This window comes from Hippoglossus hippoglossus, chromosome 4 (genome assembly GCF_009819705.1).
Source record: "Hippoglossus hippoglossus isolate fHipHip1 chromosome 4, fHipHip1.pri, whole genome shotgun sequence".
In the NCBI taxonomy this organism is placed as follows: Eukaryota; Metazoa; Chordata; class Actinopteri; order Pleuronectiformes; family Pleuronectidae; genus Hippoglossus; species Hippoglossus hippoglossus.
Window position 1 is genome coordinate 10,764,163 of NC_047154.1, and position 69,800 is coordinate 10,833,962.

Consider the following 69,800-nt stretch of genomic DNA (forward strand, 5'->3'; position numbering starts at 1 on the left):
GAGAAGGTTTGAGAGTATTCAAAAAAGAAGAAAACATGAAGCACAAAGGATTTCATTATGCTGTACAGTATTTGTGTTCCAGTGGTTTCAGTGAATCTGAGAACTAGAATTCACAGACAACATCGAGGTCAGGGAGTGCTCGTTCATGGGTTTCCAAACTTTTTGGTTTGTGACCTTAAAATTAATCAATGTCAATTCATGACCATAATATGTATGAGAGGTGAGAAGTTCAGAAACTGCTCCATTAACAAACTGTTTCACTGAGTTGAAGACATAAACTCTTCAGTACTTCTATAAACAGCCATGCTAGCAGTTTTGTGAGGTTGTATTTAGGTACAGCAGTGATTTGAGCTAAGTGCTAATGCCAGCATGCTACTGTCACGACCTTAGTTTAGTGTATTATCATGCTAACATTTGCTAATTACCACGACACACTTGGATGGATACATTAACATTTTGAAATTACAATGGTGCTAAATAGAAAATTAAGCAGACGCCAAAATGGCAGCAATTCATCCTGAAAACAATATGAATGTCTAAAACAAATTTTATGGCAAAGCATTTTACTCAATGACATTTTACCCAACAAATCATTGTCAGTATATGTCGACCTAGCCTGCGTATAGGTGATGAAAGGACGTACGTTTGTCAAACAATAGTGAAATGTGAAAACTAACCACATCAAATGTAAACAATGTAACAAACACATGAACCTGGGTTTGGACCCTGCACTGGACTTTAAGGGGTTAACTTGTATGCATTTGTTTGTTTGTTTTGTTTCTGGGTCGTCATGTTTTCCCTCACTGAGCATCAACACTACATTATATCACAGTACATGAGGTATTTTTGTGCGCTCATGTGTGTCATACCTGCTTTGCGTGCACATTTGGCCTTTGGCTGCTGCTGGACCGGACACAGCAGAAGAGTCCCAGCTGAAGCACTGAACCACCTATCTTACAGAAGCTGTGTGTGTGTGTGTGTGTGTGTGTGTGTGTGTGTGTGTGTGTGTGTGTGTGTGTGTGTGTGTGCGTGTGTGTGTGTGTGCGTGTGTGCGTGTGTGCGCGCGCGTGTGTGCGTGTGCGTGTGCACATGAGAGAGATGACATGCAAGCACAATCTTAGATTCTCACTGCAGCCGTGAAAAAGGCTGCGTGAGTAATCGTTGCTGCTCAGCTCGTCTCAGACTCCCTCCGGGTGACGCGAGCTCAGAGGTGGCACATGCACTTCAACAACAGTGCAGACACATTCAGGCAACAGCGACATTCTTCACACCACAAGCATGAATGTACACAAACACAAAGAGACACGAGAAGAGGCATCAGTCTCTGATGGTGTTGTGAGCTGCTCATTTGTGCTCTGTGATATCTGTGTTGTGCGATTGGGAAATTACTCGAGACACATCAGAAAACCAGACAGTATCAAATGAGATATGAAAGACATTTTATGTACAAGTAAGGAATATGATGCAATCAAATATGGTGGCAGTAAACAACTGACTCACTGTGGGTTGTGATAAACAGTAGATTGCAACTGGATTTGAACTGACTTTTTAAACTTTTCTATAATGTGATGACTTGAAGTGAAGTGTTCCAGGCAGAGGCAGGCTGAGTAACTGGTGTGTGTGTGTGTGTGTGTGTGTGTGTGTGTGTGTGTGTGTGTGTGTGTGTGTGTGTGTGTGTGTGTGTGTGTGTGTGTGTGTGTGTGTGTAGGCTGAATGGACCAACAACAGCAAGCTTGGACAAAGGTTGGTGACTCACCAACACTCAGACAAAGCAGGGGGGGGAAATAAAGTGATATAGAGAAGGCATGGGACTGGATTAGTGGTGGAGAGGAGAGGAGAGGAGAGGAGAGGAGGGGATGTTTGGAGGGATGGATGGATGGATGTCTGCAGGGAGGCCAAAGACCCTAAGGGATAGAAGAAATGTGTGAGTAAATACTAGAAGGAGGCGGAGGAGGCAAAGAGGAGACGTCTGCTTCTCCCTGAAGACTCCTCTATGGGGAGTGAAGGACGGATGAAGAAGTAAATAAATAAGAGATGGAGAGAGACCAAAGGGGGGGGGGGGGCTAAGCAGCACCCAAGGGGACTTTGAGGAAAGCAGCAAGGAGGAAGAGAGGAGACAGCTTGGGAGGAACTCTGGAGACTAAAGGCATATACACACACATACACACACATAGATACACACATGCACACTCTCTCTCCCGGTTGTTTCTCTATTTACTCGAGCAAATATGGCCTCCTGCCCGAAAGCACTTGTGTGTGTGAGAGTGTATTTTATTTACCTTTTTAGGACCTTGTTGAGACCAAAGTCCTCATGAAAACAAAAGCCTGGTCCTGATGAGACAAACCCTGTGAGGTCCTGGTTAAGGGTGTGAATAGGTTACAGGTTCACAATGAATAGAAGTCAATGCAATATCTTAACAAGGATAGCTGTGCACAATATTTTTCAGGGGGCAATATTATTCTACTGTGACAGTCCAGAAAATCTCCACTTGCCCCATACGATTACATTGTACTGCCTTTGTATCATTCAGGGAGGGATGTCCAAAAGCGTCCTCACAAAGATATAAATTCAAGTATCTGTGTGTATGTGTTACAGTGATGATAACAGTGTTTTTTTATTCAAACAGAAATCAGGGACTGCAGAGGCTACGGGCCTTGAGCTTCTGACGGCTTGCATTATGTCAGGCTCCTTTCCAAATGATTGCAGCCAGAAGTAGAAAAGTATACCGCTTAACTGTTTCCGTTGGGAATAACCAGATGATTAAACAGACTGACTTCCTTTTCCTTCTGTGGTGTGAGGTCTGAACACCCTCTGAAAAGCCCCCTGTGGATTTTTTTCTTTTTAACCTCTGGTGAGTGGATCTCTGTGGCAGTCGTGCAAACCAACAGTTAGTGGTTATGGTAAAGATGAAGAACAAGAAAAAAAAAGATCAGAAGCCAAAAATTGAATAAAACACTACAAAACCAGTTTTACGAATGTTTTATGAAGTGTTTAATGAATTCAACATGAATGTGGCACCAGTACCCAACTTAAAATGTCAGTTTCTAATAGTTTTTTAAAAATAGTGAAAGATAATTTAATAATAAATTAAAGTGCACATTAAAACCCTTGTAAATGACAGCATGTTTCATTGAAGCAGGTTACACCCAAGTTACAGGACTACACACGGTAAAGTAAAGTGAGATAAGTACTTAATCCCCACACCCAGAGGTGTAATCATGAATATTATATAGGTACAGTACAATAATCAGTTTAAAGACATAGGATGTGGATTCAGAAAACTACTGTGAACAATATATTTTTATTCTATTTTCATCTTTTCTGTTTCTATTTTTGTGTCATACAGTGTCCAGCCCTCATGGGTTTACAAGACACAACAAGTAATGTTGCAGTTGTCAAACCAACATTACATTTTAATTCATTACAAAATGAATGATTATTAGACGTCAGTCTTAAACAAAAAAAACTAAAAAATATTATATTTTACGTATGAATATTTTGCCTTTTCTCCTAAACTTGGCAAATAAAACCTGCCACGATAAATGTTCCATTCCTGAAGCACAGCTAAAAAATGTCTTAATCAATGAGCTAGAAGTCATCAACAACAACAAAAAGAAATAAAGGACATTTTACTGAAAAGAAAATCACATGTGTCCTTGAAGACAGGATAGTAAAACGAGAAGTGAATCTCTGGAGTGAATTAAACCTGCTGGTCACTGGGGCTAAAGTGTTCCTGAGAGCAGCTGTGTACATAGGGATCTTTTCATATATTTGAATTATCCATCACATCCATCCATCCATCATTTATACCGCTTATCACTTTACGGGTCGCGGGAGGCTGGAGCCAATCCCAGCTGACATTGGTCGAGAGGCGGGGTTCAGGCTGGACAGGTCACCAGCGTATCACAAGGTCAACAAGCAGAGACAAACAACCATCACACTCACACTCACATTCACACCTATGGTCAGTGTCTGCATGTCGTAGACAGTGGGTGGAAGTCAAGCTAACACCACACAGTAAAACCCTGCCTGGGATTCGCACCACAGGCGACAGCGCTAACCACTGCACCACTTTGCCGCCCTGCAATTACAAAAGATTCTATATTCTTTATGAGACAATAAATGTCATTTTTTTTGTATATCGATATATCAACAAAAAGTGTTTCTTTATAGGCGAGAAACATTTTGCTCCTAATCTCTTGAATATCACAAACTAACACAGCAACTTGTTTGCATTGATTACAATAAGAAACTACACTCTCAAGCTGCATACATCACAATAGCTCTTATCATTTACATGACTTGAGCACTGTGTACGAAGCTGTGCAAATGAGGCTGTTGGGAAAGAAAATGCAGGAGTCGGTTTTTAAACGGTGTGAGCACAAATTTCCCAAACTCAAGTCAGCAATAAATAATACTCCATGCAGTATATTTGCCTAACCCAGTTTCTCCTCCTTTAGATTTTCTGTCCATCACGTCACAGCTTCAGACCAGCCTGAAGGGATAGAAAATAAAAATGCCCAACCCTTCAAGGATGAAATTTGACCTGCCCACACTTTGCCAACATGCACACACACACACACAGACAAAAAACGGTGAAATAAAATCGACTGTGAGCTGTGTTTCTGGGTCAATGTCTGTCCTATTACAGTGAGAGGTTGCACTTAACATCCCATAGGCGTTGGTATTGAGGGTCAGTGCTGCCCAAAACAGAATGTGGAACATCTCCCTGCATACATCGCTGCGTCACATGAATAATCCCGGCAGCTCCCTGCCAATGTCAGGGACACACAGGGCATATAAACACCCACAGCAACTGCTGGGAGAGGAACCAAGAGATGCACGAGGACACACTTGTGACAGATCTCTGGTGAAACACAGACATACAATTAGACTGTTGAATTTTTCAGTGAGTCTGTGGAGCAGACGGTGGGACGCTGAGCTGAGCTCGACAGATCCAGAGTCATGCAGGCAGCTTCAATAAAACGATAAATAATTGATTGTTGCCTGGCAATAAGAAAGTAGCAGCAAATATATTTAAGTGTGCAGCATCTCTCTAAGGTTGGGGTTAAGGTTTTGCTTTTAGGCTGTCCACCATGAATGGAAGTCAATGCATAGTCCAAATAAGGACAGCTCTCTCTGTGTGTGTGTGTGTGTGTGTGCGCGCGCTGCTAACAGTATGACTCTGACTGCAGCAGCATATGAATTCATTAATTAAGTCAAGGCTTCAGGACTAAACCAAACCCTCTGGATGTGAGTATATTCCCTTGGTAGGTTCTCTAATTAAATCACAGCAATTATTTCATAAAGTTAAATTAATGTTTAATTTTAAAGGGGTGCATGTATGTAAGAGAAAAAGTGAGGAAAAGTACTGGAGTGAGGGAGCTATAAAGTGTGTTCTCACACAGAAAAGAGAGAATATTACCAGTGAAGGGCAGTTCAGTTGTGCATGATGGCAACATAAATGAGATACAAGAGCGCACGAACGTGGCCATAACTCAAGGATGATACACAACAGCTGAGATCATACATCAAATAAAAGCTTTTAGTCTCCAACGAGCTGAGGCAGCAAATAAAAGATGCAAGTGAAATTCAGTCATGGATTTGTGCCTCAATAAAGCTGAGGTTGGCAGAAATGCGGCTGCACCCGAGGAAGAGGAAGACACATAGTGAGCTGTAGAAACATGAAGACAGTGGAAGCAACAGAATAAACAGCCACAGTACAGAGAACATTGAATTACACTTAATTATACAATGTCACTTTCATGTCAAAAACTATTTGTCCACTGCTGCAACGGACCGACAGCTCCAGGTCATAATCATCCTTGTGTCTCTCTCTCATACACTCATACACTCATACACACACACACACACACACACACACACACACACACACACACACACACACACACACACACACACACACACACACACACACACACACACACACACACACACACACACACACACAAAACATGCCAGAGCCGCAGCTGGGGCATTTATTTTTTATTAAAAATGGCTCTGATTATTGCACAGCATAACATCGCTGAGCAAATATGACTCTTTATCTGCACAGGAAACTGGATTACGCTGCCTCATGTGGACACGTCCCGTCAACAATGCACAGCTGGGTATTTATGAGCTACATGAAATCAAGGAGGATGTGAAATCAGAGGATAGACAAAGATTCCTTGGATCCAACAAGCACAATTATGAGAGGGGAGGATGGCATGGTGATTATACAGACAGAGTGATAAGCACCATGAAAAACGAACAGAAGGCTTCTGAGGTTTAGGGGAGGAAAACACCAATCATATATATATACAGTATATGATTGGTGTTTTCCTCCCCACATTCTTGTTATACAAGAGTTAAAGTAAGTCACAATGCTTCCTTTCTAATATGAGTTTGAAAAAACTTTGTTTACCTGCACAAAGAATGAGGTCAAAGTTATTAACTTCCAATTTGTTCTCTGCCTCCTGCTTTAACAACACGGGTCACTTTCTGGTGATCCAATCAGATCTAAACATACCAGGTCCACATATTCAGTTTTATTCACAAATATTGTGTCTACAGAGGATAAAGACACTTTATCTGTCATTTCAAATAAGTTCTTCAAATTAAAGGCAAAAATACATTAATGAGGGGGTGGGGTCAGTGGCACTGGCCCGAGCTAAAATCTGATTGGCCCCTTAAAGTGTCCCTGTCCTGTCAGTTGTAAAAATAGTCACTTAATGACAAATATTAAAGAAGTTCTCATTTTCTAAGCCTTTTTGAAGACCACAATGTTCTTGAACAAGGAAGTGATGTGGCTTTGCTCAAAGCTATAGAGATAACAGAAAACTAGGAATGAATCAAGAATTATGCATGATGTTGCACATATAATTGGCCCCTCTGTGTAAATTGTGGCTCCTTTATGGCCCCTGATGTGGAAAAATCCTAGATCCACCATTTTGTCCATACCTTGATGGGATGAACTCTATTGGCAGAACGACATCATTTGTTTGTGTCTTACAAAACACTGTAAAACCAGACGTCTGTTTTATTATGTGTCATAATCAGATTAGGTACAAAAACGTGGTTAGGTTTGGCCCTAAAATAACTTAACCTGCTTTCTTATTTGGTTCCGATTCGGGAATCGATGGGGATTCCAGATTTTGCTGAAGGACACCTTCACAAGGACATATGGACATGCTGAGCACATGAGCACAAGAGGAGTCATGTTGTTCATTTGGGTGCGAGCATGAGTTCCCACATTCATCTCTTGTTTTCCGGCCTGTGTGCTACTGGGGCAGCTAATGAGCAAAGTGAAGCCCAGCCAAGAGCTCAATCTGCTGCCCACAACATCACGGCAGAGCAAGTCTGGGCACAAAGCCAGGACTCAGACAGTGGCTGTCTGTCGCGGCCACCTCTGTGTAGGTGGGCTTTCTGTTAAACCCTTTAAGACCAAGTATGTGAATAGACACAGGAAACATTTGGGGCCTGGTCGAAAGCACGTGGGGAAAGTTCATGTAGGGCGTGTCCAAATCGACAATGGCTATTTTGACAGCAAGATTAAAGCTAACTGAGCCAGTAGCATGGTTTGGATTGGTTGTACTTTGTTTTCTAATTAATGATGAGTGTGTTTTGGGTGTAACATTCAATTAACCAATCAGAGTGCCATCTGCCATTCTCTTTAAACGCCTGATGTGCTTGCACCCTTGTGTAATTGCCAGTTAGTTAGAACGCTTCACTACAGAGAAAAACATTTAACTCTGCACACAAGCATGCACATGCATATTATCTTGATAATGCACAGTTAAAATGATTGCACCATTGACTTCAGATCATGACTGTATATAAAGATGGACGACATGACAGCTCCCCAAAAGTGAAGCTAAAACATTGCAGCTGCCCCCTGGTAGCTGGCTGAAACATAAATCCTGACAATGGGTCATTGACCAAACCAGCAATCCAGATGGTTTCTCTCATTTAATACAGTTCTTATCACACTGGTGTATGTCTAATGGTTCACATTCCCAATAGAGTTGGCTTTAATTAATTATCTCTTATTTTCTGGGACATTTCTGGGCAAGAACCTTTGGGCAGTGGGTGTGGTGACCCTCAACCAATGACAACACGCCGGGTCTGAGGGTGGGCACATAAAAACTTTGCAACCAGCTTAAATCTGTGTCAGTCTCTATCCTCTGCTATCTGTCTGTGATATTGGCATTGACTCTGTTTGTCTAATGAAGGGGGTACAAGCACACACATTCACACACGCAAATGCCACAGTGAACAGGAAGAAGCACTTCTTGTCGGGTTGTGTGGAAATGTTGGCATGCGTTTCAGTGCTCTAGAAAGTACCTGCAGAGAATCTACAGTAAATATTGTTGTGTTTCTTTGATTCATCTCTTTGTTCTGCTGCTTCTCTTAATTCTCTCAGGCTCCCTCGACCACCTCTCGTCTCTCGCTCTCTGAGCTTTGAACGGTGTGTTAAGAAACAGCAGCGTGACAAATCCTGCCCAGTGAAGTGTGTGTGTTTGGAGTGTCCTGAGACAATCTGTTTTTAACGCAGATAAAACTGATTATCTTTTAGTTCATCTTTGGATTTAGATGTTGGCACCCTTTCAGTGTGTGTGTGTGTGTGTGTGTGTGTCACTGTGTGTCCTCTGACAGAGTCATTGGTTCAGGTCTATAGATTCAATGAATGATGCACTCTTACAACATCTGCCTTTCCACAGTGAAATTAAGTTCAACCGCGCCAGTAAAACTAACTGCAGGAAATGTAAAAGTTGAACTAAGGGAATATATGGATGAATTTTAGCCAAATATTATAATCTCCTCCTGGAGGCAATCCTTAGATACATCTACACGGCTTTACCCACAGTGTACAAAGAAGAAGTTTTTTCAAGGAGAGAGGGTATATTTACTCAGCAGCTCAGGAGCTTTTTTGCTCCCATCTAGTCAGACTGTAATGACAGAAGTGTCTGTAGCTGTCACCCACAGAGACACGCCGGCCTTGATTAATCTACCACTTCTCTCCCCTGTTCTCCTGATCCAATCTCAAGTCCAGTCTGTCTTTTTTCCCTTCAATCCTAACAAATGGAGTGTCCAATCTGCAGAGACAGAGAGGGAGAGAGGCTGGGGAACTCGCAGATACAAAAACAGAAACTAAACAATGTCAGGGTCGGCTATTGATGAATCCCTGAAGGCAGCTGGCAAAGCTATGACTGCAGAGAGATGGGGGGAATGAGTGATATCAGGAGGAAGAGAGAGAAAAAAGTAAACTCACTTCACTGTGTAAAGCTGGTCGGCTCTAAAAGCGAGCGTGGCTGAGGAACAGGGTGGAAAATGTGATCACAGTTTCAATTTGAAGCTGTCAGGAGTAAATAAGGAGTATGTGGCGGCGAGGCAGAGGGCAGGATTACTGAGCCCCGCTCCGCTGCAGCTAATTTCCACCTTTACTGGAGGAAAACCCAGAGTGAAAGACTTTAAACTGCTTAATGCCAGCAAGAGGAAGGATAAGCCACCAAAAATATATACGTTCGGGACGTGAAACTCCGCCATGAAAACTGGTGGGCTGTACATGGATTATTATGAGGAGAATCCTGCATCTTCTTCCAGCTTGTGCATCTGCGTTTCCTCTTTCAGAGAATCAGCCGCAGATGTGATGTGATGTCACCCTGCGCAACTTCTCAGCCAAGACAAAAATAACTTGAGCCTGGATGAAAAATATGCTGCCTGTGGAATGTGTCAGCAGGGATTATGGGAGCTTGGTCATAGTGATATTGAGCAGTAAGTTAGCAAAGGGAGGGGGGAGAGAAAAAAAGGGGAAGTTTGGGTATGAGAGGCTGTATTTTTGTCACAAAATGTTCCTATTAGCATTTTGTGGTCTCATATTTAAATGGGTGTGGTCGAGCGTGACATGTAAATGCACACACAAAATCGGATGTAGAGCTCACATGCAGCTGGAGGCAACAAAAGCTTCTAGACCGTCCTCTGAGCTTTCTATCACTTCCATTTAGGCCTGTGGAGAAAAGCACCATATGTCAAAATAAAACATAACAGAAAGGGAGGGTCGCTCAATAGAGTGTATACCTCCGCCAGGGCCCAACAGTCCCCTGATGAAACCACATTTAAATTCACTAGATCCTAATTTGTATTTTGAAATGCACCAAATCGTGCACAATCATAAAAATCAGTCCTAAACATGTCGTGATTTTTGTAACCAAAAAAAATCATAACCAAAATATCCCTTTTGAAGGCACACATGAGATTGGTTCTTTCTGTTACCGACTATAGTTTCACTTCTCTATATGGTGATGAATGGGCAAACATGGGAACCACATTAAAAAAGATCAGAATCTTTGAACTTTTGATTCAAAACTTCAATATTCGGCAATACTTTTTGCTGATGTCTTTAAAATGTGACCCTTTAGATCATTTTTTGATTTTTTCATCAAGATCCATGATTATTATTATTATTATTATATGAATCTGGTCATATTTGCTTAACATATACAATGGCAAGAAATACTTTCCATTTCCTGTTTATTAGTAAGCATCTTTTTAAAGTAGATCCAACTTCAGAACGATATGCCTGCCAGAGCAAAACCTTCTGTGTGAGCTCCTGGTTAAAGTTAGGGTTAGGCATACATTTGACATGGTGAGGGTTAGGGTTAAGGTTTTAGTTAGACTGTCCACAATGAATTGAATTCAATGCAAAGTCCTAACAAGGCTAGCTGAAACCTGTGTGTGTGTTGTCTATATTTTCTGTGGCATCAGATCAGTGAGTTCACACAATAGCCTCCCACATCATATGCAGATCCCAGCAGAGCAGAGGATAGTGGGTGGATTAGAAAGCTCTCTGGTTATGTGTCTCTTTACTGTGGTTTCCAGCCCATTTTAGCAGCTCACACAAGAGGAATCCAAAATTGCAGCGGATGATACAAGTGAATGTGCCACGTTAGATACAATAAAAACCAATTAGATGGACACAAAAGGACACATCTCCCATGCTCGGGCTTTGCCAAAGTGGGAAAAGAAATGTTATCAGTGAGAGTACATTTCAGAAATTGGATTTTTAAAATTTACTTTGAGGGATCATGTTCTTCCATTGGCCTCTGCTATTTTACTCCTGGCTCACACAATGTAATCCTGCATCTCATATATATATATATGACATGTACATGTACTTACATGGCATTACTTATATGCAGCATGTCTTATGCAGCAGGAGAAATATTCCTATGCATATCGTTGGAGTTCGAGAGGCTTCTCATTTGCATGACGTTACAGCACCGATATTCAACCGCAGGGTGAGAATCTGTGATTGGCTGTTTTTTTTTCTTGCTGACCACTGCTCGGTTTTTTGCTTTAAGCTTGTTAGTGCTCAGGCCAGGAGAGCCGATTAGGATGGGTGGCCAGCTGAGTTAAGCCGAGCGTCTATAATGCTCACAGTTCACATAAACATGGCTACAAATGTCAGGAAGTGAGAGGGGGAGGTAGAGGGTGCTCAGGGAGAGGAGCGAGGGATTACAGAGTGGAAAAGAGATGGGAGGAGATCCACGCCTGTAAACAAAAAGTAAAGCAATCACCACAGGTAAAATGGAAACAGGGAGGCTGCAACAAACTAAACTCAGCGTGGTGAGTCACCTGGAGCCGCTCTGGTATCAGATTATTTCCAGCTACTATCAACGACACTACACAAAAGACTGCTGATATCCCCTGATACATTTCAGAGAGATGGGAGAAAAGAAACAAACGTGTTCCCATTGTCCTCCCACTCACTCACTCACTCTGTCACCCCATTGTTCTCATCTCTCGCTTATTTTTAGACGAGTCGAATGGCCTCTGCTTTGTTGCCTCCAGGAGGTGCTCCGTGCCCCGACAGCTCCTCAGTCCTGCTCCCCTGCCTCTGGCTACTCTCTCCGTGCTGTTTCTGTTATGTAAGGAGGCTGGAGCCAAGCAGCTCATCCACAGTTGCCAGGTTCTCTTCCTGCTGCTAATGCTGAAAAGCTGCTCTGACGCAACTCTCCATCACTCTCTCTCTCTGTGGGACGGTATTTTAAAGCACACACTTGCTACCTTACAGGTCTCTGCTCACCCTGCATGCTTTCCTCTTTTGTCCGTTCCTCATTTCCATCACAAAATATTCAAATTCAAATAATAAACACTTAGGCAAGACTGCCACCCTTTTCTAAAGCTCCATCAGTGTGGGTGCACACAGCCAATGAAGGGGCCAAATGGGCTATTGCCCTTCATGGCCTTCCACAGTCAAATCAATCACATCACTGAAAAACCTTTTGAAAGATCTGTGGTATAAACTCATTGTGGCCAATAACCAAAAGCTAGACACCCAAGGATTCTCTACAGAAATATGTCGGTGAAATCAGCACATCTCACCTCAGGTCTTTTGAGTTGTCCCAACCTAGAAGCACTGTGAGGTGTTAACCCCCCCTGTTTAATTTCCTGCTCACTCACCAATCACACATGTCATCTACACCAGCAGGAGCCCGAGGAGTTACATTAATATGGTGCTTAAAATCGATAGCAAACGAACACACACACACACACACACACACCTTTCTGTCCACATATCACCATCTATTCTTTCAAGAAAAATTTTTTTCCTGTGTCACTGTTTGCAGCTTCGAGGGAAATGAATTTATGAAACAAGTTGAGTCACTGACTCACACAACAAACTACATCCAGGTAGCATATGCCTTTTGTATGTGTGTGTGTGTGTGTGTGTGTGTGTGGGTGTGTGTGTGTGTGTGTGTGTGTGCGCGCTCATTTTGTTACCTCTATAGGACTTTTCCGAGCACAAACACTGACCTTGTCATGACCAGTAGACCTCATGGGGACCAATGGCTGGTCTGATATATATACAGTCTATGGTCTGAATGAGACAAATCATCATCTCTAAGGTCCTATTAAGGTTAGTGGTAACATGTGACTTGTGGTTAGCTTAAGGTTAGAGTTAGGCATGAATTGGTCATGGTTGAAGTAGCTTCACCTCCAGCTTTCTGCCTTACCATGTCCACTTTTTGGAATTTTGTTTTTGAACAAAAAACTAAAAATTATGTTAAAAAAATTTACATTTTTAAACATGCCACAAACTGGGAAGGGGGCTGAGAGGCGAGGGAGCGAGGCTGAATGTGAGAGTGACAGTATCACTGTTGAGACATTTTCAGGCCATAAAAAATTCAACGTGACACAGAATTGCAAGGCACCTCTGCCTCAGAGGGCTTTTCTGAAGTGGAGGACTTTTCCCCTCCAAAATCCGCTACAGAGGGCTACAGTGTGGTGGATTGACCCCAGGTCAGTTATTTCCAAAGCCGGCGCCGAGGATATGCAAGTGGGAGAGAGGGATGGGGCAGAAGGGTAATGAAATGTTGGTTAGAAAGTTAATGACAGCGAATGTTTGAATAAATTGTAAAGCTATGTAATTACCATAACACAAAATGTTGAATAATCCAGATAACGTTCTTTACCCAGGTGTGTGCGGGCAATGCAGTTGCCTGTCTACCTTGTAGGGAGCTGGCAAAGGTAACACCACACTAGAGGAATAAGATCAAACCAAAGTTTGTATATAAACACCATTTCCCCAGTCAGACAATTAATCCATCCACATTTGATCAGAGGACATTAACTTTAATAATCATCGCAAACATTCCCAAACTCCACGTTAGTGTTGGCCTTACAAGATCCAAGACTGATTGAAGCATTAAGTGACGTTTTGAGTCACGTTCAATCCATGAAATGGCACAATTTTTATAAATGTGGTAGAAAATGTGATGTTCAAACCACCATTAATTGTTTCATTATGACAAAGTCGTATGGTTTAGTTTCAATCAATCAATCAAATTGTATTTGTAAAGCCCATATTCACAAATCACAATTTGTCTCATAGGGCTTTAACGAGTTGTGACAATCCTCTGCTCTTAACCCTCAACAAGAGGGAGGAAAAACTACTATACGAATACTATACAGCTCAAAAATACATTTGAGTGTGCAGCATCTCCTTAATGTTAGGGTGTGTGTGTGTGTGTGTGTGTGTGTGTGTGTGTGTGTGTGTGTGTGTTTGTGTGAACAAGAAGTGCAGTAATTCGGTTTGAAAAGAAGACAAATATCATTAGTGCCAGTGGGCACATCAAACACGCAGTTTTCAGGATTTGACTCTCTCACTGTGTGTGTGTGTGTGCGTGCGTGCGCCTTGGCGAGGTCTCCCTGTGACTAAGAGGAAGCTTAACATTCACTCTGCATATTATCTCCACTGTCCCTCAGCTGTTCTGGCACATTCTCAAAAAGTGCAGGACGACACGGAGCTTCAGGGAAAAATATAATGACAAACAAAACAACAGCAGACAGCGAACCACAGGGAACTACATCCCAAAACAACCCTGACATCGAGGAGACACGCAGCTCAAAAAAATGTGTAATTTCTGCAGGATGCATCTAACCACAAAAAAATAAATGCTGTTCTTATAAACAAGGAAATCTGAGGCTCCAGCTAAATCCTCTGCGGTGGATGTTGAGCCTCCCCCAGCAGAAGTCTTTACCATCACAGCCGGTCCCCGCTTTTATTCATCCGTGTTATATTCCACAAACAGCATCATCAGTACTAACTCCACTCATATAACAAAAATGTTTGACCACAACAACAAGAACATGAGTTAATTGGGCAGATGGTCATTGGAGCACATTATTCTCTTTGCTGCCTCTTTTCAGTGGAAACAGGGAAGTGGGGGATTTGGGAGAATCGCTGGATGGTCGTGGCCTAAAAACGCTCCGGTGTGATGAGGAGTAAAATATGTAAGTAAGTGTGACCTTTAAAACGATGCTGTAATATCAAAAAAGGCCAGTCTCCACACGATACTATCAGTCATACTAACGGATGTTTCTGTTGAAATGCAGAGGCATGAGACGTGGTTACATGTTGTCTTTCACACCTGGGATAGAGACATGTTTTCCAGCTGGTAAACACAGCGGAGCGTTTGGCAGCTAAAGAGCCAGATGTTTCCCTGAGGAGCTGGCACGGACCAAACACAAGGTTAGAAGAGTGATGAGGAACACTGCTCCACATCAATGAGGAGGTTGCTCAGTAAATGCTGCATGTGTAAATAAGCAGCTGTTTGCCTTATCAGCTAAAAGGTGAAAAAGATTGTGTTTACAGCTGTTTTTTTACTCGGGTTAGTTTTAAAATGAGTGTTTTCCCATTCGACTTTTAGTTAGAATTAATAATAATGATTTATTAAATGCAGATATTGATCTTTTAATAATTTCCTTCTTACAGTCTAATGTGACCAGCGTTCTCACATTAAGATATTTTACCAATGTGAGAGACTAAAACCACTGCTGCTCCACTGAAGGCACCACCGAGCCTAAAGGCAGATGTGTGCTCGCACTTCAGATTTAAAAATCATGAAGACTGTGAACAGCTGCACGGAAGCAAACCCGTGTGTAACATGGAGCCAAAATACTGTGTAAATACCACAAATCTCTGAAACCAGGCAACAAGACATCACTCACAAAACAATCCACAATAGAGAGAATTTGCGGTGAGGTTACCATCCGATTCTTCCTGTGCACAAAGAATAAATCGCAGTTGCAAGGATAAGGATGCCACATTTAAAATCTAAAGTTGTTGTATAATACACTGAAGATCTGTATATGAGGCAACTTCTATTGGATTTGTTAATGCTCATGTTGTTTGTTTAATGTTTTATCTATTCAGGTTTATTAACTCTGCAGGGTTTTGTGTCATCTCTGCACCAAACCCTCTGCACTAAAGAGATCACTTGTGAAAACTTGAATTAGTATTTTTTATTAAATTTTTTTTATTATTGTTTTGGGGTCAAGTCTTATTTTAAAATTGAATACTTTACAAATAAATCCACTATAAATGGTTCCTTGGACAATTTACAGCATTTGTCAAATCAATCAAATTTTATTTAATAAAAAATAAACTTGACTTGTGACCGGATTAATCAAAATCATTTCAATTTGAGAAAACAGTGGTGATACCCAGCCCCATAGTGTCAATAAAAGTCCTCACAGTAGGTGACAGGGTTCACACTCAAAACCTAATACTGGCTTCTCTTAGGTTAACTATAGGCTGAGGTTAGCAAGCATGCTAAGTACAGATGACTTAGATGAGGATAGAGTTTCTAATGCTGGCAGCCATGATGAGCGCTCGTCAGGTTCTCTTAATGCTGAGGAAGCTTTACTGGACCACGTTTTATGCCATCCCATAATTCCCCGCAGCAGCAACATTAAAAGGGATCCACAGCAATAACATCTGCGTCACATGAGTCTATAGTAAGTGCAATCAGATTTTCTTTGCACTACAGCTGTCTTTGAATTCTTTGACTTCATAATGTTTTTCTGTCAACATCAAAAAAAGTTTGAAAGGACATGTTTTGACTTTTCGAGTCTCATACCTTCTCTGCTTAAGAAGATTCTAGTTGCATCAGCGCACCTCCAGTCTTAGCACCAAACCAACACGTCCAAGCCTATGGGGGTGGGGATTGAACAAAAAACTATTATCAGCAAAAGTCCTGGTCACACAGTGGAAAAGACGACCCTCAGAGTTTTAAAATAATATTTCAAATTGACAGTCTCCTACCTTAGTTACTGTAAAAACCAAACAGTGATTTTGCTAATTTAGTACTCACAGCCCCACACAAGTGTTTCCAATCGTTCTGGACTGATTGAATCTGTGTCCGATGTGAGTTCAGATATTATAAAGAGTCACACTAAGACATGACAGTTAATCTGTACAATACCAGGACCAAGAAACTAGCCTAATGGTTCACTTTGTAGGATTTAGTGGCATCTAGTGGTGAGGGTGCATATCGCCTCACACTCTGCTTCCAAGCATGTAGATGAACCTACGGTGGCTTTAAGGTCAAATAAAAATAAAAATGCAAAAGTCTTACTCTCAAGACAGCGTTTGTCCATTCTGGGCTACTGTAGAAAGATATAAAGGGCTGATTCTTAGCTAATGAAAACACAATGATTTTTAGTTTGAGGTGATTATACACTAATGAAAACATGATGAGGACAATCATATTACATTTCTGCTGGTTGATCTCCTTCATCCTACACAATCGACCTTTCATTAAATAGAATGCAGAAATTTTAAATGTCAACATCTATCCCTGTGCTTTCTTCTGCTTTGCTGACAAATGTCTGTAAATAAAAATTCGCAGGTGTGTGAGGAGAAATGTCAACCGAGCTCAGTCTGCCACACATACACACTGTCCTGAGAAGAGACAACACCAGTGACAACACTGTGCAGTAGCCGTAAGATTGAACAAATGTCTAACATTTTAAATGTGCACATTCTGCGATCATTACTACGTGTTTGTTGTTGGATTATTCTCTCACTTATTGTCGCCTTCTTTTTACAGTCAAATGTGTGTTCATTCTTTTTTTTTTACAATTTGACTGCATAATTAAATTTAAAATATTTGTTAACATTCCCAATAAGAACTTTTAGTTTGATACTTTGACAACTAACTTTAAATGTATATCTAGTCTAAAATACACTGCAGAAGCAGTATATATACTTAGTAAACTGTATCTACAGCTAAAATATAGCTGTAACCAGATTTTACTGTTTGCATTTATTAAAGCATTTATTATTTATAATTTTTTACCAGTAAAAATGTTTCCCATAAAAACATGTTTTTTATGATGACAAATATGTTGTAACTGAGAAAAACAGTTGTATTTATACATCGCCTCCACTCATGGCTGCTTACAATAGGAAACAGTTGTTAAAAAAATAGATTAATAAACACGTGTCTGCTTAAAACTAAACTAACTAACTGTCAACTATTTACTATGTGTTTATATAGTACTCCTGAGAAAGTATGTATGTGTGTATTTTTACACTGTAGTAATACAACATAAGCTGTTGTGCCAGTAAGTCTGTCAGAAGGTATTAAGAGTTTAAACCTGTCAACCAAATATTTGTTCCTCAAAGTATCACTGCACACAGCTTGTAATTTAATGCAGCGTGTTCTAAATGCAGCACATTTGAATGGCAGCTAATAGCCACTAATTTTAATAAACCCACAAATCCTGCTGTTTGTTTTTAACGCGGTAGTGTCATGAATCAAGCTATAAGTGACTGTTGAAGAGTCTGTGTGCAGTATATGTGAACAGGTGGGGGCTGAGATGGCAGCGTCAGAGGAAGCAGACGCCTTCACTTGAGGAATAAGTCCCTCTTGCTCGTTTCTTGGAAAAAATAAAAACCCCATCTGTACACGGTCGACTGGCACCACGGTGCTGAGTTCACTGAGGGTCACACTGTGGACCATGGATGCACTGTGACAACTGTGAGGGTCCACTCACTTCACTGACCCAAACATAAAGTGAAATGTTGTTTTTTTTTGACCAGATCCTTTCAGAGCAGCAGTTAATGTCAAACCAACAATTTCTGCTGTGAACAAAAAAGATCTCAATACAAACTGTTAACAGAACAGATTCGCCCACAATCTCTTCTCTTCTCTTCTCAGCAAACTGAGCAGGTGAAGTGATAATTCGGATTAAAACCTGCTGGGGAATTGAAATCTAGAAGTGAGGAGCATGTACGCAGACACGACCTCTGCTGCAGCTCAAGATAACACGAGGTGGAACGTCTCAGTGTTATTATTCCACTGCTGTAGCTACTGTCAGTACAGTTTTGATGTGCTGATACTGGGATTTTATTTCAAGCTACAAGATTTAAACTCTTTGAATTTGACACTTTTTCTCACTCAAAGTTCAAGTGCATGATATTGCACTACAGTATATCATATATTTTAACCAACTACCTGTCGCAGTGCATCAATATTGGCACCTATATTTCCATTTTAATACTAACATTTTTATGTGTTTGACTGCACAACTTTTTCACCTCAGTCTATAGCAACTCAATTTGTGAAACAATTAATTATTCATATAAATCACAAAGACTTACTCAATAAGCAATTATTCCCATTGTTATACACTGTTATATAATCAGTCATGTGCTAAAAATACATCACGGAAATGATTTATTGAGATTTTGTTAAAACTGTAGAAATGAAATCCTCTATTTTACTAGAAAAGCTCCTCCTCTCTGAAGTGATAGGTTCAACACAAATATTAAATATTAAGAACTATACATTGGCAGCAATTGGCAGATGTTCTCGTCTAAAGCAGCATATAGTTCTGCAAAGTATTCATGAATAAGGTCAAGTGAACATGAGTCTTGGCTTTATATGAGCTAACTGGACTAATTAACTTCGTATAGGTCTGTATTCCTAATTTCTATTCATTTTTCTATGTTGTTCATATTTAATGTTGCAAATGCCAGAACATACAGACGGATATTGAATTCTTAGAGCTGCAGCAGAATCATTCAATTACAAAAACTAAGTTCTCAATGACACAGCAAGTGTCAGAACGATCTTCCAAACCTCCACTAGAGGGCAACAATGAGCTAAAAGTTTAAATAGTGGCATCAGTTTACAAACAAACGTTTTTGCTAAAAAACTTTAGATTTAGAACACCAATTATCTCGATAATAAAATAAAAGTGTTTCCCTCTCCTGATTTCTTACAGCAACAGTCATGACATCTGAACACTGAGTAAAACAACGGTTTGGTGTCACCCACACATTTGACACTTGACCTGTCAAACTATCACAATAAGACGAACCTGCTGTTAACAAGACGAGACAGGAAACCTCTAGCAGGTGTAAATTAATTGAACTAATGTGTCAAAAAGAGAGAGAGAGAAACCACATTTAAATTCATTAGGGATATATATTCAATATGTAAGCTTGTATCCAACCGAACATGACAAATAGATAATAGTCTTCAAAACGGGCTTTGTTTTATTTAATCGGGATTATTCTGACCCCGCCTGTCAAAACTAGTCTCACATTGGCCTTTGGGTTTTGAAAAATGCAGAAAATAAATTAGAATGACGCTCGGTAAAGTTTATACCTCCACCGTTATGACATTTTAATTCATCAAATCCATATTTTTATTTGGATCTGCAGGAAATTTCACACACTCATAAATACCAGTCCCCTAAACATGTGTGATTTTGATATCAAGATGCATGAATTATTCTCGGAGAATTGAATGAAAATGTGTAAAAAAGTAAATAAAATTGTCCTTTTGTCCGGATCAGCACCAAATTTAATGGATTTGTCCCTCGCCTATGTCTCGTTCTTCCACCAAGCCTTTTGGAAATCTGTTCTGTTGAGTTTGTGTAATCTTGCTTACATACAAAAACATATGGCCAGAAACTCCAATTAGGATAGTGATAAGATTTACAATCTGATATCCTGACCTGAAATAACACATGCTCAGCACTCTCACTGCCTCTCTCTCTGTCTGAATGTCGTATGTCTCGGCTCTTTGGCCTCAGAATATCCTAAATGTGTGAACTGCTGACCAGCCTCGGCAGGGGCTGACCTGCACGCGGTTTATTGGTCGTCTCAGCTGTGAGTCGGAGGTGTTGCTGACCTGCGGCCGGACAAGGACAAACTCAATCACAGAGAGCGGCAAATCCTTTACATCCTGCTGGATGGATCAAGGAGCACAGCGAGATGTAAAATACACTCATCCAGGTGAGGAGCTGAGGTGACGCTGGCCTGCGGCTCAGGGAGGAACTATGAAGATGTGATACCTCAGGACATCATGCAAACTATCTGAGGAGGATATACACCAAGATTAAGGAAATGAAAAACGTTTCTGTTATGTTTCTAAAGCTTGATGTATGTTGAAGCATTCCCCCGAGGAAGCAGCTGCTCATCCACCAACAGTTGGTCCTCTTTTCACTCAAGAGGGCTGAGATCAACACTGATTACACAAAATCTGTCTTCCTTTTAGTTTCTCTTTCCTGTGAACATTTTTCACACCTCTTTTTCTGCTCTACTTCTCTGAAGATGATAGATGCTCTTGAAATCTGTGGGGACAGCTGGTCATTAGACCGGGGGTAAAAGTGAAAATGCAGCTGCATGGCTCTGTGGTGAGAGGCTGCAGCAGAGGGGCGGAGAAGAAGGTAACGGCAGAGAGGTGAGAGGAGGCAGGGGAGTGGGTTGGAGCACTTTTGTCGGCTGACATTGGAGAGTCACATTGTAATGCAGCAGATAATAGCCTGCAGGTCGGACTGTGGTGCCTGGGGAGCAGCCGGCACCTGCTGCCATTCATTCAAGGTGACAATAAGACGATGTCACCAAGTCCTATAGTTGTGGCTCTGCAGAGAGTTGAGCCTCTGGCAGGAAGTCTGTGTGTGTGTGTGTGTGTTACAATCTGTTCTGCATCAGCACTAAACCTGCTCCTGTGAATTAGGTAAAAAAAACAATACAAAACTGGCATATACCTCCACCAAGGCCTAACAGTCCCCTTTATGAAACCACATTTAAATTCACTACGTTCAGATTTTTATTTGGATCTGCACCAAATTGCACAATATCAGTACTTAATATCAGTCACTGTTTTATCTGAGTTTTAATATTATACTATTATACTATATACTATTAATAGAAATGTTTCATATATTTGAATGAACATGTGTGCTGCTGAGGAAACAAAAAGACAAAAACAGTCTGTCTTTTCAAAATTGTGAAATGTCTCGACTTTGTAGGTGTGTTTTGATGATCAATATTAAGATTCATGAATTATTCCCAAGAAACAAAGGAAAATGGTGAAAATCGTATATATACAATATATTATATATTACAATGTTAAAGAAAACGTTCCTGGATCTGCACCATAATGTAATGAGTAATTCCGTTTCGTGGTAATCTGTGCTGTAGTTTTTGAGTAACCGTGCTTACATACAAACAAACAAATGGAAAGGGGGAAAAAGATAACCTCCTATATATAAAAGCACCTGTTGGCTGCAACACAACCACCCTGCATCTTCACTGATCAGCTCAACAAACCACTCTGCATGCAGCTCACCACTACACCCACAGCATGAGGCAGGATGCTTTTGTTCTACATCACGCCTGGGACTGTTCATGAAATTTATAAACCCATTCCAGACACTGCGTTTTCACCTTTCAGCTGAAAGTCAAAGACAGAGCTCCTGGTTTAAAAGCAGTCTCCAGCTGCTTCCCAACACCAGAGATAGAGGTCGATGCTCTCTATCGCCGCCTCCATTGAGAAATCTACCCTTTAAATCATCAGACAGCCACGAGAACCCCAGAGACCACCAAGTTCTGTTCTGTATCCAGCTCTCACTGCTGCTGCCCCTTCCACAAACACACACACACACACACACACACACAGAAACCATCAAGCATTAAATTCATAGCAGTGTGCTCCGCTGGTTCAGTGAGGTGTCAGCTGGACCTGCACCCAAACAGGTGAAAAACATCTGAGAGGGAAAGAAAAAAGGAAGTCACAAAGTTCACTGTCGAACTTCCTTCAGTGTTTTCAGGAATTAATTGAAGGCAGCGGGATGTTGGTGCAAAGAACTGAAACACTTCCCATTTACTGTAGAATGGATTTTGAAGTAAACATTGTCATTGGATTATCACTGCATCAAACATACAGAGTGGACAAATGAACAGACTATAAAACAAAATGAAATAACGCTCACAAGTTCAAGTGTATGTTGAAAACATGAGGTGTTGGATTTGGATTTGCCTGTTTAGGCTCAGGTCGAGATGTTTTACATAAATTAAACATATATGTTTTTATCCCATAGACATAAATAAAAAGAGCCAATTACTCCAGGCTGAGTTCTCCTTACAAAAGCTGCCTTTAAACATCTTGACTAACATCCATTAACTGCATATGTCTTTATATCCTGTCCGAGACTGGGAAATGCTGATGGATGTAGGCCAGCAGCTTATTGTCTCATCACAAATCACCACCACAGAGCAGACCTGGTACTCTGGTGCAACATCCTGTGTGTAATCTACTTCGTAGCACTGACAGTAGCCTGGGACGATGCTGAAGTGAAAGAGAGGAATGGGCTGCAGTGATGGAGAAAGACCAAGACTGGAGAGCAATAGACAATTGGAACATTTACCATCAGGTTGCTCATGCTTCTCATCTACTGTGTGGGAGAGTGGGTGCTGGTTGTGAAACAGGGACGAGTGCAGGTTCACTTATATTCAAGAGGATGATGGGGCTCTTCACTATCCTGCCACCTACTTTCAAACAGCTCTGGCTGGGCAGTGAACAGAGAAGTCAGTGAGTGCAGATGCAACTCATGGACATTAAACAAAAGCAGCAGTTTCACACCAATGTAACCCGAGCTCTGTGAAAATCATTTCCTGCTCGGATGAGGTGAAGGTCACATGATTAAAGTCAAAAATAGCACCAGTTTATCCACGGTCACACTACATCCCCATTATGCAGATTATATATGAAGAGTTTCATGTATATACACACACATCAGGGATATTAAAGACTTAGTGGCACAAAAAAAGTGATGCACATGTTTAAATTTGTACAGTGTCCTTGAGTGTCATGACAGGCTTCATAAATAAAATGAATTATGCATTAACATTTATTCAAAACATGCTCATGAAACAATTTTGTACCCTTTTGATTAAATTGAGGTTTTAATTATTCAGCTTTGCCAGTTCGGAGACTTTTGATAAGAAACTCTTAACGTCATTAACACTAATGTAGTTGTAATCAGGTTATGGATTATTAGGACACAAGCTTTGTCTAGAGCTCAGCACTTCAAGTATTGATCAAGTGCCCTGGATACTTCAGCTTTTTATTCATATTAGCAAATCTGCACCATTAAATCTTAGGCTGCTTAATAAGGGGCTTCGTCATCTTTGCTCTAAAGCATCCTTTTATTTATTTTCTACTCTTGGAAGTAAACCAGCCAATCACAGTAAGTATAAAAGTGGTGGTGATCACCAAATAAAGCCTGAACCCTGCTACTTTTATACACCTAGTTTAAAACTACTGAACATAGCAGCCACATTTAGAGAAACTTGAAGTAAAGTACCACGAGCATTTTAACACATTTCCCCTCCTGAACAAACATGTTGTTACTGCCATCTAGTGGGAGAACACAGCAATGTCATGGACAAATTTTTATTGTTATTAATAAATGTACAAAAACGATGAAAACAGTAAACATGATGCATTAAACAGGAGGACAAGCGACTGGAGTGGATGGATCAATATCCTGTAATCACAAAATCGTGTTAGTGCACAATCTGATCACTGTCAGATTAATATTTCAAACATAATCTTACCACGTTCACGTCTTCAATGACAACGCCTTTCCCCGAAATCTCAATGTCGCTTTCTGTATTGTTGTGTGAACAGTACTCTTCACTCTCCGTCTCGACAGTGCTAGGCTGAGAAATGGTCGGTGTCAATACATAAGAGAACAGACAATTTACTTTATACAACCCTAGTGCACAATGGTCAGAACCTGAAGGTTTTGAGTTCAACACAAGCCATTAATGACACTGAAACATTTTAGTTCTTGCAATACAAGGCACTGTAGTCTCCATTACTTCAGATATGGATAATTTTCTTTGCGTTCTTTAAACATTTCCAAATTTCAGTCCACAGCAGGTTAAGGACACATCCATGTGTGAATGCAGGCGGACGTCACACTGCAGATTCGTTTTATTCGCCTCCTAACACACAAATTTGAAGTCAACTTATTAATTTGCGTGACCTTGCCCTTAAAGTAGGAGATGTTTTGGGCTATTGCACCAACCTCATAGTCTGGATCCTCCTCTGGGTCTTCGTCACTGGCGAGCTCCTGATTTAGCGCCTCCACCCAGGTCGGATGCTCTTCTTCCTCATCCTCGTCCAACTCATCCTGCTTTCTCTTGCTGCCCTTTCCACAAGGTTTAGTAGGAGAGACTCTGATTTCTGTTGGGAGAAAAAAAAAAAAATTTAAATAAAAGATTTTGAAATGCTAGTCCCCACATGCTCGTGTATAGAAACATCTTTCATGACCATCTACAGGTTCAAGTGCAACTTAAGACTTTGACAGCAAAAGAAATCTGAAGTTGAGGTTTCCAAACCTCACTTCTTGAAGTTTGTTAGATAAGGAATAGATTACAATACTTTGAAGGATGTGGGACACGAGAGGACAGAACATGTTAAATTTGGTGCAGATCCACAAACGTTTTCACACTCTTTAACAATCTTAGTTTACCAGGCAATAAGTCACATATTGATTGAAAAAGAGTGTGAAAGTTAGTGCAGAAATAAAGATGAGAAACTGACATTGGGAGCATTTTTTAATCTTACATAAGGATCAGGCTTAGACTAGAGGAAAACCACTTCTCAGAAGCTAAAGCAAAGAATAGTCTAAATCTAATTATTCTTCAGTTGATGAGGAGAAACAGGCAGGACAAAGAGCATTTGAGTTATGTTCCTCTGGGGACTTCCATTCTAGTTGTTTTTACAATCAAGTTGTCTAGTAAAAGGAAATAAACTGAAAAGGACTTTCCAAGCTGGGATGAGGGTAACCTCATACATTTGTAATACCTTTAACTTTTAATCTGAGACACAGACGAACGGCTTCCAAGTTAAATCGAACCATGGCACTGATCACATTTCAAAAACGTTTGTATACCACGTTTCAGCAGGACACAGCGACAGTCCCCATGACCTACAGCCCCCTGCTGCAGAGTGTGACCTAAACAACCTCACCTGGAGAGAGGGAGCGACCGATGCTGCTGGACACCGGGTAGCCCAGGGCGCCCTGCACCCAGCGGGGCAGGATGGACAGCAGCAACCGCGTGACCCGGTGCAGGCGTTTGCGGCCGGCGAGGCTCTGGCGCGCAGGACTGGGGACCTCGGAGCTGACGACGGCCACTTCCTGTGGCTGCCGGAAGCCCAGGACCCACCAAACCCCGCGGTACGCACGCACCTGTAAACCAGAGCTAAAAGTTAGGTTTTGTTTAAACGTGACAAACAATAATGTGTCATGGTAACATTAGCTATCGGACGTACCATGACGCCAAAGGGCCAGAAGAGGCCGCGCAGAATGGAGCGGAGCGCACCGTCTCTGCGCACGACTCTGTCCTGCAGGTGAGGAGAGGACACCGGTCACGACACCGGTCACGACACACACACACACTCACTCACTCCATGGTGACTTCAGATGACCGGAGCGCCTTGGACACATTGAACCCATGTTTACCTCAGAGTGTTGGGCCTGGGCCTGGGCCTGCTCCTGCTCCACGGTGTCTCTCTGGACTTCACTCGTCATCCTGCTGCGGGTCTGAAGCCTGGTGGCGCTGCCGAGTTGCACCGAGGACAAGATGGAGGATTGCACTGAGCGAAGCCTGAGGGGGAGGGTCATGTACCCCGAGGTCACTGCTGGGGAGCCAATCGGTGTGAGCACATACACCTGGTTCAATCGGCAAGGACCAATGAGCGACTCCCATCAATTAACCGGGAACTGGCCGAGGAGGGTGATCACGTGACCAGTGTGGGCTCAGTGTGCGTCAGTGCTTAATTGTTACGAATGAAATGTGTTGTATTCATGTGTTTAGATTGTTGACACATTCACGAGTCTTAAATATGTTGCATAATAACGAAGAGCAAAGAAAATGGATCAGGTGTGAATCAAAATAGGCCTGAGTGGTTGTTCAGACGAGGGGAATGTTCAAATGCCGTTTACCATGGTAATGATACACTTTAATTATAAAGCACAATTCAACACAAAGTGCTTTAAATAAAAGCAACAATATCAAATTTTGACAAAACAAAATCAGAAAATAAAATGGAATATAAACGGCAGGTGAAGGCTTAAACTTTGGCAGTATTACATTACATTACAGTATGAGAAAAAACAAAACAACCATGAGGTAAAAAAAAAAAACCGGAAGTGAAATGAAAATGCTCAATAGTTGCGTTCATACTGCACATAAAAAAACAGCCTGAAACTATTTAACGATGAGAAGTCACACGATTAGTTCCCTAAAATGAGTTTCCATGTTATGGTTTGTCTTAAAATATCCTCTGTCTGCATGGAGAGGTGCCAGAGGCTGTGAGAGGCAGGGAGCTGCTGCTGCTGCTGCTGCTCTGTCTGCTCTTTAGCATGAGAAGAGGTTTAATAATGAGGCCCAGTCTTTATGCTGCAGTACTTGACAAGCTCCCTAGAAGGAAACCTCTTCCGGCTCTGGCCTTCGTCACATTTACGTATCTGTTGATGTATTTGTTGGAGGACAAGATGTGGGAAGAAAAGAGATGTATAAAAGCTGCCGTTCATCAACCCTCTTCCTTATCTACTCTCCAAACCTGTGTGTAAAGACAGCGGAAGACTAGTCAGACATGGATAAGGACACAGTCACTCGGACATTCAGCATTGGAGCTATCAGTGGAAACAAATCTTTGGATGATCTGTCCACAGAACGCAGGCACAGCTGCGCAGGGATCCGTGCACTCCTGTGGGCTACCAGCAGTGCAAAGTCCTTCGGTTGTTCCCTGGGATCAGACTCTCAGACGAGCCGGGAGAACATTTTTCCAAATATCCTCACACCTGGCAGCATCCCGCAGTTCACTATACCGAGTCTGTCTGTGCAGAGCGACTTGAGATCTGTGAACAAGGAGGAAGAGGGCGAGTCAGGAGATGGTTTGGGACGTTCTGGGACAGAGCAGGAGACATGTGAATCTGTCTCTGCCTCCTCCTCTGGCCTCTCATCAACCATGTCTTCTTCAGGTTCCAGTTCAGCTCTGTCGGTACGCAAAGCTGAGCGCAGCATCTCAGACCCTTTCATGCAGAGAAGGTCTCTCCTCCTCAGGGAGGGCTCCTATCCATTGCCCGAGGCCCAGCACTGCCTGGACCCGGCCAGCAGACCCGCCCTCTCATTGCCACACCTGGCCAAGGTCACCACACCGTACGGCTTCATCACCTTGAGCCAGAGCCCTCAGATGGCGAACGAGGAGGCGCTTCTGTGCCAAGCTGGGCTACGCCGCTTAACAAGGGATGAGGAGGCTGCAGGATGTGTGGGGAAAGCTCCAGAGAAAAAGAAAGTGGACATGAAAGTCAACTCCTCTCACATTTCTGGAGCTAAAAAGAGACTTTCCAAAGACTCAACTGACTCAAGGACAAAGGACAATCAGTAAACGCAGAGATCAAATCTTCTCCTGCCTCTTCCACCAACACAACAGCTTTCTGCAGCCAGGACACCCGGACGGCAAACTGAAACGCCGCTTCTACAACGTTATAAAGAAACACTTCACCACCTGCCATTGAAAACATATGGGACTGCAGAAGTGTTTTAGCAGAACTCAACTTGGTTTACATTATGCATCTACTTCTCTATAAAAATGCACTGGTTGACATTTAAATGTCCCTATGACTTTGCTGTAAAGACACATGCAAAATGTATCAGTTGTGACATCAAAAAATAAAACAACATAAACAGACTGCCACATTGTGTGTTTATGACGTTTGAGTCTATCATATTTTATTCCACAGTTCCCTTTTCTTTTCAGACCAACAAACTTCTGTGTTGAGGATCATGGAGAGTGAGTTCCTTACATCAGCCATGTGTTGAAGGTTAATGAATTCCTCCTCCGCTTTCATCAAACTAAAATGTCAGCCCCTCTCAGGGAGGCCTATTTACGCTTCCTGTTGAATGTGTTTATAGTTTCTGCAGCATGAATTGTTTTGGTGCGTCCTCCACACAGAGAACCCAAGTTGTCCTCCTTGCTCCTTAGTTAGCATATGAAGCGGGTTCAGTGGAGAGGCCCTTAATGATGGTTGCCTAATTTATATTTGTAGCCTGTGTGCCCTGAGCTCTCCCACGCACTGAAATTTAGTGAGTAAATATCATTATGACGCAGAGTGCTCCGACTCTAAGTGGAGGACGAGGCAAATGCAAGAATGAGCCCCTGCACACAAGAATAGATTAAGGCGATCTAAATGTATAATATCCCTCCATGTTGTTTGTTTATGTGCATGACATCACTGGTTTTACATGAACACTTCAAGGCGAATAAGGCTTTCAGCTTTTCATTAAGTTCACTCACAGTGCAGCAGCGTCCTTCAAGAAAAAAGCCTGATCACTCGACAATGATTTATCCCAGATTTTAGCTGCATCATGTTATACTGTTGCATTTACCCACTGATATGAGGTGGGGTGGACAAAATAGTAGAAACACTTGTCAGTGTAACACAAGCAAATTCAACAGCACCACAAATTACACCCAAAGTGACGATACAGTTTAGTCAATGACACTCGATAACAGTTTCAACATAAAACAAAGATTGAATGATGCCCTTGTTTCTGTGATCCTGGTTTTTCAGTCACCACCCGAAGTTAATGATCATAGTTGAGGGTCCTAAGTTTCACTTTACTTTTTCTTGTGGTCATCTTTTTATCATTTTCGTCTCCTTTACCATAGAAAAAGCAAAGCCGAAGACATTTAAAACTAAAGTCACCACAATGAAAAAACCATGTGCACAATTTTAACATCCAACACTCACCCTCGGTTTTCACATTCTTTCACGATTTCATCATAGTTTTCAATGAGATGGTGACTGATGGTGTAAATGTAACACATACCTGATCATTAAAGGAAAAGAGACAATGGCCCTTTAACACAGGGGACGAGTGAGTCACTGTGGGGGGGGAGCACTTCACCAGCAAACAGCACGACAGCACAAATAATAACAACGATCACATATTAGAATATCATATCATACGTGTTTGTGTGTCACAAACATGACAGATTCAGGATTTTCCAGAATTGTTCAGCAGTTAATTCTTTTGTAGCTTATCTACACTGTTGGTCTACATCACTGCGAGCTAACCCACTCAACGAAATCACGACTGTTTGCTGTCCTGGCTGCTAAATGGTGGAACGAGCTCCCCATCGACATCAGGACAGCAGAAAGTCTACACACCGTCCGCCGCAAACTAAAAACACATCTCTTCTGATTATACCTTGAATAACAATTTTTTTTAAATTAAAATAATTTTAAAAAGTAGCGATTTAGTAGTACTTATATGGTACTTACCTATAGCACTTTGTAGTTTGGCTCTCTTGAAGAAAATTGTACTTTCTTGATTCTTGTTGTTCTGGGTTTGTACCCTCATGGTTGAATGCACTTATTGTAAGTCGCTTTGGATAAAAGCGTCAGCTAAATGAAATGTAATGTAAATGGCACTGATTAGTTTATTGATGATAAATATTAATATACCTCCCTATTGTTAGGCCCACTTATACTAACATGACCCCTTGTATAACCTTTTGTAACACAACAGCCAATGGCAGCTTCAGGTGGTTTGCTGTAGCTCAATAACCGTGAAACACATGATCAGAATCTTGAACAAACCCTTTATGATTCATGATCCTGGAGTTCCTCTGAACTGGCCTCTAATGATGCAACCATGAGACAGAGGTCTGGAGTTCTGTAGGATGATCTTAGTCATGTAAGGTTGTATACAACCAAACATGAGTCACAGCTACTTGCTTTCATAACAGCCTTTGTTTCATAAAATCCTAATTATTCTGACCATGTGCAAATGCAGGAAGAGAACATCAACCAGAATGGCACTTCCTACATTTAAATTCACTATATTCCAAATGTTTTTTTGGATCTGCACCATATTGCACACACTACACACAAATATCATTCCCCTAAACATGTCACCTTTTATTTAATCAAGACCCATGAATTATTCGGTTCGGTTCTTCATAAATCGTACTTATAAACAAACAAGAAAATGTTATAAAAAAGATGTTATTAGAAATTTTATTCTAGTCCTAAACTAGACTAGTAAAGGTCAGGTTTAGTCAGGATATTGTTTTGAAACCTCTTCAAATGGTTTAAGGGAAGCACAATTACCTCAACCAAGGAGGTGATATTTTTACCCCTGTCTGCAAGATTGCACACAAACTACTGGAAGGATTTCCTCAATACGTGGTGGAGGGTTGTGGTATAGTTCTGAGAAAAACTTAAAAACTTTCGGTGTGGATCCGGATGAGGGGGCGGAGGCAGGATTCTTTTTCACTTTCTTTAACATTGTGAGAGAGGAAGTTTTTCAACGTATCCTAGAGAATCCTTTGTGGGCTGATGAAAAGAAATCAGACATATTTAAGGAACTGATGAGTATGTGAAACTTGGTGCAGCTAGAAAAGGGGCTTTTGGGCTGCGGCGGAGATATGTGCTCTACTAAGTTACACCTTTGTTTTCCAGGGTCAAGATCGACTAAATGAATCTCTGCTGGAAAGCACAACAGTGTGACCCATTGCCTTATTTCAAATTTGACCCAGGGAGACCACAGATGCCATAAATTTGAATAAAACACCAACAATTCAATGAAGGTAGTGGTCGTTCATTTTATTTACAAAGAGTTTATGGAACAATCCATGATATTTTTATGGCAAACCTTATTTCTGATGGTAAATAATTTGGAAACATTTGTTCAAATTTGACAGCTAAGAACTATTCTTTGCATGTTTATATAGGTCATGCCATATTTACTATATTTCACTCAAGGAAGTTATTTGTCCAAAACATCTTAGTTGAGCAATACCGTAGATATGGACAAAATAAAACTCAACCTCTGTGTTTTTCTGCTTGAATGTTTCACCTTTCCACTACAGTCAGTGAAAGCTAAAGCTACTGGGTTGAAGCAGTGAGCCCCGGAGAAGCTGCTGCAAATGTAAAGGCTCAAACTGCATCATCAAGGATAGAGAAGTTCATCTTGAGGTTTCCCAGGGCGAAAAGCACATCGACAGCGACAGAGAGAGAGAGAGAGAGAGAGAGAGAGAGAGAGAGGGTTAAAAGATTGCAACATGAAGTGTCTCTGCTGCTCTGCCCTGTTCTGTCAAGTTGAGGTTAGCTACACACAAGTTTTGCCCTGAGAACAGACACTTCAGTTTTCCGGTGCCAACCTCAAGCTCAGACCCCAAAAAAAAGATTAGAGCCAAATAAAATTAGCAGAGCAGCAGAGCAGGCTTGTTTAAATAAGTTGAGTTAAAAACATGCAACGACACGGAGGGAGAGGGAGTAACCGAGATAGACAGGAAGTCTGAGTGAGAAGTGAGTTAGCCACCTGTGAGCTTCACATGAACAGTGCTCAGTGACAGAGGACGTGGAGGTTGAAGCTGTTGTAACTCTGTAGGGTCCAGATGGCGTATAGTTCAGGGGGCAGAGCGGAGGAGCTGCCACCAGCTCTGCCGGTCAAACAGCACAGGTAGGACCAATATTGTGTTTGCATTGGCTTTACATTGTGGTTAATCCTGATCACATATTCCTATTTAAAATGTCTGGGATACAGGTTGATTTCAGCTCATTTGATGAAGTGGATGCACCACACACAGAACATTCTTTGTTATTCTTGATGCAGATACAAAGTTTTTGACATGCGAACAGTTGCACTCTGCTTATGCAAAGGGTTTATATTCATGATAGAAGTTTAAAGTTTTTTTTTTTTATTCTGTGCTGTTCCTTCCACAGGAGTCGTAGTCGCTCCAGCGCGGACTCTTTCCTCCTCAGCCCCGTGGGACTCCAGCATCAGAACTACGCCTACGACGACGTCTTCTCTGAGCCCACGGATTGTCATGCAGATCAGTGCCCCATACACCAGCGCTACGGTACGATACAGTGGAGTTTAAGTGCGCAAAAATAATCATATGTAGTAAATGCAACTGTAAAACCTAATCAGGTAGGGTCAGATAACTTAGTGCATCCCCTGCTGTTGTTTGGTTCTCAAGGTCTGGGAAGAATCTACTTATACAACCAAGGGTGATGGGAACAGAATGCGTGTCGCCCTTGTGTGTGGTTTTGCCCTCTCAGTTCATCATACAGGCTGCATGTGAGAACTGAAAGAGAGGAAGTACCCATCTGGAAACTCTGACTTTCAATAAAATGCATGTGATACTGAGAGAGGTTGCCATGACCATGACCGTATATGTGTAACTCCACTGTCTATGCAGACCCTTGTTTATAATGATAGTTTAAAAACTTAATCCCTTATTTAAAGAAGGTTGCAAAAATACATGGGAATAAAACAACACAGAACAAAACAAGAATAAGAAATATAACATTAAGGAAAGGAAAATATTTAAAACAAAAAACATCCGTCAATAAAAGGCGTTCCTACAAGGGCTGACAGGTCTAATCTCTAACTCCAGCGGTGTCGGTGTCCTAATGTCAAAAGCCTGGTCACCTTGAATTAGCAGCCTTGACTTACTGTCAAGTCTTGGTTGGAAGATCTCAGATTATAAATTGGCGCATCACGAGTTAGTAGCTCCATAGTGTAACCGGGGGCCAGACTGGGCTGAGCATTAAAAGTTATTTGAAAAATGTTAAAATCAATCCAACGTTGAACTGTCAGCCAATGAAGAGAGGGGAGAATTGGCGTGATCCGCTCGGTGTTGAAATGCGAGCAGCAGCATTCTGCAAGAGCTGAAGCCGAGACACTGATGATTGACCGGTACCTGTAAACATCAGGTGTGAATAAGCAACATTGTGTTGGTTAACAGACCTCTGCAAAAGCCGACATGTAGTGTATGAAAAAATAACAGCAGTTAAGTAAATCATTCAAACTTATACATATGAAATCTGAAATCTGATATCTCTCTCTCTCTCTTCTCAGATCCCTTTCGACACGAGGAGAGATTTTTCTCAGACGTCAACCCCCCGCCTGTTCCAAGGAAGAAGTTAAATCGCACCCTCTCCCTCCCTGGAACCAACGCGACCCCGCTGTGTCCCTGGTCTCCCTTGTCTCCCCTGCAAAGACACCCTCAAAACTTTGACAACCCCTTGTACATGCTGGCTCCCGCACCTCACCACTACTTCCATCAGGAGATAGAAGAGGTCACTAAAGTCAGAAGGAGCGTGGTTCCTTTGCTCTCCTTCTCCCAGCTGTCCTTTGACACCCCGGACGAACATCTGCCAAACCTCTTCAGCAGCCTGGACGACCAGAGGGTTGTTTCTCAGGGGATCCTGCATCGCCATCTACTCTTTCTGAGAAGCATGGCGCTGAGCGTAGAGGCCGGGATCCTGCAGCGAGGAGAGGCCGCAGAGAAGGACGCCAGCTCATACCAGCCTCAGGATTTCCTGCTTACTGAGGACAGCCGGCCAAAGCAGATAGGAGAGTGTGTTTACTACAGACTGCACAGCCCCAGGTTCCCAGGGAGGGTGCTCGGTTTAAAGGTATCAGCTATTTGTTTCACTTTCATATACTCTGCAAAATTTATTTTTCTGTGTTGAGTTTTTGCACGTACTCTGAAATTATGTCTTGCAGTTATGATAGTCTTGGATTTGTATAAGTGGTTTGCATGTTGCTCACAGCAACCTGATCTTTATCACCACTGGCAAATGACTTGCGGTGCTAGAACACTTCCTCTAACTGTCATCAATAGTCTCAACTGCAACAGCTCATATCTCTTTTCTGTATCAAACACTAAATATGTATGCAGTGCAAGAATTTCCTGGTTATAACTTTGGTTTCATGAGTTTTCTCTCCTTCTCCGCAGGTGCACAAACACGCACATGAAGCACCCACCCAACACCAACTGTCACATGTCAACGTGCAGAGTGTGGTCGCTCATTTCACACCCAGCAGCATCCTGAAGAATGACTCCAGCACCTTACAACCTCAAGATCCCTCCACTCCTTCTATATCAGAATTCACTGCTGCTGAAACACCAGGTGGAGGCAGCACTGAGTATTCCACAGATCCCTTAATGACGAATGTGAGCTCAGTTCAGTCTTTCCTGCAGAGAGGACACGCAGTGAGCGTTGAGAGGGACCTGCCACACGTCACTCTGGAGGACTTCGTCCAGGAGACCCGCTGCCTGCAGAGCACAGAGAGTTTGCTTTATGACAGACAGGTGTGTGTCCTGTTGCTGCAGATAATAACAGGTGCACAGCATCTCTACATCGGGGCCATGGCAGCAGAGCTCAGACCCCAGGAGATCTTTCTGGTGTGGCCCTGCGGGGCGAGGGACGAGAGAGAAAACAAGCTTGATGATTCTTCTGAAGCGAAGAGAAGTTTGAAGACCAGCAGGTTGAAAGAAGAGAGGGAGTGGGAAACCCCGGAGAAAAAGGGCAAGATCCAGATGTTATGGAGGAGACAAGGTTCCCCTCGTGTGGTGTTAAACCCGCAGTCTGGGTCTCACCCCCTTTCCTCCATAAACTCACAGATTGGTGCCCTGTTGCAGTTCTGCTTGTCCTCACAAGAGAGCTCAGCATCAAGCCTCTCCACGTCCTCATACAGACGGGCTCTTCTTCACCTGTCCTCTCTGCTCCAGAATGGGAGCAGCGGGCCTCAGATAGCCGACATGGTGGCCCTGCTTCAGGTGCTCCTCTGGGGGCCCCATGTCGCACTCCTCAATCCCAGCGGCCCCACCACAGCAGCAACTGTACACAACTGGCTGACGATCAAACGGGCGCTGCTGGTGATGAAGCTGGCGGAGAGAGGGCTGATCCAGGATCAGTCCGCGCAGGACTGGGAGGAGTGCATGTGTCTGCAGTACCTGTCATTCACAGACCCTGAGACAGTTGTGAGTGTGACCAGTCAGCTGGGGCTTACTTTGACAATGGACTGACATGTACAGGCAGTCCATGTTGAAATGAGATGGTTCCTTGAATCTCTCCTGGGTATTATTATTATTATTATTATTATAATAGAGTTAAAGGAAAAGCCAATTCCTTCCATGCTCCTTTCAGTATCGATCTTCATGTGAAAAGTGTTTCACTTTGAATGTTTACCTCCACCAAGGAGGTTATGTTTTCATTCTGTTTGTTTTTCTGTCTGTCAGCAAGATTTCTCAAGAAGTAAATGGGCATGATCAAGAGATAGGGTATTAGCTTCAATGGAGGTATGAACACCCCTTTTTTAGCTTGGGCTGTAATATGAATAATTAAATACCCTGAAGAAGTATTTTCTGTCTCTGCTTTCAGTCAGTTCAGTTTCGGTTATTTCACAAGATAATTGTGCATTTCTCTTTTTTGTATGTGCTGTTTGCACAGACTGGAAATTAAGGACTCTTCAAAAATAAAACCTTAAGATGATTTAATTTTGATTGTGACTGTTAAACACTGCCCGAGGATATATACATGTACAGGCATTTTTAAATCAAAGCTTAACACGTACTTCTGTGATACTGCATTCCCTGATTTGACCTAACTCTAGTGTCATGTTTACACATTTAGTGATTTGATACTTTTATTTCCTGTTTTTATACTTTTACTTGTGTTTTTCATTTGTGAAGCACTTTCTCTTGAGAAGTGCTTTACCAATATAGAGATTGTATTGTCCCAAACCCCTCAAAAGAATTGTTATGGCAGTTTTATAAATAATACTTAAGGGCTTTGATAAACTTGCCTTTTGAAAGTCTTGCTATACGGTTCTTTTGTTTGTCCACACTTTTGTTCCATAACTCAATAAGATGATTACAGCAATGTGACATTTTAGAACCTTAGTAAGCTTCAAAAGAGAAGATCGTCACACAAACTACCAGCATCGGAAAATCCTTTACCAACAGCAGAATGGATCAGTTGTTAAATATGATGATTGGTGAAAGGCGTTAACCCTTCTTCCTTTAGATGTGGTCGAACACGGTGTGATGTTGTCATTTCAAAACACAGAGCTCTCACATGTTTCACGTCTGCATGACCTCACGGGACCACAGATGCCACTGTCTACGTGAGCACTTTTATTTAGTACAGTTACAACATGCAGATTCCTATCAAGTGAAGTAAAATCACAAATGAAAATCATGCACACATTTAAAAAAAATCAATACAAACTGGAGAATCAACTGATACTTACTATGAAGACATATCTACTTACATGAGTAAAATGAATCTATCATAAATATTACACTGTGAAGACAATCAGGGTTTATTCTGAGGAGGGGGGTGGGGTGCTGAAGGGGAATGAGAACTACACATCACAAAGGGTCATACAGTGGTGAGGACACAATGCCCTGATATTATGTGGGCGCTTGCTTTACATTCCTGGTATATTAACATCTTACCCTAGTGCAAAATCATTGAAACACAGCACGTGGGAGGTATAGGTCAAACGAACACAAAGGAGCAGGAAACCTCAACCATACTGAACTTGAATAATATTTTCATCTCCCAAAAAATGATAGATTTGTGGGTATGGACCAAAAGAAGTACAACAAACGTTTGTAACTGCTCGTGTTTTCTAGTCATCATCGGAGGAGTCTCGTTCGATGCTGTAAGCCATGAAGAAAGCGTCAGGGCGGGGGGGGACGAGGGGATGACCCGGTCTCACAATCTCAAAGCCCAGGAAACTGAATGTACGTAGGAGGGAGGCTGAGGAGGGACCAGACGGAAACACGTGTAAATCTCTAAGATGATGTGATTCCATTTAAATACATAAAACATGTGTGGTGACTCATTTATAATTTAATCAGATATTCCTTTCAAAACTATATTAGTATGTTTCTTAAATAGTGAGAATAATGAGTAAACGCAGACCAAATAAAAGTCATACCTCTATCATCACGGCTCTTGTGAAAGCAGATGAAGACGTAATCAACCTGCAGCTGCTCTTCTGCAAATTCCAGCAGGAGGGCGAAACTGTGAAAAGTCAGAGCAAACAAAAGTGTTAATGTTTTATAGATAAAATCTATTCAAGAAAATAAATATTCATGATGGTCAAAGTACATTTCTATGAACAATGTCTGAGCCTTCATAACAAAGAATCTATTTTACCTTTTTTTTCCCACATCAATCAGGCACAGAGAAAAAGATAGATTGTCCTTTTGACCGTAAAAATGTAATGTTTTGCTGACTGACCTGTCTTTGCTGCCCTCAGGCAAAGCTCCAGGGGGGATTTCAACGTAAAGGTTCCCTCCTTTCAGCGCCGCCCTCCAGACACAGAGCTTCCCTTCCGAGCGACGTGGCTCGAAGAGCAAGAAGCGCACTCTGCCGTTGGCAGGGGGGGGCTCTTCCAGAACCAGTAACCGAGCATCCTAAAGGAGAGCGGAGGGAAAAGTGCGTTCAATTATGATAAGAATGTGATGTTGTGCCTTTAATTTCACACAGGTTATTTGACAGTAAATACAACTGTGAAAAAATGACTGAACATGTAAAGTGTGTCAGTATAAAAAAGCAGGTGTAACAAGTTCATCACCACTGACAGTTTGTGCCCTGAAATAGAAAACGAGCTTTAGCTCAGGGGCACAAAACACAACGGCTGGTTTTGCAGTAAACACACTCAGCACACTACATTTCTCCATCCAAAGATCCTGACCTCATCTGCAATATCCTGATTATTATCACACATGTTTTATTTAGCAACAAATTATTTGTGTAGCCTTTGAGATACATTCAAATATTACAAAAACAAAGCCACAGCATCTTAACAAAACAATGACATCATGAGGTTCACTGAGGGTAAAGAGAGACACGATTCCAAAGAGCTGAATTGCAAACAACCACCTTTGTGTTTGCATCTCTGCTGCTAGATAGACTTGTCTAACTGCCCTGTTAGCACGAGGCAGGTCCACCCTCCCTGCCCCAAAATATAAACATCCTGTGTGCAAGAAGAGACATCAACATGAGGTTAAACTTACGGAATAGAATAGCTTAGCTGAAAGATTGCGATCCCGCTGGTCATTCCCTCGCCCACCTGGGATCTTCAGGGGTGGGAGAGGGGCATCAGGAGCACCACAGAGGCCCTGGACACGGGTTACTGCAACAGTGAGAGCACCTCCTGGGACTGGAGATACTGGGGGGAGAAACAAACGCAGATGGAGCCATTTAAAGAGGAATATTCACTGGAGGTTCTACTTACAAACCCAAACTAAACTCTAAATATGAACATCAGGCTTGGAACAAATTCAGTGTTGAATGATTCAACTAAGACATGGTAAAACATTTGCTAAACCTGGGTGAGTTTTTCGACACAATAGAAAGCTGGGGGCATAGTTCAATCAGTAACTGTCCCTGAGTCGGACACAGATATTTATATGAGTTTATTGATAAGAAACCTTTGACCTGTGCACATTTAATTAACAAGCATGATGCAAGAATGGTTGTGCTACCACAGCAGTGAAGGATTCTCTTCCACATCATCCTTGTCACGTTCCCTGATTCATATAGAAGAGTCACACATCACTTCTTAAGATGAACAGAGCTGTGTGCCTCAGTTTCTCAGATCAATATTTTAATCCAGTCACGTGATTCTGAGGGGAAGACGACCAGATTAACAGGCTGTTTGTCTAGCCTACTTTCATCCAACACTAACCGCATTGCTCCAGTTTACAACAGACAGGGACAAACACCATTTCACCCAGAGAGATCAGCTATTAATCCAAATGCTCGACAGAATTGTCTTAGCTTGCCTGTGCAGTCCGTGTGTGTAGCTGCATTTGCAGTGTCGAGAGGGGGCCTATTTTCAGAGTCCTGGTCTGGAACAAACCCATTAGCTGCTGCAGCTGCACTGTTGCAGCAACGCAAGAATGCTCTCACACACACAGATGCTCCCTTACGCAAATGCCACTGTTGTGCTATATGTGGAGCAGATGTGTGAAACCCAAATGAGAACTGTGGTCAATGGCTCAGTCTAACCAAGTCAATCTGTGGTATCTAACCTACTACCTGATCATGCAAACTAATGGAGATTGCGCACACAGCTTCTGCCTAAATCCCATTATCAGATCATGTAAAACAGCCAGTTAGCATCTGAACACAAAACCTCCAATGCCTCTTTTTTTCCTAACATGTAAACTAAAGCACGGGGTTCAAATCGATTTGCACCATTCAGCAACCTTTGAAATCCTCATGTTCACTGCAGGCGGCAACACAGACACTCGCAGCCCCTGTCGCTCTGGTAAAGACAGCTGCTCTGGTCACATGAGGAACAATTCTCTGGAGCCTCTGCTTGCGTAAGAGCACCGTTGCCATGCATTAATATCACAAAAAGGACCGCTCATCTCTAGGAGGTTGTCATGTAAGTATTGTTACAGGGAAGTGTCGGTGTCAGACGGACGACACGCTGCTGTACCAGCCTCACGGCAAAATATATAACAGGATCAGTAGCTGGGAGCCACTGGGTTAAAAAAGGCACCTGCCTGTGTCGAAGAAAAGCTACTGGTGAAAGAGAGAACTACATATTTTATAATCTTCAACGACCTGGATCACTGGATTATTACATAACAGCTTCGATGCTGTTCACATAAATGCTAAAAGTCACGAGGGAAACAGGGAAAAAAAGGCTGGAAGTTATAGATAATTTATTATTTGAGTGATTGTGTAGAATAAGGAGTAGATTATGAGTGTGTTTATATGTCATCTCTGGACTCAAGCATCCCCATTATACCACCCCCTCCTTCGCAGTGCAGTGGAAATTTCCTATGAGTCTTTCACAGTGATATAGAACCAGAAGAACCTCGGGCAAAATCCTGTCATGACACGACCAAGGTGCAAAAACACACCTTGATCCATCGCTCACTTGTTTCAATCCGTCAGACACATTTCCAGGATTCAAACTCCAGTCAATTAGCAAACACAGTAGGAAGTGAACGAGTACAACACGTCCCCGGTGCACTGGCTGACTTATAACCCAACAATGGTTAACACAACACTGGGTCTGAATAAAGCCCATAGCAGAGGTTGTGTTATGATGATGGTTGATGACTGATCCGTTCAAAAACAAAGGTTCCATGTGATCTCTAACGGGAGGTTACTGGATGTCTCGCTGTTTGTTCACCTCTGAATCAAAATGGGGAAAAAACAAGCTATGAAGCCCCTATTGGTCAATTCAGCCATTATTCCACTAGGTTCGTCAGCTACAGGCACATTTTACATAACCCTTATATAAATATATTGACTGGCCCGTGTATTCTTACAAGATCACAGTAAAGGTCAAAGTAGAAAACGTGATCACACTCTGGATGTAATATTTCCACTGCAACCCCTGATATATGTAAACACTTGTTATACTGGTAATGTAGCGTTAGCTGGAACAATTAGCAATTCATCTAGGTTGACATTAGCGTGAAAGCAAAGCAAACACACGATAAATAACTCGTTTAAACACAGTTACTCAGTCTTAATACGCGTTGTGCTATTAAAAATGACATGGACCAGATTAAATGTCGTTATCGTTAACTATCTCGACAGCTTGACGTTAGCTTACCAGCAAACTCCTCTGGGTTTTACTACTACATTTCTGCGGCGTTAGCATTAGCTTCGCTAGCTAGAGCTGGATATCAGCAGCAGCGCTAACTATGAGTTTGTCTACTTGCTGGATACCAGTTTTCACTAAATGCTGTACAGACGAGATAAAGCTCACTCGTGTATGGTCCTTTTGGAAAACCTGTGTCCAAAAGCTAGTGAACACAAGAATCTGACCATGTGGTTTAAAACACAAACTGGGGGGAAATAGCTCTGTTATGTAAACAAAAAAATATGGGGCAGAGATCGCCGCTCCAGGAAATACACCGCATCTCGAAACTAGGCCGCGGTTTTTAAACTTAGCTTAGCTTAGCTTAGCTAGCGCCCAATCCACACCGACTGCGACATCACATACCTCTCGCTTTCAGTTTTATTACTGGACTGCTCGATGACAGGCATCTCGGTTAAGTTTCTCTCTTTTTCTCTAACAAAACAATGACTATTCAAAATCGTCTGAAGGTTAGATTTAACCATCCGGCCAGCGTCCGCACCAGCTGCTCGCTCTGCCCTCTCCTCGTCTCCTACTGCGGGCGAGCGGGTCCGCAGGCTGCGGTATTCGTCATGGGAGGGACGCGTCCGTCCTGACGCGCTGCTGTCACAGGAGCCGCAGCGTCACGAGCCAGCACAGGTACAAAGGACTGAGACGGATATCGACACGGTGTACTTTTGTGCACCTTTTAGAAAACTGTGCGTGTGATAGAGATTCAAGAGATCTTTACATGCACATGCCTAAAGCACACGAATAAGACTATAACGTATTTATACACAATCATATATATATACACATGCAAATAACAGTAAAACAGTAAAAGCTTGGACAGAAAAATACACTGAAAATAGGATCAAAAATATAAAAACTGCACTACCCCTCTTATTATTACTGATGTAAGCAGCTGTTCTAGCTGCTGGACGTGGTGCTTCTCATCATATTTTATCACCACTTTTATCAGATAGTCATAATATTTTGTCTGCAAATCATTGTAAATTAGTAACTTGAGCTTCAAGGACAGTCATTCTATTCTAAAATCTGGTGCAGTACCTGGAAGATACCTGAAATATGTGTGTATGTACTGTACTTGGTTACTTTCCACCACAAGTACAACTAGAAGGGGACTCAGTAGAGCACGCACCTCCACTAATGCCCAACACTCCCCTCATGAAAGCACATTTAAATTCACTGGATCTGGATCTTCATTTAGATGTGCACCACACCCACTCATAAATGTCAGTCCCCTCAACATGCCAGATTTTTTTCCCATCAAGATCCATAAAATATTACCAAGGAAATCATAAACTCCTTGCTGGAGGTAAATATACTCTACTAAGTTACTTTCCACCATAAAAAAAACAACACAACAAGCGAATATGAAAAATATCTGTGAGTTAAAACGCAGTCTTTACCTTCAACTGCTAACAAGTGTAAATACTTTCTTTTACTTTCTAACCGGGCAAGTTTAATAGTAAATTAGTCACAGGTTTAATTTCCTCCTGGCATCTGATATTTCTTGGCGTCAGATACTGTACTAAGACTTCAGTATCAACAGTATCAGCACAAACTACCAATGTCATTTTCCTTTTTTCAACAACCCTCATCTGTGCCTGTCAATCAAGGAGCGAGGGAACATGGTGCAGGGTGTGTATAACACTGACTCCGGTGCCTGCAGCTCAGAAATCACCATCAACACGACCGGGACTTCACTTCAGGAGTGAGACACAACTGAACGGTCCAATCAGGTACGTTTGTTTCTCACTCTGTAGATGTTTATAAATAATTAAACCCTCAAATGTTGTTTGCCTCGTTCAACTGGCTGCAGGTGCCTATTTTAAGCTGCTGTATGTGAGTCAATGACACAGAGTACAGCTAGAAAGACTGTGCACGTCGCAGTGCAAGTGCATGAACAAAAAAAGCTGATTTTGAATTATCCGTAAGCAGTTCTCCCTCTTCATTTACAGTTTTATTTTGGATGCAATTTCTAAACCTTAACCTAAAGGAGTGAGTTGGATCATTTGAAAACATCACAAGTAAGAAATGAGTCCACTTCAAACAACAAACTGAACTTTACAGCAACTCGTGTACACGGATCTGACTTGTTTGGGTTTTTTATAAAGTGTCTTATGAGCGGATTCTGTCCATCGAAAATCTGAGCGATGTTCCAAATCCATGGAAGGGACTCACTATGAACCGCTGCTTGGTGTTGGCCCTGGTCGTACTGCTGGTGACCTCAGGGGTGAGTGAAGTGCACGGTGAGTACTGTTATCAACAACATACTGCATGCATGGTAATCAATGTACTGCATTGCCTTCCTTTCCTTAAGTGTTTTATTTGAGCATTTTCAATTCCATACGTTTAGACTGATAGCTTCTGTGTACCCTAAATTCATTCTCTTCCATTTGGTCCTCAGTGTCTTCTGTTTTGTTTTGGGTTGTAGATGCTTTGGACTCTTTTGTTGAGGACACAGGGATTAGGTCTTTCATTGAAAGTCTGCAGGATGGTTCAATAACTCAGGTACTGTCCACTGTTATTATCCACGATCTCTCAAAGTCACACTTGTTCTGTTCAGACTCATAGCAATCATTGGATTGAGGTGTTTGAGGAGCTTTATTTTACTCATCCAGAGCAGTAAACACAGAATATGCCCTCATTTGTGTTTCTATAAGCAGTTTGAAGATAATATATATATATATATATATTAAATAATAGTATTAGTAGAATTCTGAAATATGAAATAATTTGGCTCATCAGCTCAGTAGATATGTATGTAGCAAAAAGCAAAAATGGTTTAAAAACTATTCACTCACTAATGCTAATGTCCATATTAACTTATGTGATTTTTTTTATTGGTATAAACAAAGAACAGCCAGTACTTTACTGCCAATTTGAACTTTTAAATGCTTGAATGAATACTTTTACTCGGCTGATAAAAGTGCAGTCCGATTGTACCATGTGAGCATCAGGCTGAACAGTGTGAAACGGGAAATACTGTCTTTACCTGAGCAGAGCTGCCAGTGCGCTGTATGATGATTGTATGATGACTTTAACAGCGTATTCCCGGTGACTCTTTCTATGGAAATGAAAGTTGGCCTGTGGAGCAGTTACAGGATGTGTCTGTGTTCAGTTAAATGTCTGACGGATTTCACAAATTAAACCTGAAAAGTCGAGTAGGACAAACCACATAATCATTCACACTTTAGGGCGGATTTCCCATTAAGTACAACAACACTACGCCATAAAAGTTAAACCTGTAAAATCGGACCCTTGTAGGCACAACATAATAAATAAGTGGATTTATAAAGACATTTTATGTGGTTGTATATTACATCACATGTCATTTAGCTGATGCTTTTATCCAAAGCGACTTCCTATTAGTGCATTCAACCTCTATGAGGGGCCATTCGGGGTTTAGCATCTTGCCCAAGGACACTTCAGTATTTGCTTGGATTCGAGCTGCCAACCTTCTGGTTGGAGCCACAGCCATCTACCCCTCAGCCACAGCAGCCCCCTTATATGTGTGTTATCTGCTGCTGTCTTCCTCCAGATCAACATATGGGACAGTGTCATGTGGTGGTGGGGATCAGAAGAAGTGGGAGTGATAAGAAGAAGAAAGAAGCCGATCGGCAACAAAGCGATCCTGAAACCCAAAACGAAAGAATAAAGGATGTAGAGCTGCTGAAAGAAGAGAACACAGTCTTGTACTTTGAATTTAATAATAAAAAACTGTTACATTTAAATATCTTTGTATGTTAGAGAATAAAAGATTTTATTCAGAAATATTCATCATGTTAAATCAATATTTCAAAACCCTTTTTGAATAATATTGGACATATTTTCAAAGATGATGGCAATCTTAATTAAAAAACTAAATGTGCATTTTAATTTGATAAAAAAAAAAGTCTTTTTATTATCCAGAGAACATCTCAGATAGATGTACAAACAGTGATGATAATACTGATACTTGAATTATAACATCAAATATCTGTTAACATGTATATTTTTGTTTTCAATACATTTGTGAATGAGTGGAACATTTTGTTGTGTGCATTTACTCCAACGTATGAAAAAGACCTCCCCGAATAAATATGTGTGTATTAATACTGTGCGCATGACAAAACACTTGCTTCATCTAACAAGCTACAGTGACGATGAAACAAGTGAAATCTCTCTGGGGTCTTGAACACAGCTTCAGCGGCATCCACACTCCCTCGCCACGACATCTGGTTTAACGGAGAGATAAGTACCGTGTTCATTCAAGTCCACCACCTCCAGGGCCTCGTAGGCCACGGGCACGCAGCACGGGGCGCGCTCGTCCACGTTCCCGCTCTCGATGTGGGAGTTGAGCAGGACGGCGTGGTTGTTGGTGTTTAACATGGGGAACGCGCACGAGCCTCGGCAGTTGTTGATGACGGCCGTGTTGGGCCCCACAAGATGCTTTTCGAGGGAGACGGTGAGACTCCTCAGGCCGCAGACGTTGCCCCTCGCCGGGTTAGTGGAGCCGGCTCTGGTGGTCCGCAGTCCTATCTGCAGCTCGTAGGAACGGGCCACCGTCTGCAGGGCCTTCAGGAGAAGAAAGGCGCGGTACTGGTTCTCTCCTGGTACATGCAGAGGAGAAAACTGTCAAATGAGTGCGTCTAACAGGATTGGGAGGAGAGGCCTGACTGGAAGTTGGGGAAACACTGCTAAAGACAATAAGACACTACATCACCTGCTCCTGGTTCTGTCTTTGGTAAAGCACTGAGTTCTTTGAGCCTCCCCAGCCTCTCTTTGGCCCTGCTACCCACCTCCTTTCCCCCTATCACCTCCATTATCTGCATCCCAAACTGCTCCACCCTCTGCCTGAGCTCCTCCAACAGAGAAGGAGACAGAGCCAATTGTCCATGATGCACCTGAAGCATGGAGCCCCATCGAGAGAAGGAGAAGACGGTGGTGGACGAGGAGTTGATCAGCCCCGCCAGCAGGGTCTCGCTGGAGGACAAGCCCAGCGACAGGTAGAGCATGGACTGTAGCGAGTCCAGCTGGAGCTGAGGGGACTCAGGGCGGTTCTGAGGCAGGACCTCACACAGGAAGCGCCTCAGCTCACACAGGAAGGAGAAGGTCTGTGACGAGGATGGGGTCGATCCTGAAACACGACTACATCGAAGCAAACAAAAACAAAAGTTCATGAGGCACCGCTCTGACATCACTGTGGTTAAAAACTTTGGCAGGGAACACGAAAGCTAAAACAACCTTGTCTCAGTTCCCCCAGAGAAAAGCAGAAGTGGAGTTATGTTGATACTACTTCCTGATTTCTCACCAATGAGGATGTCTTTCAGGTTCTGCTCTGCAAGAGTGAGTGAGTAAATGTGAGCAGAGTTCACGTGAAACGAGAAAACTAAAAAACACAAGAAACTGGCATCTTACTCAGATCAGGGGATTTGGCCTCGACGGAAATCCTCCATTTCTGACCAGAGCTGGCGTCTGATGCGTTTCCTGTCAACAGGGTGTACTGTGTTTCTGCTGAAATGCAAACAGACTGGAAACCAAAACAGAAACATTTGGGGTTGGAAATGTTTGCAAGCGCTGCTCATCAACAACACCATCTGCAATATTCTGCACTGCAGAATTACTACTACACCTAAAACCATCAACACAGAACAGAGTGTGTACTTTGTGCAATATTCCCAGCAGACCTTTTCTTACCTGCGTGTGAGGCTGCAAAGACGGACTAGAGAAAGTCACTTCCAGGTCTTCACCTTTAGGCGGACTTTGAAACGCCAGGAGCAGCACGTGGCTCAGCCTGAGCAGAGGAGACTGAGGGAGGTCAAAGGTCAACTCCAGGGCTCCTCTGTCATCTTCCTCAGTCACGAGCACTGATGGAGAAAACAATGCATGACCTGAGATTTAAAAAAACAACAACAACATTTCCACTAAAATGACAACCTCTCACCTCCAGTTGGATGCAAAACCTCCAATCCTCTTCTCTGGTTTCTGCTCGTTTCCTGGGCGAGCTCCAGTAAGACTGATCCCGACGGACTGTCAGGTACTGCGCAGACTCCAAACAGAGTAAAACTGCTGCTTGCGAGTTCACCGTCGTCCCCCACACTTTCACGCAGCGCTGCGAATGTGTCATCCACATAGCACGGTGCATGGTGAGGGGTGGGATCAGAAACTGTGGAGGCCAATGAGGTTTGGGGGAAAAAGAACAATTTACATGAGACACTGAAAAAAAGCTTCAAAAGACAAGAATATGAACTCCGTGCAAACACCTTCATTGATAAGCTTGCAGCACCCTAAGATGAGCTGTAAATGCATTTCACAAGCAACGCATGAATAAAGTCACAGTTTGAGCTGCGTGGGTTCTGACCTGTCAGTGCCGCACAGGTCCAGCAGAGCACCAGGGCTCCGCAGCAGAAGACGTTCACCACTGGCATTCTTCACTGTCTGTTGGTGTGTCCGTGCTGTCAGTCCTTTTTTCAACTCTTTCTTCTGAATGGGTCCAGCTCCGGAGGATGGGAGGTGTGCACTCCCCCCTTTTTTTTTTCACAAACTGGGGAACACGCCGGCCAAAATAGGAACATCGTGTGTCCTTGGTGATTTTAGACATGTGGGTTGTGTTTGAGATGGGGGTTTTTTTCACCTTCAGGAAGCAGGTTAAGCTCTTACACACTTCATTTTGTTTAATGAGGAGGAGGAGGAGGTGTGTGAGGACAGACATCAAGGAGGGTTTGCAGATTATAGAAATTACTTCCTGTACCTTTCTGATGAGCCGTGAAACAGCCCCCCCCCAGGCTGGAAAAGGAGGAGTATGAAATTAATGCTTTATCAGTGCAGAGCAAATATTCTCAGACACAGGTGAGTTTTCAGTGCTGTGAACTGAGCAGTGATCCTGAGGTGAGAGCAAAAACAAAACATAACCTAATGTATTTACATTGCATTTCAAATACAGTTTGAAAAGACCCTTGCATCAATGCCTCTGTCAGAAAATACTGGAATGTCTCCTGTTTTAGGAAATACATTTTGGGAAATACACATTATATACACGTTATTCACTTTATTGTCAAGATTACTGACACTTATATCATTTACTTTACAGCTACTGCTTGCTCTATACCGGCCTATCCATCCATCGGTTAGTTTGGTAAAGTAGTTTCATATTTAATGGACAGATATAAGAGTGGTATTAATATTCTCATCTATGCCTCAGTAAGAGAGGAAAGAAGCTCCCTGTTCCTTTGGTAGAAAATCTCCCAGTCAGTCACCAGTGATATGACAGTTGAACCAATGTATTGCTCATGGTGTGTGTGTGTGTGTGTGTGTGAGTGTGTTTCGATGTCACTGTTGACTTGTTATTGGTCGTCTGACGGTGGTTTTATAAAACAATCGGATCCTTCTTGTCGGAGAGAGGAACTAGAGTGAAGTCAAAGAAAACGTGAGCTGATGATAGAGCCGCGTGTAACAGTATCACTCCGAGCAGGACACGGTGGTGGTGTACAACGGCATCTGTTGTTTTTGCAGACGGAGAGGAATGGAGGAATGGACACATGTGATGCGATAGGTTTTCAAAGAGCCGGTACTCCCATCAGCGGTCTCACAGCTGCAGCCTTGTTTTGCAGTCTTTCAAGGTCTCGGGGCTGATTTGTGGTCACGTATCTCAAGAGATAAAGTCAAGGTTCAGTGTTGCTCGTTACAAATCTTCGGCGAGGAATGACAAGAATCAGTCATTAATCTCTCATGTTTTCAACGGATCGTTTCTCTGCAGCTATAACCCATCATCATGAGGACATCTACACTGTGGGACAGTGTACATGTCCTCATGATGAACATGCTTTTGAATACCTGCTTTGATTCCCACAGCTCGACCGATTATAACGGCTGATGTGAGCCATTCACAGACATACCGATATTAGTGATGTTTGCCATGAACACTTATTTTACGGACTAAACGAAGCATTTATCTTTATAATATTTTTTTTACTCCCTTATACAAGTTTCTGTATCCACCCCCCCCCCCCCCCAAAAATCCACAAGGGTCGGACTCGGAGAACGAAGAAGTCATGCAGACACTGTGCTGGGCTATCTGGACCCCATCTGTCTCTCCACTGCTGCGTCCAGGTGAGAAGTTTCACTCTCCAGACTCTTTGGGAGGTTTTCTCTGAGACATTACAGACGTGTTGTCATAAAAAAACAAGTAAAGTGTTCTGTGACTTGTGGTGCTGGGAGGTATTTGTGGGTATCTGTGAAGGAGAAATGCAGCAGAACTACACCAGAAACTAATCAAGATGTTTATTACCTTTGTATGTTCCAGATCAGCAGGCGTATGCAAAATTAGTTTTAAACTTTAAACATTTTCAGTCTTTTCAAAAGTTTCCCTTGATTTCTCAGAGAATTATTCATGGATCTTAATTAACAAAAAAAAAGGCAATTTAAAGAACTGATTTTAATGTTTCATGAGTTATGTGCCATTTGGTGCAGATCCAAATAAAAATCAGGATCAAGTGAATTTAAATGTGGTTTTACAAAGCAACTGTTGGGCCTTGGTGGAGGTATATGCTGAGTGTCTGAGTTCCAATTAAGTTTGATGTCGATAATCAAAACACACCAGCGAGGAAGAGACATTACATTGTTTTGAATATGCAAAGATTGTTTTTGTCTATTTGTCTTTGGTCTATTGCCATTGTTTAACGCTATTGTGATGCTATTACTGCTAAGTGAACGCATCATACATGAGGGAAAACGGAATCACAAATAAAAGCCACAGCACAACTAAATGAATTCAAATATTATAAGAAACATTTTTATTAATAATCATAAAACGCAGAAAAAAACCCATTAATTCCATTTGTTTCATTATAACATCTTAGGATAAAAGCACCAACACCGAACAGTAACAAGTTTTCAATGAAAACCCGGGGCCTTTTGGGAAATAGGTTTGCCGTTATTGCACCTCAAACCTGCCCTGGCTTCACCAATCAGAGATCACAATACACAGACTGCGGTTCACGCTCGGCTCTTTTAACATCAGTTCAACCCAACAGAGGACGGTGAACCTCCTTGTTTAGAGACATATCAGACAGAGGCTTTTGTGAGATGAGGAAGAGGCTGAAAGTCGTGGCCGTGTCACAGCTTCTCCAGATCAGAACGACTTGTGTAAAGCTAATTAAAGCTGCGTTTCCCCGGAGAGGCTGCATGTATGCGACAGTGAGAATAGATCTGAGGAGACCTGACTAAATTGTTACCTTGACATGCACTTAATGAGGAGCTTGTCCTGGTCCTGAGTTTGGGGGGGGGGAATACTGAGGGACTTCATCGCGCCACGAGATGGTGTGGTGCGATTAAGTCGTGGCGTGCAGTAGTTTAAATCTTTTGCATCGTTACAAGCATCCTGGGAAGTTCCTGAGTTTCAGACCTTTGGCAGGATTTAGAGTAAACGGCCTCGACTCTACAGCTCTCACAGGTTATCGAGAATTCATGTACCAGGATGGAGATGAAGCTGGAGAACTGCATCGAAGCTTTAAGGTCCAATCATGCTCATGCATCAAAGGACTTTGATCACAGCACCTCACCCCTTTCAGTGATTATACAAGAGGCGGGTTCAAATCTGTGTAAAATAAGTGTTCCCATGAACTATTCTCACCGTCACACACATCACAAACCCCCCCTCCATGTGAGAGAAACTTCTCTAGGTTAGACTGTATTATCCAGAAAGCCGCCAGGCGAGCTCGTGTTGACTATCGTTACCCATGAAACCCTGCAGCACAACAGGGGAAGAGCAATGTTTTCGTATGAATAGCTGCAATTTCCTTGTTTTAAGTGAAGGAGAGCACCGTGCTGTCTGTCCAACAAGTAGTATTAAAAACCGACAGGAATCTGAAGACACAGTTAGAAGCAGAACATGTAATTGTAATCGTATCAAACATCAAGAATAAGAAAAATCATAACGTCAGACAATAATTACAAAGGAGCTCTCAGTGCTGGTAACAAACGGACTCTATTGTCTCTAGTTATGTTCTAAAACGTCTCTCTGAAAACACGCTCATGTTCGCACAGTGAGTGCACAGGACAGGAGTTTACTATAAAGCTTTGATTATTATTAGTCTAATTTTCCCTTAGATATGCACCATCAAGTGGGAACATAAAACCACACACACTGAGCTTAAGTGTATCCCACTATCAGAAAAATAAGCTTTGCTGCTCACACACACACGCTAACACAAGTGTTTTACATCAGCATGTCTCACAGTATGCTTACTCTACATGGGAGGGCCTTGTCAGTAAGACATTCACTTTAAGCACCAGTAAAGATTTCATTGTCGTTTGGAAACAGAAGCACCATTTTTCCTGCAGAATCTGGGTTGGTGTGTATATATACACATATATATATATGTATATATATATGTATATATATATATATAAAAAAGGAAATAAAAAGAAACCGACATGAAAACTTCTGCTAAAAATCGAGATAACAGTTCTAGAGCTTGAATCTAGTTATGTTCAAGTCACAGCACCTTTGTGTGTTGAATACACAGTTTGTGAGTTTCTAGTTCTGTGGCGTGTGTTTTTAAGACGCCGTCTATTAAGGTCCTGCGGTGGCAAAGCTTCGCTCTCCCCGGCTTCAAGCCTCCTGTTTAACAGGTTGAATTTAAGGGGTTGCAATGCCAGCACCAAAATACCCCTTTTGACTTATATATATATATATTTACTCATTTATACATATAGACTGTATATAGAGACTTATCTTATATAGCTTTCTGTTTTATGCTGGAGACATACAAGGGGAAAAAAAAACATATGTACAAAATCAGTGTGTCTTGTTAACCTACAGATATGTGACTTACTATTGAGAAAGCGGCCGGACACATGTTAAAACAGCTGTGTGAGAAACATGAACAGAGGCCCCTGTTTACACAGTATCCATCTTAAGATGGAGTCTACACTTGTACACGAGGCGTTCAAAGACAAAAGCATATTAAATATGAGAAAAGGAAATGCCTAAAAAAAGGCTTTTATAAACGTCCCTGTGTACAGCACCAAGTGTTCGAATTGTTTTTATGTTTTCACTAATAGAAAATAAATAAAATCAGGCACAGTCCAAATTTAGCACCATGGTTTTCAGACTGAGTCAAGTACACACACTATTGCATTCTACACTGTCGACACAATTCAGGATTAAAAGAAAAAAGAAAAATAAAGAGAAAAACAAATACCAAGGCAAAAGAAGAGACTGATGGCATAAATATAATCATCTAAATTATACACAACTATACAGTTGGAGCATGAATCACATTCACAGTACAAACATTGTTTACAAAAATAACAAATTACACAATAAAAAACAAACAAAAAGGTGTGAAAAGAGTCCAGTAGTTTGTCGTGGTTATGTGTTTTCCCAGTGTGTGAGGATTTGCATGCATGAGTGTGTATCTGTGTTGTAAAATGTATAAACCCACATTTTGCTTAAACCTGCGACAGCAGAGATAAATATGAATAAGTTTAGCATAAGAAAAGTTAAAAATTCCTGCTGTGGCTCCACAGATTAGTGTGACTTATCAAACTGACCGGAGGAGGAAATATTCACAAATACAATAAGTTCAATTGTCTGTGGTTTTACTGTTTTTCTTTTACACCTGGATTCAGTTTTACTTAACAGTGCAGCCACGCCCCCCTGACCTGGGATTCCATAAGTGTGGCTAACAATACACAAAAAACACAGAGCACCATCTCATTAAATCAAATTCCATTGGTCTTATTAAAATAAACATTAAAATGTACTGTGCTAATGAGTCCGACTCAGTGTTCTTGTCACCCCTGGAAATGATTCACCAAATTTTCAAAGTGAGTTTGACGTCAGATCATTTTATGTGAAAGGTTAATTTACACACTGATTTTCTCTCAAACTCTTCATGTGTCCGTTAGAGAATGTGACATGCACCTGATTATTGTCACCAGAGAAACTTTCATTGATATGTTAAATATCTCATATTAGAAGATAAAACACTGAAACAGTTTCCATTACTCACAATGTGAATTAAATGGTTTGGCTGAAGTTAGTAGCAAAGAAAAGAGATATTAGTTCTTGGTTTTGTGGGTCAAAAATGGCAGACCTTAAAGTGAATAAGATAAAAATAGAGCAAATCATTCACATAACCGGAGTTTATGGGGTGTCAATAATCCAGCCAGAGTGTTTTTGCTACACTAGTAACTATCTTACTATCCAGTGTGAAGTTAGACCAAAATATAAAGTTCCTCAGTTCGTCAAATATGCTTCAACAAACACCGAATTTTACTGAAGGAAGAAAACAAGCAATAGAGCACGCATGCAGAGAGGGAAGGCTGCATGACATGTGAGCAGAGTTCAGTGAACTGGCCTGTGTGTGTTTCTTTTAATGTGTGCACACACACAAATTGAAATTTGGACAGAGGATGACACCAGATGAGATTCAGCTCTAGAAAGTTGGACTGTGTGCTTTTATCGGTTGTTAAATGTTACATAAAATCAATCAGAACTGATTATTTTGCCGAACACTAGTTGCTATAGTCGTGACTTAGACAAATAAATGACAACCTATCATAATGTTGAGGGCGTTAATGTTAAACCACAGAATCATTCAGGTCAGTCAGTGCTGGGCAGCAGCCAGTGCTGGGCAGCAGCCAGTACTGAGCTCAAACCAGCATAATCCACTAACAACACTCCTAACATTTACATGACCAGTACCAATGAATTCTGCTCAAGCTAACCATAGTGGTGGTGCTGGTTAGTGTGTGTGTATGTATGTATGTATGTGTGTGAGAATGTGTATCAGAGATCCCACTACAGAGGCCGGTCTTGCAGGCGGTTGGGTAGTGCAGACATTTTGAAGCACCAGTGAGTGAGGAGAGTGCCTTGGTCCGCACCTAGACATTTGCATAGTTTATTTTTTGTTGAGGTAGTTTTCATCAGTTACCTGGTGGAGCAAAGTAGAAAAACACATGAGTGATCACTGGCTAATAGATTCAACACAACAAATAAACAAATGAGTCAAAACAGAACCAAATCATGACACTGTCAAAATCCTAATGTATCATCCAGCACACACAGTCTAAAACAGTCTTAGAAAAATTTGATGTGAAATGAATTCAATTTGTTCTAGAGTTGCCGCGGTAGTCGGTTGTACACAGCTTATTTTCTTTCTTCTTTTTTTTTTTTTTTATAGACATAAGACTTTGGCTCATTTCGTTTTATCAGTGGTGGCTCTAATTATCAATATTGAGTCTGATACTGGAGTTAGACAGAGTCTTATCACATGATGAGGAGAGTTTATCGTCAAGGATGATCAGCCTTTTGAGTTAAAAGATAATTAAAACGAGAAAGCGATGCAGAGCTCAAACTTTACAATGACAGCTTCAAAACTTCTAAAAGACCTTTTATGTTATTATGAAAACTGATCCAACACAAGTTTATTATCCACTGGGTGAATTTCTCCAACTTGGCATCCCTAATTTGTTTATAATAATAAATCGGGTTAATATAACTTATTCACTTTAATTTGAACAAACATATTTCATTTGAGTTTTACCAACTTTTTTGGGGGATCGTTTTTTAAACCTTAAATCTGTCTTACCTTGTTCAATCAGAACAACAGCTTGTAGGATCACAGGAAAAACAGGTTTCCTGTCTCTCACTCCCTACCAGTCTCTCTCTTTCTCTCATTCTCTGCCTCTCTCCACCTTCTGATTGCCCCTTTCCCGCCCCCCCTCTGCATTCTCCCACCTCCCCCCCCCCCCCCCAAAACCCTATCTAGGTCGGGAGCCGGGGAGCTGGGAGGTGATGTAGTTTCCATGCATGCCCTGAGTCCTCCACATGCTCCCGCCACCACCTGAGCTTGTGGCCGGTGGTGGAGGGGGCAGCCGAGGGGAGTAGTGCACTGTGAATGGACGAGACGAGGAGGAGGTGGACAGGGAGGAAGAGGAGAGGGAGGCAGTAGCGGCAGCAGAGACAGAAGCAGAGGTGGAGGAGGAGATGGAGAGAGAGAGGGATGACTGTCCTCTCTGGTGATGGAGAGAAGAATGGGAGAGACGGGAGGAGTAGAGGGGGTCTGACCGGGACGATGGTGGGGCGTCAGAGTGCGTGGGTGCTGAGGAGGAGGGGACGCTGTGCAGGGGCGGTGGAGGGGGCAGGGACAGCGTGGGAGGAGAGGGGCTGTGCAGCACTGACTGAGTGCGGCTGTGCTGAGCCTGTGAGAGCGGGAGAGGTGAAGACACGGAGGTCAGGCGTGTGGAGGGCGGCTGGGGGGAGGTGCGCTGCTGGGTTTGGGAGGAGGTAGAGGAAGAGGAGGAGAGACTGAGCAGAGAGCCGAGGCCTCCAGAAGCGGGCAGCGCTGCCCCAAACTGATGGGAGGACACTGTTGGAACCACGTGGTGAAATATACCTGCAAATCGTACAGTAGAAAATGGAGGGGGGAAGGCAGGGCGAGAGAGTGGAGAGTGGGGAGTGGGGGGCAGATAATAGTAGCAAAGAGAGCGAGAAGGAGTGGGGACAAAGAGAGAAGCAAGGACTGAGCCAGGTTGTGCATAGCGCCAAGCGAGTCTTTAGACAAGCACACACAAAGCAAACTGAGTCAGTCCACTGTGGCTGTGGTCGGACAAAACCAAATCCACAGGGCCAATTCAGGATCTTATCAAACTTAATCACAACAGTGTTGATTTTTCTGGGTAGATTTTAACTTACAGGTGAACTGACTCTGACGTACAACTCCTACAGATACACCCATAGAAAATGACAAAGGAGTAAAGTATGACTTGGGTAAAACATGTTATGATTCATGGCCAATTAAAGATTTCTACTGTCGTTAAGAATTCAATTGGACAAAGTGCAACATTTTCCAAGGGTGTTTCCAACTGCAGCACTCAAGCAGCCAGTCCATGACAAAGCGAAGCAGCACAGACTCAGTCAAACTGTCAGACTGAGTCCGACAGAATGACAGCAGCAGTAGGCCTCCACTTACCAGGTCAGTTACCTCAGACCCCTGGTTAAGACTAAGCCCTCACTCTGACTGGTCAACAATACAGAGACAAAACTATACGTGATAATTTAATCAGCGATGCTCACCTCCAGCCGCTCCCCCTGCCAGCCCTGCACTGGAGAAGCTTCCCATGGCAGAGTGTCCGTTGACGAGCCGCGGGGTCCCAGACACCGTGGACCCGCCTGTCTGGGCCCCGAACAAGGATTGTAACACTGATGCCCCTCCAAGCGGGAACTGGGACCCCAGGTACTGTCCCACAGACGACCCCGTGGTTGAGGAAACTGCTACAGGGCTGCCGCCCACCTTCCCACTCAGAATTCCCCCTCCACTGGTAGCAGCTGCAGAGATGAAGAGGTTCTGACTGGCCAGGCTGCTGCTCGTCTTCAGATCCCAGTCACGGGGGGTCTTCTGCTTCTGGTGGGTCTGGCGCTGTTCAGAGCTGCCGCCTCCCTGAGCTCCGCTGCCTCCACTTCGGCTCCCTGCCTCCTGACTGAGGAAGGGATTGGGGGTCATGTAGCTGGACGACTCTCCGTCACTCCCTTTTCTCACTTGCTGATGTTGTTGTTTGTGGTCAGAATCTGAGTCTGTCCCCCGGCTGGAACCCCCCATGCCGAAAGGGGAGCCCCCCTGTCTAAGGTCAGAGTTGGGTTGCTTTAGGTCAGATATAGGTGAAAAAGTAGATTTCCATTTGCTGGTAGAGGACAAGGAGGATGAAGAGGAGCCTTCACTACCTGTGCTGTTTCCACTGCTGCTACCAGATTTTCTGCCTGGTGGTGGAAGATAAAAAGAACAGTTGACATCAAGAAGCTTTTATTTTAACGTGAATTCAAACATTTTCTTCAGCGTACCTCTTTCATTATCCCCTAATCTACTTGGTCCATCCCTGTTCTCCAAGGATATAGTTGCAATTTTTCTTTCAATTCTGGAGGAAAAAGACAAACTCAGTAACAGGAGGCTTCAAAATGTGTGTGAACATAATAAAAACTGCAAGAGTTGATGCAATCAAATGACACAAAGTCATGTTTTTTTATTAAAACATCAAATTAGATGATTGATTTGCAATAAAAGTAAGGGGACATGTTGCAGTTGGCATCTGGATATGACACAACTAACAAGACTTCGGAAAAGAGAAAAATATCCTGCAGCTATAGAGGAAACCTCACAACAAGGCCAGCTCAGCAGGTGTACTGTACTAATTATAATGACTATTACCGAGAACTAGAGCTGTCAGCAGGGTATCCTGAGTCATCGTCATCCGAGCTGGGGGGTGAGGAGTAACGACTTGTGCCATTGAGCTCCAAGGGCCGCTCTCTCTTCAAGATGGGAGGCTGGTCCAGGTCAGGCCCACTGGGGCTACGGCTTGATTGTTCTGGTGAGGAGATGGCAGAGATCTCCAGAGGCTGGTTGATGTTGTTGACCTGTTGGGATGAGGACATGATCACACCTAAATGACACTCATGGATGATATTGGGTTGAGAATAATCACCTGCCTGTAAAGTCAAATTATTGCAGCACATGGCCTTATGTTAGTGACTATGACTGATAGTATTATTGTCATCATTATGCAACGTTATAGAATCATAATATATTACAAATCGGCACTTTAACAATCAAAATAGTTTCATATTGCTCCCTGCTGGTTTCCATCTCAAATGCTTGTGGTGACTCACCATGGTGTTAATGTTGAGTGGTGATCCTGAGGAGTGGGTGTTGGAGCTGAGCCCAGGGAACGACCTCCTCTTTGGGGATCCGCTGGCCGTGACAGGCCCCGCAGAGCTGCGTTTTCGTCTCCCACGCTTGCGTCCCTCCTGAGAGCCGAGGCTGTGAGAGGAATGTGATGACAGCATATGTGTGGGGGTGTGTGTGTACTGTGTGCCAGGCGACTGGTGATGGTGGTTTCCATGGTTACTGTGGTATCCCTGCTTGGCTGAGTTGCCAGTGTGATGGTGGAGGCGTGATCCTCCGGCCACGCTGCCTCCACTGCCTGACGAAGTGGAAGACGTGGATGAGGAGGACGAGGAGAAGAAGATTCTCCTCCGCAGTTCACTATCCTGGGGCTCAGTGTCAGATTCACCTCCCTGGCGGTCTTGTCCATCTTCTGGAAGAATCCTTGGTGGTCCGTCTGCATATTGGAGCACCCCTCCAGTACTGAGTGGGGGGCTTTGGATGGGACCTCCTCGACCTATGGGTCCTGTCAGAGGAGCATTGCTGTGTGGAAGAGGTGATGAAGAAGCACCATTATGGTCCTCAGGGTGGGGACCTCCATTCATCAGCCCTGAGCTGGATGAATATCCTAAAGAAAGGGATAAAGATACACAGGAGGAGAAGAAAGGCAGTTATCAAATGCAGAACACAACAGAAGCAATTAATAATATCTTAGTCATTATTGTTAGGTGTGAATGTATGAAAACATTGAGTAGTTAAGAGGTAATCCTTACCATTAGTCTGGCCTGACTGAGAGACGGGACTGGGAGTACTTCTCTGAAATTATGGACCCAAAAAATATATTATGACATGAAATCATAAATAAAAACAATGTAAAATGTGAGTAAATAGCTGTTCGTACAAACCACGTGTGTACATAAACCTTATTTCATATCATTACACCTACAGCAGGGCACCAATGTTAGTGGCCTAAACTAAGGTACGAGAGGGCGTCCTATCAAAAACTTTGTCCTACGACAAAAAATTGAACAGGAACACTTTCAGTAATGTTCAAGTACATTGGTTAATAGAGATAACAAAAAACTGGTGACTGTGCCAAAGTGAAACTGTCGTGAGGGTACTCACCAGTCTCTCAGCTCGGCTGGGTAGCACCACGCTGGCCAGTGGAATGCTGACAGGTAGTTTACTTGGGTGGACAGTGCTCAGGGGGATGCTAATTGGAAGGCTTGTGATGCTGTTATCAACCTGAACAGATGGACTCCTCTCTTTACAACCCTTTAAAAGAGACCAAAGGGAAAATGTGCTGACGGTGAGAGAACTGAAGATCACAAGGGAGTTAGGAAATTGAACGGGCCAGTAAAAGAGAGATCAATGTTTACCCTGTCTGAACTTTTCTGTGCATCCAATGCATTGGGAGAGGGGCAGTTCTGTTTGGCTCCAAGTGGTGAGTTAACACCAACAAATTCCCTGGAAAAAATAAAAACAAAACACAAATGGCAAAGTTTTACTTCCACTAGTTAGCAATTTGTTTCTTTAGGGAGAAACTTGAAGACCTTTGAAAACTGGGAGATTCTAGCGCCTACCAACCTGTGCATGGTCAGCCCCGGACCTCTTAGGTGCATTGAGGCAGTGGGGTCCTGGTTAAGGTGCCTCCGCAAGGCAATCTTGGCAGGGGAGAAGCGTGTGTAGTCAGGAAGAGTGTGGAAGGAGCTTTGCTGCCTCTGCCGAGCGTCAGGGGCAGCGGGTAGTACGATCTCGTGGTCGGGAGAGATGGGCAGGTAGCGCGAAAGAAGCTCTCCCTTTGTGCTGGCGCGGTCGAAACACGGTGAGCTGGTGCCATTAATGGAAAGCTCTTGGCTGACACCATTGAGGGCTGGGGCAGAGGACAGGCCGAGCTTTGAGGAGTCCAAGTCTGTGGAAGACCGCGATTCCAGGCTCTTCCTGTATGGGGAGCCATCACAGGGGCTGTACGACTTGAGCTGAAGCAGCTCCTGCTGCCGCTGACTTTTCTCCAGCTCCACAATGCTGATCTACAAACACACACCAGGGGGAGCCATTACACAGGAAAACAGGTATCCAGTGATGATGTTGACATGTCTAGGAAAAAAAGTGATTCAATAAATCTTCAATTCATTTATCTCTCAGGTGATAAGTTTAATGCCCATAAATATCTCTGAAGAGACAGAGCGACAGATGAAGGAGGGAGGGGACAAAAGAGAGAACAGCAAATGTGGAGCATAACAGTAGAAGAAAAGAGAAATTCAGGCATTTGGAAAGAGATCTGGCAGAATCAGGGAGGTAGACTTTGTACCTGCAGCTCCAAACAGTGTCTCTGTTTCTCAGATATTTGTCTGCGCAGTGCTTGCTTCTCCTTCAACAGACTCTCTAAACACAAAGAGCCCCAATCCAGCTTCAGCTCCTCACATCGAGACTTCAACTGAAAAAACAAACAAATCTACAGTTATTTATTTGCTTTTCAAGAATACTCAAGTGAAAGTAATCATATTAATACTGCCGGCCATTATCGTAAAAACTAGAGCATGAATGGTATCAGGTGTGAATTACTGGATATGCTGCTGGAACAACGAGGTTTGGGTTACAACACTAAAAGGCTCTGAGGTCTCACCAGTAGCAGGCTGTGGTCTCTCAGTAAGGCCATGTCTCTCTCAAGCTGTTTGGTCTGCTCTTTCAGCTGACGGTTGTGAGCCGATATCTCCTTCTGGGCCTGCAGCAGGTCTTCCGCAGTCAGGGCTTTCACTCCCAGCTGCTCATACACACACAGCACAGATACACACATAAGCTTTTTTTCCCCAGACATGACCTGCAGATAAAGTCCAGAGAATTTGGTAGACTTCACCCGCAATTTGCTTTTCACATAGGCACAACACAGCGGGAGGTTTTCTGCACAGACACGTTCACAACAGCAACAACTTTGCTGATGCTTTAGTTATCAGCCTGCTAAGTGTATTCAGGGTATGATCACTGTAACCAAAGTAATGTCATTATTATGTTATGCTAGAGTTTGAGCATTAGTGTATCATTGGATTGAATTGCTTTATAATAAAAGAACATTAGAAGGATGGATCAAGGACTTGACAGGAGATAGAAAAAAAGTGCAAATTTCTGGATGTCGGTATAAGATAATTTATAGGAATGTTGTGTTTAAAAGGACAACACAGTCGTAGTTCCTACCTCATCTAGTTTAGTCTGAAAGAGACCTTTGATCCTGTCCTTGTGAGAGTGACAGACAGAGTGGAGTTGCTCCGCCTGTCCCGACAGATCCCTGTGTTTTTGCTGCAGAGACATAAACAAGAATACAGTTAAGTGGATGGACCAAAACAGAGCAATCAGCCATTTAAATTACTTTTGCAGATATATAAAATGTACTTGAATACATGAAACCTAGAATATATTTTATCAAAATTGCAGCAGTAGCCAATCAGTAGCGTATGTAATGACATATCTTAATACCTTCTCCTGTTCTAAAAGCTGCTGCAGGTTGGAGCGGTACTGAGGAGTCTTCATGTAGGCCATAAACTGGATGTACTGAACTTTGATGTTATCTGCGAAAAGGATTCAAGACACATGGGGAGAAACGAGAAAACACAAATACATTATTAGTTAGACAGAAAGCCACATCTACACTGATATGTTTTTGATTTAAAATGCATAATGTTGGCTACATTTACAGCTGACATCCACTCTACTATTTATGAATACTCTGGGATTGTATTTCAGTCAGGTGGGACAGAAACAGAGACCTTTGGAGAAGATGAAGCAGACACCCACGATTTCGTCCTGAATGGGTCTTATCAGTCAATCCTTATCTTTCCCTGATACATAACACTACTATTATATGATCCTTTTCAGGAACAAAACAAATGGCATCAGCCTTGACTACCAACAGTGAATGCAACATGGATAATGAATGACAAACACTGCTGACCTGGCTGTCTTTGCTAGCAGCTGTTGTGCAGCTAAATAGCATTTTAAAAATGCTGCAACTGCCAACATGTGCAGGAGGCATTAGGATGGATTATTGTTACAATCCCCATAGGAACGTGCATGCTAAGTGTACATGAATGACTATTTCTGATTCCGAGCTAAAATATTTATCTAAATCGGGAAATTTTTATTTTAAAAATGGCTTAGTGTGTACATATCCTTAAAGTATTTTTGATTCAGTCAAGGTAACGAGTTTTATCTCACTAGGCTTTGTAACTCTCCTTCTGACCTCATTTGTAAACGAGTAGACTGTTGTGTTAACTTATCATAAACAGATCACCTTTTCCAAGTCGTTTTAACTGTTCAATGTTAATCAAATGGATTTCACAAACTGCATTTCGTTGACAGAGTTGTTCAAGGTCTGGTGCATCTTCGTAGGCTTACCTAGCAGTTGTTGCAGACCAGGCGGAGTCTGGCTCAGCAGCAGTTGACTAGAGGGATAGTGCTGGACCTTGGGAGGTAGCTGGTAGAAGGGACTCTGAGGTGGCCGGTATGCATCTGCACACACAGTAAGCATGTTGAAGTTAAAGTCAAATGAGATACACAGTGATGTAGTTAAGAGGACATTTGTCTCTTCTGTGATACGCAGCTTAAGATTTCCATGACTGGTCTTATGGTTCCGTTCGGAAGGAAGGAAACTGATATCTCATTATGTGTGCGTGAATATGTGTGTGAGCTCTGACCCTGAGGGGGTGCCGCAGAAAGGGTCTTGGCGTGCAGCAAGTCCAGCGCGCTCTGATTCTTCTTGTTTTTCTTCTCGGCAGCCGGGGCAGCTTTCTTGGGTCGGCCGCGCTTCTTGTTGTTCAACTTTCGACCTTTGGACAAGATCCGGGTTCTCCTGGGTTTGGCGGAGGGCTTGACCACTGTCACCAGGCTGGGACGCTCTTCCTCCCCACAGGAGTCCTGTTGCTGTAAAACGTATAAACACACACATATTCACACAAAGAGGACAGGAACCTCTCCTTGCAGAGTTAAACAGACTGAGGTGTAAAATGACACATAATATAGCAAAATTGAAAACATGTTGTGTAAATCATGTCCTACCTTGTTTTGTTCTTTCGGTTTTGTGGGCGTGGTACTATTGCTTTTATTGTCCTTCGTGTCTTTCTGCTGACGTCGCCGAGCAACCTCTTGCTCCTCCTGATACGAGATGAACCATTTTAGTTTATTTTAATACATACATTGAGGGACACTGTGTTTATACTGAGGAGGAAGAGCAGGACTTACCCTGAGTTTAGGATTTTTGAGACTATGAAAATAGTTTTCAAGCTGAAAAAGATGAGAAAATTAGATATTTGGGTTAGGGTTAGTTAAGTCTATTAACATTATTATAGAAAGCTTTTAGCTATTATTTTTAGTGATTATTTCACCCAAGGTCAACTAATCATGGTGTTAAAGGGGACATTGTATGCCCATTTTACCACAAGTTGATATGGTTCCTTGGGGTCTTAATGAAATGTCTGTAACATACTTTGGTCAAAATACCACAAGGATCATTTAAAACAGCACCCTTTTTACCCTGTCTAAAAGCGCTTGAGAACGGCGCTGCGCTGCCTCGCAGCCTCGCTGCGTCCGGTGTAAACCCGGCGTAACGAGTGTGGGGGGGCGGGGGGTGGGCCAAGGCCATGTAGGGAGACTTCCAGTGTATTGTGATGACACAATACACAGGAAGCTCATTCCAGTCACTCAAGCACGACGTTTCTGACTTAGAGGAACCATAACAAAACGTGCGAGTGTTTTTTTTCCAGAGTTTTTGGGTTGGTAGACATGCCAGATACCCAAATTAACGTGTAGAAGCACTAACGAAGTGGAATTTTCATGATATGTCCCCGTTAACACTTATACACACTGATAATTTTTTTGTCTGGAACCTGATTTCAAATGTCGCTGTAACTACAATAATCCTTGTTTAATCACAAAGGAAAAAAATATTATATTATTTTACTTAATATCTCTTCACTTGAAATCTCTGTGTAAAGTCAAACTCATTCAGGACTATTTTTAAACTAAAGGATGCAAATGACCTGTAACGTGATTTAGAATTTCATAAATTTTAGTAACTTCAGTGATTTCTCTTATTCATGCTTCAGCTTTTTCACTTTCCACACAACACAAGAGACTCAAAAGTGACATTTGATCATTTACCCTCCTAATATATATTTAGTGCATATTAAGAAACAAACACATTCAAAGCTGCATTTAAATGGTGATGAAAATTTCAGCCTTGTGTTTAAAGGCTGCGCTGATGTGTTGCTTTAGGTACTGGTGACACATGAAATACAAAAAGTTATCACAATGCAAACCATTTTCTCCTTTACTTCGACAATAAAAAACTGTGGAAATAAAGATCAACAGTGTAAAGATGATTCTTGTTACAAACAGATACACTACAAATGAGTGCTTATGTGTATTTGAACTGCTACCACAGGGTCTTGCCACATAACACTGCATTGTGGCATTCAAGTTGTGACGTGGTTGAACTTTCCTTGGGATAACTATGCATTTTGTGGCCCCCCTGTTGCACTGCCAGAATGGCCTCATTGAAGTGAATGAGTGGGCTGCATATTCTGATAGTACAGTCTGTGCAAGTCTGCATGTGGCCTAACTCTGTTCGGCTTGACCAAACGCCATTCTCTGAGGGACAAAAAACTACAGCCACATCCCTACTGTGACACTGTTACTGCTTCAGTTGCATTTCAAGAAGTTCCACCACCAACATTATAAAGAGCGAGTACAGATTGTACAGCTGTCTATGTCAAGTGGTAACACAAAACACATCAACACATGCAGATTGTTACCAGCACCTATTAGGCAGCCTTGCAGCTGTCTCACTGGGATTCCCACTGGTTACCGGGTATTACTTTAACCTACTGCCAGAGTGACACACACTTCAGTATTATCTATTGGGCTTGTTTCACCTTGCATAACCCTGTGTGTTCTCTCCTCAGATTGATAACTCCTGAGACTGACTCATTAGGATAATAACAGCTGCTGTTACGGAAGCCTGCCTCTTGAGCTGAGGTTACTGTTGGTGTCTAATCTAGTGTGTATTGGCACATTGTAGTGTTTTATTAGTCACAAGATTTCCTCTGCTAGTAGTTCTAGTCTCTGCATTTGTGTCCACCTCTAATCACCAGTTACACGAGCAGTGATGAAGAAAAGTTTTAGGACTTACTATGGTGCGGTCTATGGTATGCAAGTAGTAGGAAACTGGTTTTCCAGTCCAGGACACAGAGCCCCTCAGTGGAGAAAGCTCCACCACACGCATTATTGTGCCAATATCTGCAATACAGACAGAAATGCATACACATTATATACTAAACAAAAGAAGCTTTAAACAATAAAATCTGATTTTTCACCGATTGTAATACTTACCACTCAAGTTTCGACTGTTTATTCTAAAATTTAAAGGTGCAAAAGGTTTGGAGGAAACTATTTTTCCACCTGCGAATAAAAAACAGACAAAATAAAGATTTATTTCCTTTGTAGTAAATTTTAGACACTGTGCAGTCAAACATTGTTTCTTCTTAAAAAGAAAAGGGACAATTTTTTTCCCCCCCCCGAACTTTGAACTTAATTTTTGAAGCTGTTTTGAAGCTCACCTAAACAACCCATGGCTATAATCCACAAGGAGTATCCACAATCATAATTCAGTGTTTAGCTGCAAAATACTAACCTTCCTTCATGTTTGCAAAGCGCTCCTTCAGCTGGTGATCTACCTCTGGACCAAAGGCAAAGTTATTCACAAAAATAATACTGCAAGACAGACAAGAGGGATATATTAAAGACCTACAAAACATTTGTTCACCAAGCAAATAGTACATTTTGAGAGAGGAAAAGGTTTAGCAACATAGCCAAGGGACAGAAAAGTTAATTACATTTCATCTAAACATTTCTAATGGAAGTGCTGCACAGGATGATCTTTATCTGGGTGACCCGAGTTAAACTTGTTCATTCAACATGGCGCTAGAGACTTTATACCAAACATCACAACCAAAATATTCGAAATACTTTTTGCCAGTGAACAAACTGACAGCTTAAAACGTTTTCGAAAGGTAACAAGGACTACATTTCCTAATTCCCTGTATCAGTTTAAACTTAGTTAAATGTTTAATGGTGTCAAATGTATGGAGATTGTGTCTTTCAGACCGTTCCTGTGACAAAGTTTGGATTACCACCTTGTGTTGGCAATTCTGTCTTTCCATTCCTCAGAGAGAAAATCCCCTCTCTCGAGCTGGAAAAAAAGACTTAGGGTAAAGATGCTGAATACCTTCGTAACTACTATGAAATATTTGGTGAGTATAAGTGTGTTAACACTTCACTCAGTCAACTTACTGTGTATTCCCCATGTTTCTTCCCATACCATTTCATCCACTTTTTAAATTCTTTATCCATGGACTGAAAGAAAGAATTTAACATATGATAATACAAGTACAAATTCAAATTAAATGCTCTGTGTGTGTACTAGAGGTGGTTCCAAGAGAGAAGGATGATGTACTTATCTAGAGATTTTTAGTGTATTTTACAATCATAAGTAATGCTGAGATTTTAAGTTGTATTTGCAGCCGTATAGTTTAACTGAAGTGAGACTTCTTGCACATAAAGACACATTTAGACTAAGAATAGTTCCTTGTACTATTTTGCAGGCTGTTCTTAGACATGTTTATTGCACAGTGGCATGGGTGTGTTGCTAAAAGAAATTAAAAGAAAAAAGAAAACGGAATCCTAAGGTTGAAACCAGTATGAAGGCTGATCAGACAAAGACATCCCACATTGGAAAGACTTTTTGTCAAACCATGCTGTTAAATTGCCAAATCTTTCTGCAGATCTAACTGCACTGCGTCAACACATCATTTTACCGACTAAGGAATGTATTTTTGACAGAGTGGTGTTTTTAGAATGAATTCAGCTATAGTCTCATGTTTCTCTGCTCCCTTTCTGCAATACCATCTGGTCCTGTGAGTTTTAAAAGTAGTTACCTCTGCATAGGTGGCTGGAATGTCTGCTTTCTCCACTCCATAGTAGTGTTTACAGTTAGTTGCTGCTGCAACCTGCAGCACTACCTGTCCAACTCCTGCAAACAGGAAACAATTTCAAAGTAATAGATTCATATCTTATACTAAAGTTATACAACCAGGCTGTCAACACCAACACCCTGACCAAGTCTTGCAACTCTACCCATCTTGTCTTTTTAAAGAATCAACACCTTATGGTGTCTTTTTTTATCCACTGCACTAAACCTTCTAATTCTTCCGGAAACCTGGACGTCCCAAAATAACAGCGGACTAACCACTGCCGAGGTCAACAAAGGTGTCATCTTCCATCATTTCCATCTCGTCAATGATCTGAGCCACCAGGTCAAAAGACGTCTCTCCGTACACCTCAGGGGAGAAAGGCTCATAGTTGTTCAGCTTCTCCGGGTCGGTCACTGAGTGGTTGTACACCTGCTGTAAGATGTGTCTTAGCAGTCCGTTGGATGGACGCTTGTTCAGCTTCATGGGCTGGGTGGTCCCCTTCCACTATAAGAAGGGATTCACATTCATTACTATACTTATTCACAAACAAAAACATACAAAGCAAGTCATAGAGGCATTTCGCTTATGCGTTATCAACTTACAATGGTCATTCAAACATATGTCTAAATCAGCATTCATTTCAACCACTATTGCAGAAGTTAAAAGGAAAAACTTTACACTAGATGCTCTCTGAAAAAAACTGAACATAAATTAACAAAATTCAATGAATGTTTTGTCTGGACACAAGTATTCAATATACCAGAGATCATCTGCTCTGATGAAAATCTTGATTAACAACTAAATCCTAAAACACCTAAATTCATTTACCTACTGTACAGGATGGCATGTGTCATAAATTCAAGTCACACATTCAATGTAGACAGATACAGTATTTTCCACTTTTAGTGTTTTAAGTTTCATAGCAGCAACACAACACTGAAAACCCTTCACACAAATAGACTCACTAGCTGATGAATGCTGTCGATGGCCCTGTTGTACTTGTCGCACAGTCTCTGCATACTCTCGAAGCTGTGACACAAGACACAAAATTAAGGCAATCATTTTGTATAAGATCAAATCTAACTTGCCAATACAACATATATTTCAGGCGTGATTTTGCCATAATATAAAGTGCATTATAGTCATTGTTTTTTGGACAAGTCCTTTCATTATTATCTAAAAAAAAAAAAGAATCAGCGTGAGCTAAAGATTGTCACGTGACCCGCGGCTCACCATTTTGTGTCGTAGTCAATGAGAACATAATTTTCCATTGCCAGTTTGAGGTCTGGGATCTCCTCACACACCCACCTACAGAAAGTACACACATAAGACCATACTTTCATTATGTACCTGACACTGTCACTTACAGTACATGTGAATGTGGACACATACAGTACATGAGTCAGAGACTGGAAATACTAACCGTATGGTCTCGATGATTTCATGAGCAGCATCATGGTGTTTATCCTGAAAACAGAAAAGAGGGACACCATTCCCATCAAATTCAAAAGAACGATAAATTATGGTCATTGCCAGAAGCTGAAATTGTATCATCACCTCTAAAAAACAAAACAAAAAGTGGACTGGATTATAGCCTTCATGTTCAGTGTTTATTTAGACTGCACTGGTTTAAAGGTTCAGTGTGTAAGATTTAGGTGAAAGGGATCTATTGGCAGAAATTGAATATAAAATAATCCTAGTGATGCTTTCACTAGTGTGTTTCATCTAATTTGTATGAATTGTTGTTGTCTTTACCCTAGAATGGACACTTTATATCTAAAAAAACAAACATGTGGAGCAGGTCCTCTCTATGGAGGCTGCCATGTTTTTTACAGTAGCCCAAACTGGACAAACGAAACCTTTTGAGTTTTTATGACAACTGAAGGCTACCACAGGTTCTCTTTCATGTTTGGAAGGGGAGGGTGAGGTGTTCATCTGCAACATGCAACTTCACCACTAGATGTCACTAAATTCTACACATTGAACCTTTAAAATGTACTTAATAAAGTAGCAGGTGGGTGTAGAAAGCATAAAACAGTCTGTTCAAATGTCTTCCTTTGAATTATCAAAAGAAATCTACAGGCCAATACAGAAAACCCAATACCAGCAATAAACTTTAACAAGCTTCTAGTGGCTGAGTATTAATTGCACAGTAGACATGTTAACATAGACACCAATTTTCAGATATTAACCAGATTAAAAGTAATAATCAACTTAAGACGTGGAGTATTCCGATCTTAGTCGCATTATGTAGACATGTATAGGTCTTAAATAGCATTAAAGTCCTACATGAGTTTTTACAGCATATATGTAATTTCAAACATATGTCAGTAAGCAACTGCTTGACGCCGTGATTAGACAATGCTCTCTACATGTAAATGAGAATAAGAATGGAATATTCTTGAGGAGACATTCTGACCATTGTTCAAACAGAACTGCCTCAGCTCAGTCAATTCCACAAGTCATTCTCTATTTACTTCAGTGTTTACAGTCACCTAGCTTCTACCAAGCGTCACCTGGCAAATTGCCACTGTGACATGATCCTGTAAAATACCTTGCTAAACCTGGGAATTTATTTCCCAGGTTTTCGATGTTGTTGAGTCCTTCAGGCCCAGAGGCAGCAAAGCAACCATTAATCATGATTCTCCCTCCACCCAATCTCTTCTCTGGAATGATGTTTTCACGCTGGTATGCGGTTGCCTGTTTACAACATGTGTAGTTCGGAGTGTTTCTCCAAAACAATTCAACCTTAGTTTCATCAGCCTGAAAAACATTCTCTGGAGCGTTGTGGAATTTCTTTGGCAAACTTAAGGCATGCATGTGACGTTTTTAGGAGAGAAGCAGCTTCCTCAGTAATGTCCTTCCATGGACACGTTACTTAATGAAACCACAAACCATGATTTACCATTATTTAACCATGAGATATTAACCAGCTGCAATCATTAAGCCTTAGCTGATACTCTGGGCTTAATTTTTACATTTCTGATCATTCTGTTTTGTGTCCAGTCATCTTAGCTGGATACCTA

General features: G+C 42.1%; 6 protein-coding genes and 1 long non-coding RNA gene across 12 annotated transcripts in view; 3 read left to right on the forward strand and 4 right to left on the reverse strand.

The window, feature by feature from the left end:
* Nucleotides 1–16,097: 16,097 nt before the first annotated feature.
* On the forward strand, nt 16,098–36,975 carry LOC117760073. The gene is made up of 3 exons (XR_004613608.1): nt 16,098–16,108; nt 20,480–20,485; nt 36,022–36,975. It is a non-coding gene; the product is annotated as an uncharacterized LOC117760073 (long non-coding RNA).
* Nucleotides 24,027–26,302, reverse strand: org (oogenesis-related gene). Its single transcript, XM_034582806.1, has 6 exons — nt 26,126–26,302; nt 25,936–26,007; nt 25,633–25,852; nt 24,686–24,843; nt 24,210–24,314; nt 24,027–24,139 (listed from the first exon to the last, which is right to left on the reverse strand). The coding sequence occupies exons 1-6, from the start codon at nt 26,285–26,287 to the stop codon at nt 24,098–24,100; spliced, it is 759 nt and encodes a 252-aa protein (XP_034438697.1). The 5' UTR covers nt 26,288–26,302; the 3' UTR covers nt 24,027–24,097.
* peak3 (PEAK family member 3) lies at nt 31,873–35,690 on the forward strand. Its single transcript, XM_034582802.1, has 4 exons — nt 31,873–32,141; nt 32,405–32,541; nt 33,546–34,105; nt 34,429–35,690. The coding sequence occupies exons 1-4, from the start codon at nt 32,077–32,079 to the stop codon at nt 35,500–35,502; spliced, it is 1,836 nt and encodes a 611-aa protein (XP_034438693.1). The 5' UTR covers nt 31,873–32,076; the 3' UTR covers nt 35,503–35,690.
* On the reverse strand, nt 35,552–47,704 carry amh (anti-Mullerian hormone). 3 transcript variants are annotated; one of them, XM_034582805.1, is made up of 9 exons: nt 47,452–47,518; nt 47,035–47,256; nt 46,788–46,957; nt 46,509–46,620; nt 46,335–46,428; nt 45,814–46,238; nt 45,253–45,700; nt 45,198–45,218; nt 35,552–35,579 (listed from the first exon to the last, which is right to left on the reverse strand). In XM_034582805.1, exons 1-7 carry the CDS (start codon nt 47,516–47,518, stop codon nt 45,294–45,296), a joined length of 1,497 nt encoding a protein of 498 aa, XP_034438696.1. In that variant the 3' UTR covers nt 35,552–35,579; nt 45,198–45,218; nt 45,253–45,293. The 3 variants fall into 3 exon arrangements, with proteins under 3 accessions (XP_034438696.1, XP_034438695.1, XP_034438694.1); XM_034582804.1 differs by lacking the exons at nt 35,552–35,579; nt 45,198–45,218 and adding exons at nt 36,247–36,258; nt 36,563–36,573; XM_034582803.1 differs by lacking the exons at nt 35,552–35,579; nt 45,198–45,218 and having other exon boundaries at nt 45,294–45,700; nt 47,452–47,704.
* Nucleotides 36,592–41,678, reverse strand: oaz1a (ornithine decarboxylase antizyme 1a). The gene is given in 6 exon segments (XM_034582808.1): nt 36,592–37,243; nt 37,425–37,510; nt 37,730–37,905; nt 38,509–38,595; nt 38,597–38,663; nt 41,469–41,678. Coding segments are annotated over 6 exon segments (666 nt in total). The 5' UTR covers nt 41,588–41,678; the 3' UTR covers nt 36,592–37,112.
* Nucleotides 42,691–45,203, forward strand: LOC117760072. The gene is made up of 5 exons (XM_034582809.1): nt 42,691–42,847; nt 43,067–43,135; nt 43,223–43,357; nt 43,543–43,619; nt 44,650–45,203. Coding segments are annotated over exons 2-5 (330 nt in total). The 5' UTR covers nt 42,691–42,847; nt 43,067–43,134; the 3' UTR covers nt 44,767–45,203.
* Nucleotides 47,705–49,855: 2,151 nt separating the features above from the next.
* dot1l (DOT1-like histone H3K79 methyltransferase) overlaps nt 49,856–69,800 on the reverse strand; it is a 26,312-nt gene continuing 6,367 nt past the window's right edge. The window contains exons 2-29 of one of the 4 annotated variants that reach the window (XM_034582460.1): nt 68,198–68,241; nt 68,008–68,082; nt 67,740–67,803; nt 67,050–67,278; nt 66,739–66,833; nt 66,095–66,157; nt 65,938–65,993; nt 65,436–65,515; nt 65,135–65,203; nt 64,935–65,041; nt 62,987–63,028; nt 62,804–62,899; nt 62,443–62,668; nt 62,144–62,257; nt 61,226–61,317; nt 60,947–61,048; nt 60,381–60,518; nt 60,066–60,191; nt 59,342–59,784; nt 59,134–59,221; nt 58,880–59,029; nt 58,528–58,570; nt 57,760–58,382; nt 57,302–57,507; nt 56,938–57,011; nt 56,176–56,856; nt 54,689–55,495; nt 49,856–54,031 (exon numbers count right to left, since the gene is read on the reverse strand). In XM_034582460.1, the coding sequence (XP_034438351.1) occupies nt 54,861–55,495; nt 56,176–56,856; nt 56,938–57,011; nt 57,302–57,507; nt 57,760–58,382; nt 58,528–58,570; nt 58,880–59,029; nt 59,134–59,221; nt 59,342–59,784; nt 60,066–60,191; nt 60,381–60,518; nt 60,947–61,048; nt 61,226–61,317; nt 62,144–62,257; nt 62,443–62,668; nt 62,804–62,899; nt 62,987–63,028; nt 64,935–65,041; nt 65,135–65,203; nt 65,436–65,515; nt 65,938–65,993; nt 66,095–66,157; nt 66,739–66,833; nt 67,050–67,278; nt 67,740–67,803; nt 68,008–68,082; nt 68,198–68,241 (4,761 nt within the window). In that variant the 3' untranslated portion in view covers nt 49,856–54,031; nt 54,689–54,860. Of the gene's footprint in view, nt 54,032–54,688; nt 55,496–56,175; nt 56,857–56,937; nt 57,012–57,301; nt 57,508–57,759; nt 58,383–58,527; nt 58,571–58,879; nt 59,030–59,133; nt 59,222–59,341; nt 59,785–60,065; nt 60,192–60,380; nt 60,519–60,946; nt 61,049–61,225; nt 61,318–62,143; nt 62,258–62,442; nt 62,669–62,803; nt 62,900–62,986; nt 63,029–64,934; nt 65,042–65,134; nt 65,204–65,435; nt 65,516–65,937; nt 65,994–66,094; nt 66,158–66,738; nt 66,834–67,049; nt 67,279–67,739; nt 67,804–68,007; nt 68,083–68,197; nt 68,242–69,800 lie in introns of those variants that run through there. The other 3 variants (XM_034582461.1, XM_034582463.1, XM_034582462.1) reach the window with 3 other exon arrangements.

Excerpts from the sequence above, each read along its gene's own strand:
- amh (XM_034582805.1), bottom strand. The coding sequence starts at position 47,518 with ATGCCAGTGGTGAACGTCTTCTGCTGCGGAGCCCTGGTGCTCTGCTGG. Across the intron at positions 46,958-47,034 it reads GGTTTTGCATCCAACTGGAG|TGCTCGTGACTGAGGAAGAT; the intron begins GTGAGAGGTTGT and ends TTTCTCCATCAG. Across the intron at positions 46,239-46,334 it reads TCTGGGGGAACTGAGACAAG|TCGTGTTTCAGGATCGACCC; the intron begins GTTGTTTTAGCT and ends GCTTCGATGTAG.
- LOC117760072 (XM_034582809.1), top strand. Across the intron at positions 43,358-43,542 it reads AGGGGTGAGTGAAGTGCACG|ATGCTTTGGACTCTTTTGTT; the intron begins GTGAGTACTGTT and ends TTTGGGTTGTAG. Across the intron at positions 43,620-44,649 it reads AGGATGGTTCAATAACTCAG|ATCAACATATGGGACAGTGT; the intron begins GTACTGTCCACT and ends GTCTTCCTCCAG.
- peak3 (XM_034582802.1), top strand. The coding sequence starts at position 32,077 with ATGGCGTATAGTTCAGGGGGCAGAGCGGAGGAGCTGCCACCAGCTCTG. Across the intron at positions 32,142-32,404 it reads CTGCCGGTCAAACAGCACAG|GAGTCGTAGTCGCTCCAGCG; the intron begins GTAGGACCAATA and ends TTCCTTCCACAG. Across the intron at positions 32,542-33,545 it reads CCCCATACACCAGCGCTACG|ATCCCTTTCGACACGAGGAG; the intron begins GTACGATACAGT and ends CTCTCTTCTCAG.
- org (XM_034582806.1), bottom strand. The coding sequence starts at position 26,287 with ATGACCCTCCCCCTCAGGCTTCGCTCAGTGCAATCCTCCATCTTGTCC. Across the intron at positions 26,008-26,125 it reads CCCAGGCCCAACACTCTGAG|GACAGAGTCGTGCGCAGAGA; the intron begins GTAAACATGGGT and ends CCTCACCTGCAG. Across the intron at positions 25,853-25,935 it reads TCTGGCCCTTTGGCGTCATG|GTGCGTGCGTACCGCGGGGT; the intron begins GTACGTCCGATA and ends TCTGGTTTACAG.